This window comes from Styela clava, chromosome 2 (assembly GCF_964204865.1).
Source record: "Styela clava chromosome 2, kaStyClav1.hap1.2, whole genome shotgun sequence".
Taxonomy (NCBI): Eukaryota; Metazoa; Chordata; class Ascidiacea; order Stolidobranchia; family Styelidae; genus Styela; species Styela clava.
Window position 1 is genome coordinate 30,856,659 of NC_135251.1, and position 71,050 is coordinate 30,927,708.

At 35.6% G+C, this 71,050-nt stretch overlaps 2 protein-coding genes across 3 annotated transcripts; one reads left to right on the forward strand and one right to left on the reverse strand.

The window, feature by feature from the left end:
• The first annotated feature begins 8,095 nt into the window (after positions 1 to 8,095).
• Positions 8,096 to 20,249, forward strand: LOC120335689 (ankyrin repeat and SAM domain-containing protein 3-like). 2 transcript variants are annotated; one of them, XM_078110151.1, is made up of 14 exons: positions 8,096 to 8,217; positions 9,249 to 10,822; positions 11,359 to 11,464; positions 12,305 to 12,503; positions 12,677 to 12,798; positions 12,935 to 13,016; positions 13,588 to 13,711; positions 14,674 to 14,850; positions 15,167 to 15,240; positions 15,527 to 15,651; positions 15,919 to 16,063; positions 16,583 to 16,755; positions 18,187 to 18,265; positions 18,678 to 20,249. In XM_078110151.1, the coding sequence occupies exons 2-14, from the start codon at positions 10,735 to 10,737 to the stop codon at positions 18,831 to 18,833; spliced, it is 1,650 nt and encodes a 549-aa protein (XP_077966277.1). In that variant the 5' UTR covers positions 8,096 to 8,217; positions 9,249 to 10,734; the 3' UTR covers positions 18,834 to 20,249. The 2 variants fall into 2 exon arrangements, with proteins under 2 accessions (XP_077966277.1, XP_039259201.2); XM_039403267.2 differs by lacking the exon at positions 8,096 to 8,217 and having other exon boundaries at positions 8,473 to 10,822; positions 14,710 to 14,850.
• Positions 20,250 to 28,850: 8,601 nt separating this feature from the next.
• On the reverse strand, positions 28,851 to 57,897 carry LOC120335719 (uncharacterized). Its single transcript, XM_039403308.2, has 12 exons — positions 57,646 to 57,897; positions 57,113 to 57,349; positions 56,684 to 56,975; positions 56,415 to 56,609; positions 56,201 to 56,326; positions 36,558 to 36,899; positions 36,107 to 36,285; positions 35,906 to 36,003; positions 35,288 to 35,402; positions 33,520 to 33,625; positions 32,858 to 33,205; positions 28,851 to 32,619 (listed from the first exon to the last, which is right to left on the reverse strand). Exons 1-12 carry the CDS (start codon positions 57,784 to 57,786, stop codon positions 32,261 to 32,263), a joined length of 2,538 nt encoding a protein of 845 aa, XP_039259242.2. The 5' UTR covers positions 57,787 to 57,897; the 3' UTR covers positions 28,851 to 32,260.
• Positions 57,898 to 71,050: the final 13,153 nt, after the last annotated feature.

Here is a 71,050-nt window from a genome sequence, read left to right on the forward strand (position 1 = left end):
TAGCGACTTTTGTCGTTGGTACGTATACGTGCCCACCGCACGGAAAGGGAAATTGTTGTTGTTTTTTTCTTTCTAGTATCTCCTTGTTGCTGCATTTTTGTTTTTAAAAAATTTCTTTTCTCTTCAACAATTGGATCAATGAACTATTTGCACTATGTGGCGGTTCCACGATCGCATTTCAACGATCTAGTGGTCAGCGAAGTCGGGAGTTTTTTGATAAGGTAGACTAGGGTGGTTTAAACCTTGTCATGCTGATACATTACACCAGTATAGCGTATATTTGTATCTAATGGAGGAACGTTTCTGAGTTTTTTAGCTATTCCAACTGGAGTTGGGATCGCGAGATTCAAACCCTTTTTCTATCGCTTTGTGCCTTTTTTTTAGTAAAAACACTCCTCTGTTTCAAGCGTCGGTCATGTGACAGTAGTGACGAAACGCAGAGCCGACTTAACGCGGCGCAATCCAGTTTGGGACGAGTTAGTCAGGTATTTGTTTGGGATGCATAGCATGAATGGTGAAGGAAACAGTAACCAACCTGCGATTGCCTGAACGGAAGGCTCACTCACCAGAGACAACTCTAGTGGCGTAGCCAGCCCAAAATTTTTTTGGGGGGGGGGGCAAATTTGAAAATTTTAGAAATTATATTGGGTTTAAAACACCCGTTCTTCAAGCGCAAAACAACAACAGTTGGTCAACAAGCAAACTGATTCAATTACTCAGCTGGATTTTTGTGAATACAAAATCTATTAATAAACAATTTTTTATTTGAAACAACAAATATTAACAACGCAATTTGAATAAGTAAAATACATCGCCCCGATTAAAAGTCCATCCTTCGCTTCCCGCCAACTATGCTCGACACAACTCGATTAATTTTCTCCTCGGTGACCATTTCACGGTGACAGTGAAACACACACAAATCAGAAAGGCGATTGGACGTCATTGATGAGCGCAGCCATGTCTTTACCTGTTTTATGCATGAGAAAGACCGCTCAGCCTCAACGGTGGTTGCTGGTAGCGTCATAACGATCTGTATTGCGGTGTACACGCTTGGATAATCTCGAGCGCTCAAAAGAAGCCCCTCCAAACATTCGTCGTTAACGTCGGAACTTAGAGAAGTTCTCCACAGTCTCACTTCATTCTGGAGGTTATCCAATAAATACAGACGCTCTACCTCATCCACGTGAACTGGTTTGTTTGGTGGAAGAATTGATAGCAATGAAAAAAAATGATGGGTTGTCAATGAAGCGTTCCCGAATAGAGCAGCTCAAGCCGTCGACGTATGGGAGATATACGGAACGTTTAAAATACTGGGATGCTGAATCAGCACAGACATTGTCGCGATAAACTTGTACTTCGACTACTCTGGGTATTGTCAACTTTTCCAAGCCAGCTATTTCACAAGCTTCTGTGTAAATATTCAATGCGATTTCAGAGTCATTGCGTTCTTCAGCGATAACGCTCTGAAGAGAGGATGTGAGGTTCTTTACTGACGGCACACTGACTCCGACCGCCTGAAGTGCACGCTAGTGGCTCCATTAGTGCCGAATATCGACCAATCAAACATACGGCGTAGATAACCGACGACTTTTCTAGCGCAGATTTCAGAGAAAAAGCCTTCGCCCGCGTCTCACTGTTAGCATCTCTCGCCAAAGAATCAAGAGCCTCAAGTACTCGTTTGAAGTTGCATTTGAAGATTCGGATGCTCTTGTACTTCTCAGACCATCTGGTGGGGCAGAACAAAGGGATGTTAATTCCTTAACCCGCGCGCCTTTTAGGGCTCTCCCTGAAAAAACGAATAGTCTCCCGATAATATCACAGGTGCTTCTGATGATTGCAACTTTACTTTGGTCATTTATTACCAAATTCAAACAATGAGAAGCGCAGTGCACAAATATTGCGCGCGGGTATTTATCACGAATGCGTTTTTGCACACCGCTGACGTGACCTGCCATTGTCGTTGCACCATCATAGCCTTGCCCCACAAGTTTTTGCAAATCCACTCCTATACCAGAGAGGTGGGTCAAAATATTTGAGGAAATTGATTCAGCAGAAACAGAATCCTTTTCCACTAATCCTGTGAAGCGCTCGCACACTTCACCACCTTTCACATACCTCAAAACGATGCTTAGTTGTTCTTTCCCAGAAATATCACATGATTCGTCGGCTATTACGGACACAAACGATTTATTAGCCTCCATAACGATATCTTGCACTATCATGTTGCTTGCTACCTTGAGAATTTCATTTTGTATCATCGGGCTTGTATACTTAGCGTTTCCGGCCATTCAAGCGAAATGCCTTTTCAAATCTTCATCCCCTGCGTCGATACGAAATAGAAGAAGGTTCACAAAATTTCCACTATCCCCGGAATGTCCGCGCACGGGTATGTTACCCGAAGCACAGAACATGACAGTCTTGACAATGGAAGTCGTTATTCGTCTGTTTTCTTTTGTTTGCGTAGCATATTGGGCCTCCATGTTTGCACGCACATTTTGACCAGTTTCCATGCTTTTGACAACATTTTTCGCAGCTATATTTGATACTCGGTGGTAATTTGTGTCTCCGTGTGCTACAGCCTTTTCCATAAATTTTAATTTTTTAAATAAGCGAGTTATTCCAAGTGTAATGCATTTTAGATAAAGCTGCTCACGGGAATACGAGCTTCCGAACGTGCAGATTACATGTACTGCACTGTCGCACAGATGAGGTGTGGCACAGTCCTCGGTCTCGCGGTCGAATTTTCGAAGACACGTTTCGTAACGAGTTCAACATTGAATCCCTTGATATCTGCGATGCTGACTGGACATATCGAGCAAATTGGTTTTGAAATGCGTAAGAATGAAAAAATATTTTTTAGTCCAAACACTTTGGAATGTTCGACTCTCGTCGCGAACTTCCCTCCGTTTCCCAGACATTTTTAAACTTTAAAAAATCGACATTAACTCGAACCATTGATGACTTAACACAGCATTGTTGAGGCATCAATGCTCGAACGACATACAACTGTCGCTACTTATTACAAAACAAGCGTCCTACAGCAGCATTTGTTATCACATAAATCCGTGTAGAGACAATATTAATTTTAGAATGAATTTTTGTTTTATGTTTTAATTGTCGGGTCGTTCGCGGGCCGCAGTTTGCCGACACCTGGCCTATAGGAATGTAATTTCGATATTTTTAGGGCTCCAATATTGAGAAAAATACGGTACATTAATATTCACTAGAAAGCATTTTTATGTTTATAAGTGACTTATTTTGCCCATGGTATATGGATACTGTCTACAGGCGAAACTGGGCCCGCGAGAAGTTGGGGTTGCACACCGGTAGGTGAGTGAACACGTACCGTACCACTTCTTTTGGGCAAAACCTTCCGTCTTATATTCTGTACCGATAACCACTGTGAAGCTAGCAGCACTTTTAGCCAGAATATTTTTACACATTGAATATAGGTTCCACGCGCATATAGTGTTCACTTATAGGTAAATATGAAAATTGAAATGCTGATCAAAATATAATATTGGCACGAAAATAGATGTACACTAAATTTAACAAGAAAATAGTGTTTAAAAAAAGACTTCTGACATATTGAAATCGAACTGACATATTGAACTTTTCACCAATGGTGTTGTAATTAGGGTTAGTTCGGATATCTATAATTTTCACTATCCGGATAACGGATATATCCGGGTATTGCGTATTTTAAATATCCGGTTAATCGGATAGTTACTGCTGATTTTAGAGAACCGATTTCGCAGGATTTTCGCGGTGAATTGACCAAAAACCACCACACAATTCTGTTGTAAATACTCACATATGTATTATTTTTCTTGACTAAGAATGATTGTGCATTTTAATATTGCATGTGTCAATAAATAATAATTTGGGCTCAGTAATCGTACCGATGTACAGCGGAATAATAAAATGAAACATTTTTTGAAAATATTGTGTCCTAATTGTTTTTCCCCCGACTGCTAAGTTATTTTCTCCTATTCAAATAATATGTAAAGATTTATATTATTTCTACTTTATTGTTAATTTTTTTTAAAAGTTTCTTTTTGTGTCTAGATCCTCTTTTCTTTAAATTTTGACTCGTACTAAATTTTAGTGTCGCACACTCACAATGATCATTTCTGATCATCCGCACCTTCCTATCAATTGCAATGAAATTTAATATTGTCATGTATAGTATTTTGTGTTCTATAATATTTTGTGATTTCTTGCACGACGAAATAAACTTTGTTAATATATACCACAAGAGCATACATATAAATGAAATCATGAACACAGAAAATCGTGCATTTCGAACATTTTATTTCGGTGAGAGAAGTATCCAAAAAAAAATAGAATATAGGGGAGACAAATTACGTGAAGTGTATAGGAAAATATAAGTAATTTGAACAAAAAATTTAATAACAAAGCAAATTGATGATTATGAAAAAACCGAAGTGGTCAGAAATTTCTTCTAATTTGAAAACTTCACTCATTTAACATGCCACTGTAAATATTCTCACGTTTGTACTAATTAGGCCACAACTTTAAATATATTTCCATTCGAATACCTTTTAAACTAAATTAACAGAACCAAAACAATGCTGCGCCAGTTTTTGAACAACTTTACCTACCACCCTAAATGAGTAAACGAAAAACATGACACGATACAGAGTCTGTCAAATTAAACTTTGCTGAAATATTATAGATCAATTTTCAAACAAATTTGTTTGTGAAAGTTCCATAAAAACCATAAATGTAATAACAGCCTTTCCTCCTATTTTTGAAATTTTCGAAAACGTCACTAATAAAGGCGGTCGAATTTTACAGGCTAATTTTGTTATCATCGCAGATCGTTTTCTTCCGCGTCGCGTGATTATTTGGGGAATTAACATCGGCATTATGCCAGTTTTGATTTGAAAAGAAGTTACATCCCGTGAAAAGTTACCCTTATTACGAAATTTTGGCGATTCAACAGCGCCTAACAGTCTTGTTTTATCTATCACTGGCTGATAAAACAAGAGTCGTGGTATTTTCGTTAGCATTCACTTCCCTATTTTCAGTCAAAAATGTGTGTTTCAGATCTACTCTCTTAACGATAGATAGATACGACGATAGATAACATACTGCGGCCATTTCAGTTCCGGGCGAAATAAAACAATTATCGGCGTTATATACCGTTGAGACTGAACCCGACTTTTCTCTCGAAAATGTTGATATATAACTATAAGCAGTATATATTTACGCTATAAGCTAATTAATATCTGCATTTATTGTACTTAATAAATTATACTCATTGGAATTGCAATAACAGCTCAAATTTGATGAATTTTCAAGATCGCTAAAATAACAAATTGGATTTGTTCGTGCAGATAACCATTTATTTTCATATCTAGAGTAGAAATGCTTTTACTTTAAGGTAAGTCGGGCTCTTCTATAACGCAAATACGCAATAATCACATTTTTCTGCGTGTTTTGTGATGTAATACTATAGTCAAGTTCACTCCAGCATTACACGGATGACTAAAATATAGGCCGAGTAGTGTGGATATAAGTGATTATTATATGCTCTGACAGATGTCAGTGGCCGGTATGTTAGTCGTTGGTGGCCACTCAACAAAAAATATAAAAATACCTAATGCGCATATGCATTATTTATACTGCTCTAGTATCCGGTTAACCGTTACAATAATATCCGGATATCAGATAGCAAAATACCTCTTGGTTAACCGATTATCCGGTTAACCGCTATCCGGATAATCCAACCCTAGTTGTAATGCTGCCTTTATTGGAGGTTTTCATGAAAAGACCATGTTACACGACGAAAATTCAGTCATTTTTAAACATCTCTCAAAGAATTATAAAAAAATTTTGTGCACTGTAACAGTCGCTTTAGCTTGTTTACTATATATTAACAATACGAGGAGTGTAATTAATGATTGTTTTGCTTTAATTGCTATTGTGAAACTAATCAAAATATACACTTTCTTTTGAAAATCATTGGGAACATTTATTTTTACGCGTGGGTATTTTCTGCGATTCTGTCAGTCACAATTTCGTAGCTTCACAGAGGTGTACGATACGGTACCCATACTGTTAAACTTTATCCAGTTATCCAAGGTTTTGATTGTTCTCCTGATTTCATAATCCTGTAATCAGTTTTTATCAATCATTTAATCGCCTTTTATGCTAATCATGGAGTCTGAATACGGTACCGGTACTGTACAGCTGTAACGGTACCGGTACGGTACTGAAATTAACTTATCTTATCGTTAATGCAGAAATGTGATACCGGTAAGCTGTACCGGTACGGTACCGGTACCGTTAACATCTGAACAGGCACTATTATTATGTTTGTGTTTACTAGATTTCATGCCGTGCTGCTTTATACCGGTATTATTTGCAGACAAATGCAGGGTTGTCCAAAACGAATCGAATATTCGAAAACATTCGAATATCAAAGTATTCGAATACCTTTTCGGCTGATTTTCGAATAATTCCGAATAATAGCCACTTTTCGCCGTCAGCAAGGAGTTTTGTTTCGTTTTAAAGAGAACTCTTCAAACGATTTTCCGCGCTTTGTCACGTTTTGTAATGACGGTGAAATAGTATCGGCGCTTAAGTTGTTTGTTATCTTCTGTGCCAGCATTCGCCTCATATTGTTGCAACACATTTGTACGGTTGTGAGATTGGCACTATTGCCATTCCCTTGCAAGGCTTCTAATTTACGCATTCATTTGTATCGAGTCACGAGTCTCACATAAATCCATTACCAGTAAGTCAGATATTAAATAAGTTAAATAAAGTCGTACGCTTTGTTACAAATTACGACACCCAATAAATTGTCGCAGGTCGGAAAAAACAAGTTGATTTATTAGGAAAAATCATTTACACTATTTCCCGATTTTTGGCAAATAAGTTTGATAATGATAGTCAAAAAGTATCGACTTTATACTATGGTGATTTTCCGTTGCGACAAAATATTCAAATTCGTGAACAATAACAGCATTTAAAATGCCTTACCGTATTAATTTAATTTTGTTTAATCTATCTATTCTAATCTATTCAATACTGAGGCGATCTGCGGACATAAATTGTGTGGTAAACTGCCCCATTTATAATAAATTTTTTATTCCTATTTCCTTACTCAGGAAAAACTATTACAACTCTAAAATACCACAACTACCTGTGGACATAAAATGTGTGGTAAACTGCCCGATTACAATTAATTTTTGATTTGTATTTTCGTACTCGTGGAAAAATAATTTATACTATTTCCCGCTTTTAGGAAACTACTTTTGATAATGATAATTAAAAGTATGGACTTTTATCTAGGATGATTTTCCGTTGCGACAAAATATTCAAATTCATGAACGACAACAGCATTTAAAATGTCTTACCGAATTAATTTAATTGTGTTTAAGGTAACTCATAGTTACGTCGACCTTACGAATAAATTGATGCATAACTACTCTAAAAGATACGGCGGCAATCTGTGGACATAAAATGTGTGGTAACTACCTGATTATGATTAATTTTCGATTCCCAGTTTTGTACATACGAAAAACAAAAGCATTACAACTTTAAAATAATGCGACAATCTGTGGAAATATGTGTGGTAAAATGCCGGAATATAATTAATTTTTAATTTATATTTTCATACTCACAAAAATAATTTATACTTTTACCCACTTCCGGCAAATAGTTTTGATAATGATAGGTAAAAGTATTGACTTATTTAATAAATCGACGACTGATAACAGAATTTAAAATGTCTTGCGGTATTAATTTAATTGCGTTCAACGTAGCCTAACTCATGGTTGCGCCGTCCTACGAAAAAATGAAAGGATTACTTTTGTGAAAATAAATTTGAATAAATTTGAAAATAAATTTGAAATACCACGTCAACAGCGGGTATAAATTTTCTGGTAGCCAGCTTGTAGATAACGGTTATTCCATTGTTTATTGTATGCAAATACTGACATACACCAAGATAAGCTTATTTTACTTGAATTTATTTTCGAAGTATTCGAAATTTCATATTCGAAAATAATAATTTTGAATGTATTCGAAATAGTGAACTATTCGGTATTGGCCATCCCTGGACAAATGTATTAAATTGTTTTCAAAAAAGTTTATACAGCTCTGCAGTTACAATTGAACCTTACAACTTGCAGACTTGGAAATATAAGTTATTTGTTGAGAATCGAGAATCATCAAATATGAGTGAGTTAAAGCTTAACTTAAGTGTTATATCTGTCTACAGGTCTATGATACGGTACCTGGTACCGGTACCTGCATTCTTTATTTTATGTGATTAATCAGTTTTCCAATGCCAAATTTTGACTAGAAGTACCGGTAATTCCATGAAGTTTATTAATAGTACTGTACGGTACCGGTACATACTGAGGGAGGCGGACAACTCGACTACCCGTGTAGTCGAGTTGTCCGTCAGCCCATACTGACATACCGGTACCGGTACGGGTGAGTAATAAACAATAATTATTCATGCATGCCAACTCAGACACAATTTATTTTAAAAATAGATTTCCATGTAGTCTAATAATACTGATAACTTTTGTGTGAAGCGTCCTAGATACAATCATACTGTCATATGCAAACAGACATGCATAGGCTATCAACAAATTCATTTCGCGACTCGCTGTTGTTGGCATTTTTTTTTTCCAATTTGTAGCTAATGTTCTGGTATAATATAGAGAAATTGGTACTTCTGTACTTAAAAGTATTGTGGTCTTTGGATGGATTGCAATAAAGAGTGGCGATAATAGGGTAACTTACGTTACGTACCTGCGTACTGACGTAACTTGCAATCTGGCACGCCACCGCACCTCTGATTACCCTGCGTGGGTTCGAATTCCATGTGGGGTTTATTATATGCGAGAGGATTGCTGGACTCCTCGCTGCCGTAGGGTGGTTCCCGTATCCGCTGGGAGGTTATGGCTTCCTCCACCATCAAGTCCATGCATCTGAAAACAAATAATTGGCTAACTACTCCTATACCAGCATACCCTATATCAGAGTTTCCCAAACTTTTTGGGCCGCGGACCTCTGTTTGTGAATTTTATTTGTGACGGACCCCCATCCTATGCCGTATCAATTTCTTTGTCTAACTAACGAGAAAAGATGATGTTTCCTTTGACGAAATAAAACTCATGAAAGCCTGATTCAATACATATTGAAGTTATAATACTGGTAGACCAATGGCAATTCGATAAGATGCCCCTCCTTCCTTGCAGCAACGGTAACAGGCTCAAATGTCTTAGCAAAGTCGTACAAGTTATCGACTGGTGATAACTCAGTAACCCATTCAATCAATTATTACCAACGATGTAGCCCTGTGACGGAGGTCTACCTCATAGACGCCAAAAGTAAGAATCGTTCTACAACATCTTTTCACCCCCAACAATAACGATTTGTGATTGCATGAACTTATGACTTTATCTCGTTTACGAATGTCTGTCTGACAGTGGATATATGGTAAAATCTATGTGTTTCATGACTCATCGTTCATATCATTGCGGCCACCCTGTGCAGTCATCACGGACCCCAGTTTGGGAAACCCTGCCCAATGTGGACTGGTAGCTGGACGAGAGGCCGTGGTTCGCCATATGAATAACCGGTCTCATCGACTTTCCTCTTCCCTGGGATAAATATGTAAATCCTGTCTTATATCTGTATATATGGCTATGCTGATATCAGTCAGTGTCAGTACCCTGGTGTGGAAGGTTTTTTTTGTAATGATCAATTGATCATTTCGATTTCAAAATAATATTAGCGGTTAATAAGATTTACGTTTGATGCTAAATATCTTCTGTTAATCATGATACCACTGAGAACATTACTATAATTAACAACATCAGTGTTCTAAGTTTCATAAAGATTAAAAACTGAATTTTATATTTCCATCCTTCCAAGACATTTGAAATAAGTCAAATACTGTATCAGATTGAATTGGTCATTATATCAGCTTATATGTTTTAAAATTATAACAGCCTGAAAGTTCAATACAATCTTTGTATTTTGTCGTATTTTGTTTGTTTATTTTGGGCCCAAGCGTGGTTTAACTAGATTTGTGTGTGAACTGGTTAGCGGGCACATGATATTTTCATGTTTCAAATTGTTTTAAAAGTTGTTCTGATGCTCCAGAATTCTCCGTTTTTAATTATGGAGTTCTCTATAGGCTATATCTATTTATTAATTTTCTACTATTTTTTTGTCTTGCCTGTACTGTACCCCTTTTGCCATTACATTATTAGTATTGGTGCATTAGGAGTGCACATTGATTTCAGGATTTATTTTCATATATTTTTTAATTTATCAGTTGACCAATCAGGGAAGTAAGGGACATTTTTGTTTTTTTCGCACAATTATCTGGCTTGAATTAATAGTGGCCGACTCTGATTACCTTAGTTTGGTCATTTCGCTGTAGGCTGTATCACCATCTCCCAGTCTGTATGGAAATACCGAAATAAGTGCAGTATCCTCCCAGTCTGTATGGAAATATCGAAATAAGTGTAGTATCAATTATTATGTAGACATGTAATTTTATTCCTGTATTTTGGTTGAGAAATACTGAAATATAAATTGCCAAACATGCTAAATGCTGTTATAAAGCTAATGTAACTTATCACCTTTTTCAGTTTTCACCCTTTTCGGTAATTACATAAAACTTAACAAAAACTCAGCCAATAGCAATTTCCGGATTCAAGGCAATATTCAAAAATGGCAGTGCAAGGTATTGATAATTTTGAAGAATCGGGAATATTTCATCAAAGTTTGTCAATATGGAAGGGAATTTGTCACAGTGCAGGTAAGCTAGTAGTTGTACAAGTGTAGACCCTGGATCCTGAGTGCCCCGATAAAGCAATATTCTGAATATCTGACACTTCAGCTTTCGGTCAAGTGTCTGAATGTACAGGTACTGATTGGGGTTCGATCTTTTGTAAAATTAAAGTGCAAATGACTTGCCTCAATATTCTGCACTACTAAAGGCAAAGAGAGGATTGTGGTCTTCAGACAATGTTGGGACATCGATTATTTCCTGGGAAAGTCAATATGGGGGATGCACTCATGTCTCGTCATTCTAAAATTCTTTTAATGTAATACATATTCATGATATGTGGGTGTGAATCGTGTGATATATCTAAATGCCAGGTTATTTCGATTGCTTTTCTCCATTGCGGAGATGACGCCCCACTTCATATGTTTCTGATGCTATTTTTTCTAAAAAAAATAGGAGATACAAATAGTAGAGGATACTTGTATAATGCATGCTCAGCCCATATTTCGGAACCTGATATATTGAACATTTTGCTGAATGAAAGTCACCTTTATATTTATTTGCAGATGGAACATTTGTTTATGAAGATGATAATTTTGATCCCATTTCTCTTGATCTCCACACGTCTGCTTCTATTGGTGAAACTGAATTAGTTCAAGATATATTAGACAGGTATGATATACTTCAATTCAGATATTTTCTATTCATTACCATGGCAATTATGGAAATATGGGCTCTCAAATCCTCTTATTTGTTGCAAATCGAGTTGAATCATTGGATTTTTGAATATTTTATTGAGTCGGTTTTGAAGATGTTCGTATAGCACAAGTTTTTTCAAATACTCAGGCAACAGGAAATATTCTCGACTCAAATTTACTGAATTATTTGTTATTAATGCTGTATAATCATCATGATGGCAATACTGTTAGTCTGTTAATTTGGTTATTTTTTCATAAAAATTCAACAAGTCATTGCTGCAAACCAACGCACCCCTGCTGCCAACGACAAGCTTCATTTAACTACCAATTAGAAAGTTTTTATGATAGTGGGGTCAGTAGCAAAGGTTAAGTTTGAATTAAAATAATAGTTTTTCATGAAAACTTAATTAAAACTGGAAGGGAAATTAGATAATTTTAATCAACTTTCTAAGATTAGTGCTTTGCCGATAGCTACGGTAATAATATCATAATGTCTTCAAGAAAAGAGATGTATAGTTGGTAGCAAACAAGTAGAACAGCACAGTATGTGGTAAATGATGGACACATTATTGACTGTTGGATCTTGGAGATATAGATTTTGCATCCAGCTGAAATTGGAGTTTTATAATAGTTTACAGAGGTCTTGCTTTTTTAAAATAATGGTAAGGTACAAATTTTCAGGCAATCGTTGTTCGAGAAAGCTGTCTTTCAGGTTTAACATTTCTCATTTCGATAAATTTCCCATTGTAATATATTGAATAAATGAGTAATATAAGAAATAAGAATATGTTTTACCATTATCATATTATGACAGGAAACAGGTCAAAGTTAATGGATTGAATAGAGGAGGGTGGTCACCATTAATGTATGCCGCTTACATGGGACATCAAGAAACAATTAATCTTTTGGTTGAGACTGGGGCTGATATAAATCAAAGAACTCCACAGGGTTCAACATCATTAATATTGGCTGCTATGTGTGGTTACGATGCAGTGATGCCGTTTTTATTACAGGTATGGGTGTGAATTTAATTAACTCTACTAAACTTAATCAGTCAATCGCTTTACTGAATCGACTTTATTGTTTGCCCAACTGTGATATGCTGTGTTTCATTTCACCATAATAAAAGGATGCTCTTTTTTCAATTAGTACATCTTACAAACAATTAACACTCAAATTTTCGCAGAATGGAGCAGATTTGGAAGCAAAAGATAATCGTGGTTGGACTGCCTTATTTCATGCTGCTAGTTCTGGTCATCAACAAACCACTGAATTTTTAATCAAAGCCGGTGCTAATTTAGAAGTTGTGTAAGTGATTTTGATTTGAGAATAGTGGTTATCAAAAGTTTTTATAACTGTTTGGTCATTTATATTGTAACCGATTTTTTATTTGTATATGACGGGTATTGTACAAATGTAATAAATGTTACTGTATATGTTACAGTGAGCCAAATCATCATTTGACACCGATTATGGAGGCAGCTGCATCGGGTCACGAAATGATTGTTCAACAACTTCTTCAGCAGGTAGTTGATGTGAAGTCTAACCTATTTCTACATATACTATATATCCTAACAATTTTGAATCCATTGTTATATCACTGTCATACAGTAACATCATCGTTCGCATTTGTTAAACGGTCACAAGACGCACCCAAAAATGACTCTCAACTTCGGATTGGCAAAAACTTTTACTTCAGTTTTTGTCAAAAATTTTGAATTCGATTATCACCAATATAGGTCTGAAATTTAAATGCTTGAAATTTGAATATTCAACCTAACCTGCGCAGAAGCCTATTTTATTTTTTGAGTATGAGAATGTAAATTTTTTTGTATAAACTGGTCTAATTCAACAATTGGAAGTTGATAACAGACTCCTATTAAGAAGCTTTTGTTAATATGCTGAAGAATCATGAATCATCAAATGAATCCAATATTAAAGCCTTGTACTTAAAACTATAATCAAACATATATATTGTTCCCTTCATTTTATATGTATTTTTTTTCTGAACTAGTTCCCTCATTGCAGGGCTTATCAATATGTCCGATTACCATCCAAGCGACCCACATCGTAAAATAATCTGCAATCTTTTAACAGGGTGTTGATGTGAACAGGGTAGATATTAATGGTGAAAATGCACAGACTTTGGCTTGTGAGTACGGTCATATTGAAGTTGCAAACCTCATTGAAAATTTTGAAGGATATCAGAAAAAATCAAAAGGTATTTTTTTTTTTAATATATATTACGGTAACTACTTATTGAACTATTTATTCGTAACTCACAAGAAAGGTAACAACATTTTTCTACTGTTTTACTGTTTTCATTGATTAATTTTTAATCTCTTCTATTAATCTTTATAATCAATTTATTCAAATTCCTCTTATATCAGTATATGACTGTGCATCTACCATTATGCATGGATTAATCTGTATGACCATCATAATTATGTATAATTATTATCAGTTTAAGGGTCTCTCCTGAGTCCTGGCGCCGCTGTCACTTGGAAATGATCATTGTAGTATTAGTAATCTATCAACTTTTATGAAAGTGTTCGCAGTCTCGCTTTAATCAAAACTTGAATATAAATGAATATAATGAATATTAATACTGTGTAGAAGTAAATTAAATGTTTATGGGTATTTCCAAAATCGTATGCTCACATTCGGAGTGATGGACAAAAATCTGATAATAGGTCAAATTTCAGTCATCATAAAAGTATCCCTCTTAGCAATTCTCGTAATGTAAAGGTATCATTTCTCAGACTCAAATTGTTTCCTATATTACGTTAACAAGCTTCCTGATAAGTCTACTTGTAATTCGGTCCTTATGCTAATGATATAACTTTATTTATATATGGTGATATTTTATGCTTCTGCTTAAAATCCAATTTGTATTCCAGCTGTGGTAAAAATTGTAAATGTATAGAATGGCCCAGTGTCATGCCTTTGGGTTCATGAATGGCAAGGCCTCAAAATAAAGTAAATTCGTCATTGATTATATTTACCATAATTGACTTATTTCTTCTTTCTCCCCAAAACTTCTGACTTATGTAATTCTTTTCACAAACCTGTTTTCCTGATTCAAACATCTAAATGAAGTGCTGTATCCACCTGAATCTTTGTCTAAATAAATCCACACATAGCTTTAATAGAATGTTATGGGTAGGCTATATCTGTTTTCAGGCAAAAAAACTAATCGAAACAATTTGAACAACACAGCATATCAAAGACAATCAAATGCTAATAACAATAATTATAGTTCATCTGGACCTAGCATACACGATGGACCAAAAGCTTTTGCGCAGATGACTGGTTTAGGTGCCGATGGAAAACCAAAACCCAGTGGAGAATTTCCCTTATGTGAGTAATTTTATTTGTTACATGGAATATTATATATTACATTTCCAATTCTAAATTTCATTGCTATATATCGGTGGCAACTTGCAATGAATGCTTTAATAAAAGTACTTAGTGACCACTTCGTTCATCGGCAAACATCAAATGTTTTGTGAGTAGACTTTGAAAGAGTGTATGTCTGTTGGATTGTCGGTCTGTGTTTGTAATACGGAGTTGTCTTAATAATAGTGAATATAACTGTACTGTGTAGCTTTATGAATCTGAAATTCTTCAGACTAGAGTGAACTGCACATTGCCTAATTCGAATTTTTTTTATCAGTTTTGCCAGAACCTTCGCCTCAACAACAACGAATACAGGAACCAAAATTTGAATCAAAGTGGACCGGTTGTAAGGTGTGTTGGAATATTAGATGCATGAATATTAGATCATTCATTTAATATAGTTTTGGAACATGGGAGACTTGAGTCATACAGTCTGATTCTACCACTTAACTATAATCGGACAGTCATCAGTGTGTTTTTGTTACTAATTTTTGAGTACTAGGGTTATTCCTAATTTAAGGATTTCTATGTATAATAGGCTACTACCTAATAAAAATATATTTTTGCATCTTTAATAAAATAATCGATTCAATTTATTCGATGTCCAAGTATTCTATACAACATCTGCTTTTTCTAGGACCTTCCCTCATTTCTAGAAGAGATTGGATGCAGCAAACACTTGCCAATATTCAAAGAACAAGATATCGATTTGAGAATTTTTTTAACTTTAACAGAAGCTGAATTGAAAGAAATAGGAGTAAAGTATGTTGAATAGTTAAAAGGTTGCTAAACTATACAACATATGGCCAAATGTACTTGAAATATTTATGAAAAAGCAAACAAATCTATGTAACAAGGTCTTCTACATCTACTTTGGTGAAGAACTGATTGCCAGTTCCCAAACATGAAATATTTAATTACTGTCAAAAGTAGAGAGAATTTTCATGAATCTTGAATTAATTTCAGAGCTTATTAAACGTGTTCACCCACGGAATAAATATACTATATTTACTTTAATCTCATCTTCAGGTTATTCGGTCCTAGACGAAAAATGGTTGCGGCTATTGCACGAGTAAACAGTTCTATACAAGCAAGTTTAATAGATAGAACAGAAGTTGCATACTGTGATTCATTATTATTCAGAATAAAGGATATGGAAACCAAACTGAAAGAGGTGAATTGAGTAAAAAAGATTTTATCATACCATGCAGATACGCAATAGCAATAATATCGTCTTGACTTTGTTTGGTTTTGTTTTGTTTTTGGAAGAACATGATGTTCAACATCACCACGAGACCTTTTAAATTTATGCTTTTCATTTAGGTATACTGCAGTTAAGTCATATACGAAAATAATAAAAAAAAATCGATTGAGTATATGCTTGTAAATATGTAGCCACCGTGTTCCAGGATTTATAATCTTGTGATTGTATTTATAATGAAGAAGGCCATTGCCTCGTTTTGTTTGTTTCTGATTTGAATTACATATGTCTTGACATTCTTAACTGAGCCAGATTTCTTATATTGCTACCAAATCCGTTACTGGTAGTACATATGCCTCCTCCAGTATCATGTCATTCAATGTAATATTTTTGTATTTATGGCTAAAATGTGGAAAGTCGGCCACAATATAGTAGCTTACAGTCGTTGTTGACCAGTTTTTTTTATTTTAATTTCTTTTTCTTGTTATTCAGTGTCAAGAAACAGTAACTGATCTGTCTGCACAACTTGCACAAGAAAGACAGTTAAGATCTGTTGCTGAAAGTGTTCTCATGGAACAAAAAGAATCGAAATCATCAATGCATAGATGCACTGACAAAATCATAGTTGAACACGGAAATCTCATAAGAATTGCTGATCAGATCAGGTAGTTAAGTTTTTGTATTCAGGTTAGATTAATGTCTTCGGACAAGTCATATTACTATCCACTTTTGATACAGATGAAAATTGGCAGCTTATTAATCCATTAAAGTGATCAGTGAGGTATTAATAAACTTACTATATTCTATATACTATATACTATTGAGTTAGTATTCTTTTGCTTGATATTCATAAGATTGAAACGACAAGATTTACTTTGATTTCTCATCAGAAATGTTTGATTTTGCCTGATTATCACTAGTCTACATGCCAGATGATCATAATGTAACTATGAACACAATTTCATGAATTTTAAAACTGATGTTTCTCCCTTGAAAGGACGCTACCATTTGATTATCATTGAAGTTTGCCAGTGAAATTTTTTGATGTTCTGAGGTCAAAACAACAAAGCTTTTGCAGTTTTTCATTGAATGTTATCTCACTACCTGATACAAAAATGAACCTTGTTTTTTAGTATCTGTACTTTTAATTTCTCACATGTTATTCCTCGCTGCTTATATGGGCCATTCCAAGCAAAAGTTATTCCATCAATTTTTTAAAAAGTGTAGTGAAAGTAATTTTTTTTTATTTTTGATATCAAAAGACATTGGAATTTTATCGGACTGCATTCATTTCATCGAACAATTTAAAATTTCACTCAGGTTTTTTATGGTTTATAAAAAATGGCCTGAAATGTAGAAATTTTGGTATAATTGACATATTTTGTGATGATTCCTTGTTTGATTGTGTGGTACAGGTATTTCATATGGAATTGACGCACTGGATTTAAGTTAATGAAGTTTAAATGTTTGCAGTGCTGTAGGACATTTCTTCACCCCTATAACGATTTATTACCAGAATTTTAAGAGATTTTAAGAGATTTAGAGGGCGCTATTCCGAAGTGGAAAAATGTCCTGTAGTGTCACATACAATATGCACATTATTGGCATGGATTTACAGTGTTACATTAAGTAACTTGAGCAACACATAGAGGGGTAGTTCAGCTACTGTACCAGAAAATATTATGGGCTCCTACTGTACCATCGCAAAAATTTACAGCACAACACAACGTACTGTTAGTGCATGGTGGATTTGCCGTCCTGTAGTGTCACCCTATATTTTACTATATTTTTTTTATCTACTAAGTAAGTCTTGGGTGTAACTTTTCTGCAATTTTTTACATTATTCAATAAAGCAACTGATTGGACAATGAAACAAAACATGTAGCTGAAAATGTGAAAATATATTGCATCCAACAACATGCAAAATTTCTGGAATTGTCCTATAGTGTCACTTGGAATAGCCCATATAGACATCAAAGAAATTAGTTTAGGTATTTTACTGTACACCAGGCATACCAAAAAATCGCATATGATGTTGTGGGAGTAAATTAGAAAAATAAATTTCTTTTATTATGTCAAATCGTAAATATTTTCAGATCTTATTATGCAAAAAGTAATCTGAGCAAAGGGAGACACCAGAGCAACACCAATACACAAATATCCAATTATAGGACGGTGAGAATCTTTATTTAATACCTCTTTCTGAAATAGCTTTTTTGGTTATATTTTTTATTGAATATTTTTGAAACTTTCCAGCTGTGTATATGATTCAATAGCATGTGAACTGAAAAAGGCAGCTCGAAATATGAATGCGCAACGCAAAAATTTACAATGATTTGAAATGATGTGGCGTGACATTGGTTCATGGACGAGTATCTTCCATTAAGATAAGATAGGTTTTACACATTTATCCTGGGGGAGATGAAAGCCGGCGGCTTAATCATATGTAGAACCTAGGTCTCTCGTCCGGTTACCAGTCTATGTAGAGTATGGAATTAGTTAGCTAGTCATTAGTTTCAGATGCATGGACTTAGATGGCGGAGGAAGATGGTGAACCAAATACACTTTTTAAAATACATTGTTACAGGTTGATCAGGAATATCCTAAACTTAGCCAAGAATTTGACATGGCTTTACATCATTCAAGAGCATGTTTATTGGAAATGCAGAGAGTTTTGCAAGTACATGGTTCAAATTCTATACCAACTGGTAAAGGTGACATTCAGTGGAAAGAGAGGGGTTGAACAAAATACCAGCTTTATGATATCTGAAGCTTACCTGATTTTATTGCAGTATTTTTGTACAAGTCAATAAAACATGACGCGATTCCTGGGCCAATGAAAAAACTCATAATCAGAGTTTATTGATTGTCGTTTTGTCATTCAAAGTCACTGATTTGAAAAATGAACCCATATTTTTGATATGATTATGTTATATCACATTTGATGTTGAAATGTACTTCCAATTACCTCGTAAAGATTATTGACAAAAATATTGCTGTGCTACCCAGTATGAATTTTGCAATATTTCTAATTGGGGTCGTGAGTGCTCAAAGCAAATTAGACCTTAGTTGGGTGATTCTTTTCTGTCGAAATCACTTTCAAGACTTTTTCGATTGCTAAATCACTATTGCTTTTCAAAAACGCTTTACTATTATTAGCAGTTTATTGCAAAAATAACTTGTTTTCAAGACTAGTATATCTTGTAAAAAAGTCTTTTTGAATCTTATTATCTCATTTTTTGAATAGGAGCAGAATTGTTTCCTGTAGCGTAAAACCTTATTACAGAGTTAGAAAGTGTGTGCTAAAATTTGTCTTGAACTTGAAGATTTGTAGAATTATACTAATTATAATGTTTTTATAAAGTGTGGACTACACACATGCCGTTAGCCACGGTTACCTAAGTCGTTGCTAGTTTCTGATAAACCTGTATTTTCTTTGCACACCCAACAATCACAATTACTGAAGTTTCATTTTTCTAGATTTTATGCTTGATAATTCTTGTTCTATTTCGTATGCACAAAATTAGGTATTGCATTTATTATTTCAGTATTTTATGTGTTTTTCATTTTTCTGGTATCTCGTGAACTGCCATGCTAGGTCGGATTTTTTTTCTATTAACCTTAATTTGCCCTATTGAAGAAACCAAATATCGTTTAGAATGGAAATTTCTGGTTCTTAATCATCACTGTCCCGACCTTGTACCATAAAGGATTATACGTGAACTTTTCTGCTTTCTGGGAGCAACGTATTGCTCGTACTGGTATTTACATGGAATGCTTTTAAATTTGTAGCAATTTTTGGGGAGCGAAAAATTTAGCCAAAATAGTTCTTTCTGGCGCGAATGCTCCATATTTTTCATTATTCCACCTATATTGTATTTTCATCTCAGTTATATTATTTATAATGTTGCATTTTTAATTTAGCATCTATGAAATGGACTTTCCTCAGATATATTTTCTTAACATTCTGGTAACTTATGGTCATTTCGATTTGCAAAAACCATAAGGTAAATTTTTGTACCTGTGGGTGCTATAATTCCTGCCTTCGTATAAGATGATACCAACGATTGTTTTAAGAATATCCACTGTACTTTATATTTGCCTCGGTGATGTGAATTGGGATTTTGTCAGTTATAATTAAATCATCACATCCTGAAAATATCTCTCTTTTCGCTTGCGTTTTAGAGTATGTTGTCAATAAGCCAATATCCCCCCCCCCCCCCCCCCCCCTTATTTATTTCTCTCGTCTGCTTTACGAGCCGAGAACCGCTCCGGCTGATGGCACATGTGCAGACTAGTTTCAAACACACCTGTTCGGAATATTGACACTTTTGTACTCCGCTGGTTTATTTTAAGTTATTTGCATAAGCGCGACTGTTTGACGAAATAAAATATTATTAGTTAGCCTGGAATACGCAGGTCTGCAGAAAATTTTGAGTGTTCAGCGGTGCAATATCAACAGAACATAACAATTTTCCAATTTTGTAGATAGAAAAGATCTCGTGTCAGCTTTCACAATGGTGGTAACAGCTCCTCCGCTGAGTCCCTATAGTTTGTACGTATATATTATTAGTTCGAAAAACAAGATATATGTAGGTAATTCGAGAGTGGCGGAAAATCACTGAAGTTAGGTAAACGTGGAAGAATTATTTGGGCGTTTTGATTCTGTACCTTCATAGGAATACCGTGCCATTATATTTCCCCAAAACCAGAAACGATTGTTACGTAAAATCATTTTTTTATTATATTGTCTTGGTCTTGGAAGGAATGCAATGTTATAGCGCAGGGGTGACCAAATTGCGGAACGTGGCAATTTTTTACGCGGCGCGCGGGAGCATTAGCAAATACTAAACAAGTCAAGTTGCCAAATTGTGTGTTGAATCACTTTAGGATTTACGGCTTTTTCATATGGCGAACAGCGACCTAGTTACCAGTTCAGGTTGTATGGCATTTGTTCGCCAGTTAATTTTTCAGATGCATGGACTTATTTATTTATGGTGGGGGAAGCGAACGGTTAGTTGTACCACCCTCCGACGGCGAGAAGTCCAGCTATCCTCCCATATTTATCCCACGCGGGATGCGAACGCAAGGTAATCAGAGGTGCTGTGGCAATAGTATTCCTAACGCTTAGCACTGAATCTAAACAAAGCTCGTGTGAGTTTCCATAACACGCTTATTGAAGGATCCCGTGTCCCCTGCAGTGCCTCAAATTTGCTGTTTCAACTTGCGCTTCTTTACTTGTAAGATTAACTCGGAAGAGCACGTCCTGCCGTATTACTACAAGCGACGCTTAGAATATGTACTGCTGCAATGTTTCATACCCACCAACCGCTATGTCATCGACAGATATTTTCACACATAGATGTTTGCACCCACAGTCATTTTTACTCCCAAAGATGTGTGTTCCTGGCAAAGTTTCATTTCTTTATTAATAAATGTATTTATCAAAACAGTTTGAAAATTGTAAGTGTAATCTTTCTTGCTTAGGGTCGCAACGTTTTTACGGTCGTTACAAGTTATGATCCTATCCCGCTTTTTCCATTGTCGGTCATTTTCCTACATAACGCTAATTTAGTACAATGAAGTAAGTTACTGAGGTCAGTTTACACGCTGTTAATTGCCGCGTATGATAGGTGGTCACAAATAAGTTTATCGCGTCAGCGTTAACAAATTACACAATGGAAGCGTGAAAAAAAAAACGATTTAGACTTGACGAAAGCTAGAATTATGTCGAGCAATTTGTTTATGACGCTTGTCTTTACTTTGTATATATATATACTGTTACATTATAGTGGTGACTACCATTATATGGCTTTTTTCATCTGATTTCATTTCGCATGAACAAGATTGATGATGGAAATTAATCGTGTGCGAGTTTGTTTGCAATGTGTTCGCATTCGTTGCAAGTTATAACATTGGGATGTCCATGTCTGGCAAAATGCAATAAAACTTCGTTTACTTCAAAGACTGGTGAATATATATGGGTGTAGTGTTCGCTGTGCAAATATCTTTGCGGTACAAATATACACCGGCGCAAATGTACGGAAGTGCAATTGTCCAAGGGTGCAATAGTATGCAGGTGCAAATACCTTGGGTTCGGTTTACGAGTGCAAAGATAATGTTCTCCTGAAGTAATTCGTGAATTTCTGCATTAGTGACACGTCGAAAACTTTCCTTTTGAAAACTTGATTGCGCTTCGCTGAAACTTTTACAGTCGCATCCGGTATTTAATAAAACTTGATTCTGACGTTCAGTCTCGAATATAGCATCTCGTTCTGAATCTTGTCCATGCACATTTTTTTCACTTGTCTCAGTTTTACAGTCATGCCGTCCGAATGATTTTTCATATTCTACTATCTTTTTGGTACAGTTTTGCCATTAGTTAACTTGTCCATTCACATGTGATCTTTTTGTCTTCCCAAGTAGGCGACAGTACAAAAAATAGATATATATATATATATATTGTCGGTTGACACAGAATATATCAGACTTGGGCGCGAAATACTTCATCCTTGTTTAGCTTTCGATTGCACAATTGCAATGCACTTTGTAGAAAAGCGTAATACCCTTGTTTCTCGGAAAATTGTTAAAGATAATTTCAGGTGAACTCCTTGTTAGAAAAATAATTAATGCAAGATCTTTCCATTTTATCTGACCGCATAGCAGGATCGACAACATATCATTGTAAAAACTTATATATTTCGCCCTTCTGTTGAATATCTGAGGTCTCCTTTTCTTTTCTCAGTAAGATACATATTTTCTACCGACGTTATTTGACCTTTTTGCTAATTTTCTATCCATAACACATTTAAGCATAAATTTAAACCATAAACAGATTTTTCAAAAATGAACAGAATAAAAAGCACAATGAACACGCTCACTTGGTTGCCTAAATATATATATATATATAGCAATCTGAATAATTTGATTTTCTGCGTTCTATTTTGGCTCCATTATGTTTTTCAATCATTATTAACGACTTTCCGAATTCTCTTCTTCACTCTGATATCATACTTTTTGCTGATGACTCAACGCCATATCTTCGAGGCAAAAACTTGCCTGAACTTTTGACCAAAGCAAATACCGACTTAGAAAATATTCAAGCTTGGTTGTCTGCGAACAAACTCACTATTAATGTCGATAAAACTAAATATATGATATTTAGCACGCCGAAGCAAAAGTGTCCAACTCTGCAACAAAATTTGGAATTAAATGGAATCAATATAGAAAGAGTTGATCAGACTCGTTTTCTGGGTGTAATGATCGATGATAAATTGTCTTGGAAACAACACACCAATATGGTTCTATCGAAAACAAGGTCGTCTCTTAGTGCCATTACGAAAATAGCCAACAACTTAAATACATCTTGTTTAATATCTCTATACCACTCTCTGATAGAAAGCCATATTCGTTATTGTGCCTCAGCTTATGTTCATCGCCAATCTTCCATTCTCAAAAAAATTCAAAGTGTTTGCAATCGCTTTATTAGAAGAGTTTTTCATAGAGGTAATCGCGAAAAAATTGATGACTTATTTAAAGAGCGTAGGCTACTACGAGTTGTGGATTTAGCTAAATTCGAACTATGTACTATGATGATCTCTTGTCACATTGGAGATCTTCCGTCCAGCCTGAACAGCCTGTTCCAAGCAAACCCAAATTCAAACAGCAGAAATAAAGATAATTTTTTTATTCCATTCGTCAGTAAAAGTATTTCACAAGAATCAATCGCAGTATGTGGACCAAAAGCTTGGAATTCCCTACCCGATGACATCAAAAATTCAAAATCGAACTCAGAATTTTGTTCCAAACTTAAACAATATATATTATCTTTAAGGTCAATTCATACTTACTCTTTTATATTGCTTTTACGAGACGAATAAACATACATACATACATACATTCCGATATCACGCATCTCGTTAGAAACAAGAGAGCTACGCCCAAATATATGGACACGTCTGTTCGCAGTACAGTACGGTTTACCGTACCGTCAGATCACAGCCTACAAATATATTCACACCAAGCGAAGCAGTACAGTAGGACACAAAATGGCGTCCGATGTTCGCAGAACGTTTAATGACGTCATAGCAAACAAAAACAAATCTCACAGAGCTAACAGAAATATCTAAAATGAATAAAAGTAATAGCCTTCTGGGGAAAAATTTTATCTTCAACCACTGAAAATTTCAAAGCAATTGGTCCAGTATTCGAAGAGAAAAGCGATTTTTTTTAAAAATGATGGAGACAAATAACAATAATAACAAAATTTTGAAACGATCGTTATGTCCACTACGTGTCCAATAAGGTAGAGTACATGTATGAGCATGTGATGAGATATTTGGCAAAAATAGAAAGAGCCTATTATGAGCTAGATTGCGTGTTCAGAAACTACCAATTATAAATCATAACAACAACAGTTTCATGAAGCCCATTTTCACACCAAAAATGAGTTTTAGCGATTATCACGTTGGTTATCAATATTCGCACATCTTCACGATAACGAGGATTCATAATTATTAGGAACAGTTTCAAACATGTCGTTGCAACTCAGATTCTTTTCTAGACTGCTAGAAATTGCTACTAAAGAAAAACGCGGTGATCAGTCATATCCTGATCAAAATCGGTCTATTTTTCTTTTGCCAATCAGAAGCAAAGTATTTGAATCACTAATCAACACAGTCATTACTGTCCATCTAGAATCGCGGTCTTTTAGTGACAAACAAAAAACTATTCTGCCGCCGATTTGTTAACAGTTGTAACTGAACGAATATACGTCGCATTGTATCGAAGTGATAAGGTTAAATCTATGGCCTTGAATATTTTAAAAGCCTTTGATAGAGTTTTGCACGCCGACCAGAACTGTCTGATTGTGCGCGTGTATTTCTTGGATAGCTTTAGCAGCGAAGAAAGTCCGTGGAGAGCTTCTTTAGGATATCAGTGGTGCCTATGTATCTGGCCGTAGACAAATAAATTTGGCTCGGCTACGCTCTGATCTCTCTGGAATCAAAAATGTCTAATCAATCAATCGTTATATAATCCTGGCACAGCTACAGTTCTGATGTCTGAGGAAATCCCAGACGGAGCATCTAAACTCCATCTGGTTGGGCTCACCATCTGTAATGATTTGAGTTGGAATGAATAAACACGGGTAGAAACGCGTCGATAAAAGTTGAATTTTGTTGACATCTATCCCATGAGTGTACATTTATTGTACAAAGCACTAAAACGTCCATGGATGGAGGTATTACTGTCAAATTCGTAAAACATCAAAATTTAGTTTTTAGTTTGGTTGTGGCAGCATCAGGCGGGCCAGATTGAATTACCTAACGGGCTAGACTTGACCCGCCGCAGGCCGTAGTTTGCCAATGTCAGGGACTATAACAGTGGTCCCCGAACTTTTTTCCGCGACTTCAATTCACGTAAAATCTAAAATTACAGATATTCGCGACCCTACAACAGGAAAAGTTGAGCAGATCAAAATTAAGTGAATTCTATTAAATTATCTTAATGAGAAAATGTGCCTGCGTATCATCTGTAAGTTTTCGAAACTATGCTTGAAACCTTTCCATAAGAGGCAATATAAAAAGAATAGCCAATGGATTTATTTATCCACAGTGTAGTAATTATCTTCATTTATCTTTACTGGCGCTGATGACGCTTCAATTTACGTTGAAAACGTTCTGTCGGTTTATCCTACTATAGCGTAGTGTTATTTTTTCATTGATTCTTTGGAATGAAATAATGAATATTCTCGTAGACAATACACTTTGGCTTAACATATACTTCGACGAATCCAATTCAAATGCATCTGGGCTAATATTGGTCACCTGATCAGGATTGTCCATGGTGCGTTAATTTATTCACAATCCCCACCTACATCATTCTAAAATCGAAGAATTAACATGAGTCACTGCATCTTCCTAATGCAAAGTTTTATTCAGCCTCGTGGCTCACCAAACCCAGCCAAGCCCACGAACATGGTATGATTGAACGATACGTTGCTTTTAAGTCCAATTTCCCTGCGTTTAAGACATCTCAGAAAATCGAATCGATTACGATGGTCTACTCTAGAATACAAGTACTCACGTCCAGAAGGTTGTCAAATTCGTATGTAATATACTCAAAACACTATAAGCAGGGAAATATCATTGACGTTCGCAACATTATCACTCAATAGGATTCACTACAACCCGACCAGCACAAATTTCACTTTCAAATCATGTGACCCATATGCAACCCCGGAAAATCTTCTCACAACCCACAGTTTGTTAACCAGTTGTCTATAAAACATCACTACTATAACACTCTATTTTTATTACAAAAATAAAGTTTGCAGTATATATAATATATATATTTTTTTATATGTAAATAAAAATTAAGTGTCTGAATCAAGGAATCTGCTTGCGGGCGCAAAGTTGCTGCCAGCGAAGGCTCACAATGAAATGCTATCCATGCAATTCCTTGCCGGATGCTACGACCAATACCACCCTGCCGCTTAACAAGCACCAGAGAACCGCCACATCGAAAAGTCAAGAAGGGTTTGGTTGAGACATTCGGCTACTTGGCTGAAGCCTTTTCCAACATGCCGAAAAAGATAGCACTCCAGGTAATCCATACTAAATTCGTGTCAGACTACCTTCGCCACCAAAAACAAAACCTGGTCCTGGAAGGCTATCCACCACCGATCATCAAATCCGAAAGTTCCCTGCACAGAATTACACGCTGCACGCTCTCTCAGCTACGCTCTTGGTGGAGTCGCCAATCAAACCACTACATGACGCGCATTGATCCAGCAATATGGGATATCTGCCTTGAATGCGGAACCGGCCCGCATGACGTCCCACATCTATTTATATGTTCAGCCAAACCAATACACTTAAATCACAGGGGACCTATGGGAAAACACGGTCGAAGCCGCTGTGTTCCTGGGTTTTCAAACACAGAGAGACGAAGGGTGTTAACAACAACAACCCATGAATCGTTTTGTCATTTTGTATTTATTTTTCTTGTTGTGGAAAAATCGCTATTCTCCTTAACTACAGGACCAATTGCTTAGAAATTTTCAGTGGTTAAAGATTGCATTTGTCGCTAAAAGGCTATTATTTTTATTACTCTATTACTTTCATTATACCGTATTATTTTCCATATATTTAAGCATTGCTCTCTCATTTTTACAGATATTATAATGTATTGTGTTCTCCTAAACTTTCGGAACTTGTCCCTACAAAAAGGTTTTAGTCGTCGAACTCTGTTGGCTGTGAATTGCCATTCGTTCACAGTCAGTCTACATACAAACAATTTAATGCCCAAAGTTTTCCAAGAAATTTAGTTATGTAGAATTGTAACTTTGTTCAGAGACCAATCTCGTGACCTCGCTCTGAGCAAATAAAAAGAAGGATTTTCTGGAAATCGTTTGGCGGAAAATAATACTGATGAATAGGCTCGAAAACAAACGGACATTGACTACTTTCGGTATCGAAACCACAATATACCTTTATGGTGTTCAAGTTACATCGACAACTGTGCACTTTTTAACATCAACATTTATATTATGTTTATTTCGTTGATAAAAATTAAGGTAACATAAGCACACAAAGGCAAATCTCAAAACAAGGCTAATGATTCATCGCGAGGCTGCGCTACGATAGAATACGCCCATGGTTCAATTTACAATTGTTAATTGCCCATCCCTAGATTGAGATTAAGACGTTCTGGTCATATTAAAAGCATTTAATTATGTTGTCGTTGACCAAGCACGCTCGATAATTTAGTAGAAAATGGGTGTATGAACAGTATGCAATAATTAAATCGTGCGAGTATTTTGACCGAAGGATGAATATGAATAAATATTCTGGTTTATATTATGGCATCATTTTAAACGGAATTCTGAGTACCCCACTGCTTTGGGCTTGCGTCAACGTGATTTTCAACTTACGGGTACTTTGGAAAGCAGAACTACTGTTCTCTACATTTCTCGTCGCTATCGAATGGTTCTCGCGGGCTATAGATTTTTATTTACGTCAGAAAAACATGTTGGCGTGCCATAAATTTTGCTTTTGAAGAAATAGCTTTTCTGAGTACCGGGCCAATTTAGTTGGTCATAAAAAGATGGTTTACTATTTTGACAAACTTTTCTCTAAAATTGAATTATAATAGTAGTAATGATCAAGGAAAAATGAACCAAACAGTCATGGGAAAACAAAACCGAATTGAATTTTCGTAAGTTGTAAACGCATAATACGGAATACGTAGTTCCCGGAGATGTGTGAACAAATCGTTCCAGCAATATGATGCAGTGTGTGGTCGACAATCACATTGAGTGTAATGGAGCAACGAAATGTGTCATACTTTATTACATTACAATGTGTGGAATCGAATATTTTCATAGTAAATATTGCGTATGCAACAAACGCCACTGATGACCAAAAATACTAGAAGGCTACGAAAGATTATAAATTGGCTACTATTGCTCGATGGGATCTGCTGCTGAATCGAAGGCGTAGAATTGGTTCGTAAAGATGGCTCCGATTAACTTATGAAGTCATATTAGCAGAATTCTATGACTCCATGATCACATGGGCTGTTTTGGATATGACTGTACATATAGGGTACAAATTTTGTGTTTTATGGTAAAAAGTTGCCGAATGTATAGCAACTGTCCAGGTGAATTGTCAATCTGAGCGCTGTTAAAATCAATGACCCTTAATTATAACAAGCTCTTTCACACCTTCGCCGTAAAGATCACAAGAAAGTGTATGCTACGATTAAGCTTTTATTTCAGAAACATATAATATGAATAAAAGGACAGACTGAAAATTTACCGAGCTAATTGTTGTTTATTTGTGCTTTCAACAAACAGACAAAAACTATACCACAACTGCTGACGATAAAGTCATATTAACGTTTCTAAGCTACGTTAAACCGCCACAAGAAAAGTCGAGATAAATTGTATACGTTCCGTGATGTTCATTCCTATAGTGTGTGTAAAGACCAATATCGTATGTAGTAAAATAATGTAACAGAAAATGTTTCATGAATCTTGGACAGCTACCTTCTTGCATCCAAACGACACAATCACGGTAAACTAAATATTGCATGAATTACATATCTTGGATTACATACGCTTTACATCAGACTATATTATAGAGAAGAAATAAAGAAAACACGAAAATGTAGTGTTTATATAGTATGGGAAAACATCGTCCGATTTGTCCTGATATAACATCACGATCACATAATGCATAAATCTAGTGATTTGTCATTATATATATTTTATAGTAGTTCGTTCTAATACATTTCACACGTTGTCAAAGTATAATGGTCGGCGGAATGAACAAATTGTTTCAGAAAGAAGCAAAATCATATTGTGTGTACATAACTTTGGAAAAAGACAGCATAAATAAGTGTTTTCGAGGAATCGCATTTCATTATCAAACATTGCAGCATTTTTTAACTACAAGTTTGGCAAATATTGATTTCGTTTAGATTTTCCTAACATTTTTTTAGTAGTTACATAAGATAGTAGTTTTCATCATTGCTCGATTCATTACAAAGTTCTGAATTTGTGTATGGACAAGTTCACAAGAGACGTTATAAAAACGTCATGCGGAAATGTGCATGACAAAAATCATTAATTGTTGGTGAACATATTTCAATTTGACCTGGAGGCAATATCGAAATGCATTCTTTGGTGAACCAAGCGACTCTGAATTCAGATTTATAGATGACGCCATATTTCGTGTAAACAACATAAAAGATAACTGCTCTTTATAAGAGTTTATTTATTAAGTAAATATAGTTTATTATAACAAAATCGAATTTTTGAGAAATTTTCAAAAATTGATAAGTAAATTTGTAGGTATGCTTTTCGTTCATTGGTTAGAACTTGTATATCTTTAAATTAATTTTTGACTGTGCGACATAAATTAATGCAATCTCATTATAAAAATGTCATGCCTAGCAGATACCGTTGTTTGTGAACTGAATGACCTCGAATATTATTCCAGGAATAATTTTAAATCGATGATCTCAGCGACATCAGAGATTAACATCTGGTGATACATCGTATCTTCATGCGACAACTCGACATGCTTGTCCACAAGAATTGCATTGGGCGTAATATCCGACATTTACGGCTTTCCGTAATGCCATGAGCCTGCATAATATCGCTCGCGGGAGTTATATTCAAATTCTAACTTTACATAATCGAAAAATCTCCACCAATAGAAAAAACAAACAGCGGCAGGATGAAATGCTATGTTTGTTGTAATACAAGAGTGAAAAAATGTACGTTACAAGCAATTATGTAGTATTTAGGGACATTTAAGAAAAGTAGTGCATTTAAGCTGTGCGCTCAGTGATTTCTTATTCTGCAAGAATAATAACTTGTGCGTTTTTGAACATTCGACGTTTGATTACTTTCATATATTTACCAAAAACTATGTACATATATAGACACGCCCAAAACTTATTTATATCTAACGTCGGCGATTGGAGAGCATACGCTAGAATTATCATTTCCGATCGTATTTATGGCCAACATATGATAAGTTTGTAAAAATATTTTACTAGCACAATTTTATACGATTTCGGGTAGGGTACGTTACATTGGTCAGTACTGTGTTGCTACTTGTTGTGAAAACGTTGCTACGTATCGTGAAATTAGGAAAATAAAATAAATATCAGAAAATAGGTATAACTACCTCAAGAACGTTGAGAAATAATAAACAGTAGGAAATCAATAAGGCACACATAGTTATGAAACAAAAATAATAGCACAAAACTGGAAACTAATAAAACAGATATAAGAAGTATTTCGATTCTATGATGTACTGAACACCGTACAAATTTGACTAGTTTTCCATCGACTTTAAAAATAGTGACCAAGTAGAATCCAATATTTTAAAATATCATTCCCAAACAAACCAAAATAAAATATTAGTATGCCGGTGTGCACATAAATAAATTAACAATTTCATGGAATGATGTAGACAGGTACCAGACCTACAAAAGGTGCAAAGCATGTATCGTTATATAAATATATATACAAGGCGGATGACACGAATAAGGCAATAACAATATAAGCGGAACAGCGGTTGAACGAAAACAGTGTAAACCCGCATATTTGTTTTAATTAAACAAAGAAGTACTGTTGTGCTCTTACTAAAATAAGTTGTTTTTAGTGGCAAAAATTCAGTAGGTATGCATGAAATTTTAAACAAATAAAATTGTATTAGCTTGTAGGTTATTTTTAAATAATTAGTGTTCATTAGTATGAGCAAGCATTATGTATCGGAAATATTGTTCACGAGGAATGACGTAATAAATAAACTTATTCACAGTTATGAATTGTATATCAGGTTAGTTTAAACAGTTAAAATTCGGCATGAAAACAACGTAGGAATGTGGAAAGATACAACATTTTAAAGGATCCAAAACCAAGCGATCCAACCTATTTTCCGCAAATCTAAAATCACTTCATAATTATTGTTTAAAGAAAATTTGTGCCCTCAGAAATTGAATAAAAAATCTTAATTGAATGTTTATCTGGACTGTATTTATCAGTTTGTATTTGTCAGTTGGCAAAAAAAATCCAGGGTTAATTTTTGCACATTTCTTACTCAATGTGACAACATTGACTCAGTACCTTTACAAAATAAGCACAGACAACAAAATAGAAAAAGAAAAAAAAATGTAAAAAAGACAGTTATATAGGCACTAACTAAGTACATTGGTAGGTATATACAAGGCACTGTAGAAACAAAAGGCCATATCAAAAATTAATAATTCCCCTAGATGTGCATGGTCAACATGTATCCTATTAGGAGTACATATGCGGACAACTAATATTGACAAATATAGGCACTTAGTATAAGAGTACAACAATATTTTGTTGCTTGAATTGATCACCAAAATTTTATCGATAAATACTATACATTTGATATGATTTTGTACGAAACGATTAATTGGTGCAAAGGCATATAATGTGAATTTCTTGTTTTGTTTGGCAAAGAGCAGTTTGTTTTGAAAATAAACAATTAGTACAGTGGCCCTCTTCAAATTTTCATTTGAAATCATCTTCTCTTAATACTCGGTCGTTAAAAGTTAGCCCAGTTTAGTTATAATATGACGCAGTTCCCGTTTAGTTATCAACGATTGACGTTATAGTTCTCAAGCTGAGGCGTTTACAATGAATGACATCGGTTGCTCAGTATTACTATTACTAGGTGCTGTGTTTGCGCTGCTGCTGCTCCTGTGCATTTCATCATCCATCACATCATTTGCGTCATCATCATTGCCACTATCTCTTACGTGATCTCTGTCGTCCATGTCTCTCTCGGATGATGAAGATTCAGCGTGTTCTTGTGATGGTGACTTATTCCCATCTCCTTCTTCGGGCAAGCAATCGTTTCCTTGGTCGTTCTTAGTAGACTCTCTGTCTTCATCAGTGAATAATTCTGATTCATGCGAACAGTCTTCATTTTCTTTTTTCGTCATATCGGATACAAACTCCTCACCGGGCAATTTTTCTGAACAAATCATAAATATTTGAAAACTGTCATATTGCCCAGCTCACCAAATCACATTCAAGTTGTCATGATATGTGAGGAATTCACATTGACCCGGTGAAAGAAAAAGCAAATGCAGAGGAAAAGTGCATAACTCAGTGAACATATATTTCTAGGCCTGCAGTGAATTCGGAGGTCGAAAATTTAACTTAGCAGTCAGTAAAAGTCATTTAAAAAAAGGGAATTAAATGACACATACCACTATTTTCAAATTCTGTATTTTTATCTGTCTGAGCTTTTGTTGATAAATCTTCGGGCGAATCCGACAGTTCGCTAATTCGGGGTGATCCCAGGCTACTTCCCACACTTCCATTTGCTTCACCTCGCGCAATCATTGCACCTCCTAGTGCAGCAGTTAAAAGAGTAGCCCGTTCTCCGAGAAGCCCGCGTTGGATATCCATCATAGTAGCGGCATCATATGATGGATATTTTATCCCAGCCTGTCCTAAAGTTCCCGAAGCGGCTCCTAACATTGAAAGAGGTGAGCTTAAATCTTCGGGTTCCGAGTTGCCCTGAGATGGAGATTGTGATCCAAGTGGGGGAGTGCCTGAAATAATATTTTTAAATGTGTTTGGCAAGTCTTTAGTTGCTTAAAGCCAATACTCTAGCAAATGTTGATTTTACTATTCTCAAAAAACAAGAACATGTTAAACCTTTGAGCTCATTCCAAATTGGTTGATGAGTCATTTCAACTAAGCTTTCTTGCGGCCAGTGACATTTGTGTACTGACCTCGTGATTTGTATAAAATGAGGGTAAACTATAACAAATTATGATTTGAGTTACATGACGAATGATCCAAACTAAGAATGACTATAATAAAGCTAATAATATAACAAATTAAAAACTTTCGTTATATTTACCTGCAACGTGAGAATGCATAGTGAGTCGAAGATGTGCTCGGAATTCTCCAAGACTCGTGAAAGATGCGTCGCAAGTTCCGCAACGGAAGTTACGTATCCCCACATGCTGTAAAAAGGGACATTGGAAGACATTGTTTACATAAGGTAGCATAATATTCTTAGAGAAACGGTAAAAATTCGTATTGTCCGATTTTTAATATTATCAAAGCAGTAGATAGTATTATAATTGAGATTATGTAGTTTTGGTGGGTATGCAGTTGTTTTCATATTCTCTTGAATAATTTTATTTATATGCGACGTTGATGATAAGCAATTCCACATACAATATTTTAGCCCGCATTAAAAAAGAGCAGTTGAATGACTAATATGAAAAATAAATGTTCTGTACAAATGGCAGACATTCAAGTTCAAACAATCCTAATAATTTCTTATTAAACAACTCGACAGTGTGGGATATTTCGATACGTAAATAGAAATGGAAAGAAATAGTGAGCAAACTTACCAAATGTATAAGAAGAAGAAAGAGAGAGAGAAGGAAGGGAGCTGTACACATAAAACAAGAGAATGGAGATAAGATTGTTGAGTAAAAGTTGCGAGTTCCGCCGTCGAGACGGTTCTTAGCAAACAAATTTTACTTGCATTCCCTAATTAAAAATTCGTTTAGCAGGCGCTGCCTTTAATCATTGATGATAAGCTTTTTGAGACGTGTTGGATTTCCGAAAAGTTTGTCACCGCCCTTTGATGCATTTAAGATGAAACAATTACCGAAGGAGTAGAAAATGTAGAAAGTTTGGCAAGGCTGCTAGAAATAACGTCCATTCTCATTGATTGACCTGACTAGCATTATGCATTTGTATATTCTAGTTAATAATTTATCTCTGGATTATGTCGATTGAAGCATGATTTTACGATGTCATCGCTCTCATCATCGATCTGACTTTGAGTAATCTTCGGCAAACCAACTTTTTCTGCTTTATTGATACTCAATTAATAATTTTCTATTTTCCTATGCGGCAGATCATTTTTACTAATACAGGATCAAACAAGCAAAGCGTTGAACAATGCGATATCACCGATTCACATATTAAAATATCTTAGTGATTCAGAAATACAAAAATAACAAGTCGATGACTTTGCAATTATGAGCTTCACGTTGTTGGCTGTTTATAGCATTATATTGAACTCACGTTTCTTGACACAATATCTCAATATTATACCGTTCTTTCAAAAAATACGTGCGTGTATGATGATAATATACGGAATATCTGGGTATGAAATCGAGTGCATGTGTTCTTTATCACGATACAGTATATTGTCGGCGACAATGTCAAATCGTGATTTCATTTTCAGGTGAGATTTTAATTCATTGCATTTATTTTCAGAAAACTGTTATACTTTTCTTAGTTTAAATATTATTATCCTAAAAATGAGGAGCCAAACTAGATTCATTGTGCAGCGATTCCAATACACCTAATAATATCCATTAATTCGCAACAGATTATCCGCCATCAAGAGAAGGTTAATGTACCCAAAGAAAGAATTCCCCATGATCATGTTTGCTGGAACAAATAAAGGAGAAAGTGATAAAAAGAATTCCGCATATAAGCTTCCACTAATTAATAGGTTATCCACAGCTACTTCAGGAAATTATACGCAATTTATTTGGAAAACGAAACAATCGCGCATAAAGTTATCTCAATTGTGGCATGCCAATAGCTCCTTATATCCGTTTACTATCCAAAATCCAAATGGGAGGAAGCATACCAACCTTCATTTTGTGAAGTCTCAATGTGTAATTCCTGGTAAAACGTTTTCCGCATTCATCGCATTCGTAAGGTTTAATTCCAGAATGAAGTTTGATGTGTTGCTTCAAGTTGTGAAATCTAAGTAAGTAAGTTTAAATAAGTCATCGTCAAGTGCAAGAGATGTAACTTAAGCAATAGCATTGTCCAATCAATTCAGAATAATATATTATTGGAGCCGATTCATGATGCACTTCTTATCATTGATTAACCGCTGATGAGTACTGTTATCGTAATGCATGAAACATGTATTTTAGAGGTAATAATTTCATTGAGCTGCGACATATTAGAGATGCGTCGAAATATTGGCTAACGCTGTCCGTCATTTTGATGATATCCGTGGAGATCTGGCAAATTGGTAGTCAATATAACTGACTTTACGAAGTACGAGTAAGGAAAAAAAATCAGGGGATACGCACCAGGAACACGGATGAGGTGAATTTTAGGAATTCAATCCGGACCACAGTCAGAAGAATGATAACAAAAACCATGTTTCGATTACAAAGAGATTGAATCATAATGTCTCTTTTGTTTCATATTTGAACAATTTACTGAATATGAAATGTATTTGTTCCCAAACTAACCTTGTAAATCGAGATCCGCATATTTGACATTGATGAGGTTTGGGCACAGTAGATTGTAGTGTCCTTCGGCGTACGCTCATGTATTGGCCGGTAGGTGGCTGTAAATGACAAATATTATCATTTAACAAAATGTAATCATCGTAACGTACGAGTATTCCACAACTGAAATTGAAAATTCCTTAGAATGGTAATATTACTCACCACAGCCGGCAATGTTACAATTTTGCCAGCGTCTGATCCATTTTGTTGTGCTGCCATTAATTGTTGTTGTTGAAGCAATGCGCTGCGCATGGCACCGTTTATCGCGGCAGCGGTTGCAGAATGAACATTTGGTGAGGTTCGAACTCTGTTTATAACGTCTACAGGGGATTTGGAGATGCCTATGAAAAGAATAAATTATTTAAGATAAAATAATAAAGAATGTTAGCCAATTATATCCATCATACGAGTCAATATTTTGATCCATATTGATGTCATTCCACCAATCAAATTTTGCTCCATTTTTCAGTTCTGTGAAATATCTTTACTCTATTTGGCAAAATATCGTGGGACGAATACTTTTACTTCCAAGTCATAAAACAAATTCCCTTTATCGCAACAGATCATAGAAGAGAGGCAAAAAAGATTTGTATATTGAGCTATTGATAGTAACCTGCACTATTCGTCTTATGAAACATGTCCCCAATCATTGGATGTAAGTCAACTTCATCGTTATTTCTGTTGTTGTTATTGTTGTTGCTGTTTATGTCCATGCGCAAGGGTGATCCATCGCCGGTGACCAAAGCTTCGTTTTTAGTCGGCGTGTCACTAAAAGCTTGTGTCCGAGAGCCTCCATTGCTTTCATTGTCATGTCCGTCGCTTCGAGGTTTATATGGATGGTGCCGTTTTTGAGACTCCTGTTTGGTCATTTTCATACTATACATTTTTTGTATTGCCTGCCATGAGTCTTCGATAGGTTCTGAGCCGGAAGGGCTAACGGATTTCGCTTTGCCATCTGCAATGAAACAATGAGTATTTCGGTTACATTTGAAAATACATGCCATAGTTTGTCGGAAGTGAAGTTATACTTATGAACAGGTGCTTTGGATTTGATTGGACTGCTAAATGCCGCCCTTTCTCACTTGTATAGGTGCGTGTGAAAATATCATTTATGCGACGTATCGTTACGATCACTTCATTGCAAAACACTTGAAATCGCTGCAGAAATAAAGCAATACTCTCAACAATATGAACAAACATGCGAAAGTGCGTTTATTCTAAGAAACTGGAAAAGCTCTCAAGTATTTCGAGTGCAGCGTCGGCAAGAAACTACACCCTACAAATCCGGGTGACGGTTGGAACGAAATCATTTACAAGGACCGCACGTCATTTCGCAACTCGCGCGGTAAATATTGTACAAATTCAAGCCATGCCGTGTGTACTTTCTGGACGTATAATGGACTCTCAAGTTCTAGGTATGGAGTACCATCTATCAGATAGGTGTGTGAAAGTTGTCTCGGGGCTACCAGCAATCTATAATATATACAACTACGTTTACACACAACGCTTAATTGAAATGTTTCAAACCGAAATAAATAAAATAAATAAATAACTAAAGGCTGAGCGATTTAAAGTCTCTCTTATTCGGACTAGAAAATCCTTTTCTATCATTATTTCGTTTAGATAACGTCATTGGGGAATTCCACGAAATAATTCTTGATTCTTTGGCATATACCTGTATTAGGCTACGCAATTTCGATATACAAATCTTAACCAAAATCCCAGTCACGGCAGCGCGAATTCCGTAATCGGCGACCTGACTAGCAGCGTCGTATTTGTAGGACTTTCACTTCAAGAAGATATGTTTTGATAGTATAGTTAGATCGAGCTTGCTCGCCGTATGGTTTCCTATTCTTTCATGGGATATAACGTAGCCCATTGAGTTGAGATGAGGTTGAACTGTTTTATACCCTTTTTTCTTAATACTAATGAGATGCAAAAAAATTACACCTAGTCTATATATCGACCTTTATCTTGTGATTGAAGGCATCGAAAAAACACCACATTCAAGTTTGGCAACGCCTTCGTAGTATTTATACAATTTCAAGATTGTCGTTCTCGAATACCTGCATAACAGCACGTCCACAAAAACGACTGATTTAGCGGATAGGCTATATTGTTTGCAACATGCCATCAAAGTGGATATTTGGCACGTTCACACTGAGAATATTGTCATCGGCATCGGCAACCAACGGTTAAGTATTAATAATACCATTTTTGCCTTCGTTTCTATATATATAAACCTGCGTAATTCCTAACCTACAGGCATGTTCATCCTTCAGGGAGATATAAAATGACGTATGAGTAGGATATCAATTGCGAACCGACATTGTGAAAAAACAGTTATCGAATTTCTTTCTAACTACTGGACATTACATCACATATCATAATATAATGCATTTAAAAGTAAAAGACGTACAAAACTGACTCTTGTCTAATTTTAATGGACCTTTTTCTTAGGTACAGCAACGTGGGAGATCTGCTTTATTGAATGGGACTGTTGTTCAATGGCATGATTTATCCACAATCACAAAGAATTGGATTTAGTATCTTTTATTTTCATTAGAATACCATTGCAGGATACGTTTGCGAAATAAATGACGCATTGGTAAACGACACCACTGTCTGATGACAAATCAACGTTTTTGTTAAATATGTGTATAAAACCACCGTGACATGCCTGGCGATGTAAAGAGTACTTCTAATGCCGTATAAGTCGGTTTGTTGAGTACGTGTCACTATGTGGCGTTTGATAAATGAAGCAAAATTATCCTAAACGATATTAGTTTTATAAGGTAAACCTTGAAAAATTGTCCGGTTTGGTGTAATCTGCCCAATCTTGGAAATCCTGCGTGACATTGTGTGCTTGTGTATTTTTTGCATGTTGATCAAAGGCACTGCCTCAAGATCGAAGATATATAATGCGGGCATGAAATATTTATGTCGTGTTTTTATGGATATTAAAATGCTATCAATTTGAGGCGAATTTTCGCCGAGATGAGAAAATATATACTGGAGCCTATATAAAATATCTAAATTGCAAATGGCGCCATACTTGCCAAACGAAAATTCCAACTTATTATTACGAAATGCGGGCATGTCCAAGCAGGGGGTGCTCAGATTATCTAGCGGTGAGATAAGAACCCTTTTAAACGTTACAGCTCCGAGAACAATAGACCAGTGCATTCATTATTCAACGAAAATTCAATTCAATAGATGAAGATGTGTGGATGAGAAATCGCAATCGCTAATAATAGAGGCAGCTATTCACAAAGAAAAACAACTACATAACTACTACACAGCACGACAGTCGCTCTTGGAAACGCGATCTTACCCGATAAACAAAATGCCATTCCGTGCGACAAGTAACGAATATTTGAATAGGGATGTATTATGCTGAGCTGCGTCGCATCTGCGGCTTTTGTTCGACGAAGAACATGGACAATGTATCTACGTTGCAGTGCCATGGAAACCATCCCTCGGCGGTTTAATAATATGATATTGTACATGTTGATGCGATGCTGTAATTTAATGGCAGCAACTTCCGTCAGTAAATTAGTTTTGAATAATTTTTTAAAACACTCACGACTGCGTTTAATTCCCAATAACAACTTTTCCATTGTTATAATTTTCACCATTTGATAGCAGCATTATATCGACATCGTACACAGAGGAAATGTGAAATTTCCCAAATGCTTATCAAAAATACATGTTGCCAATGACGTCACGCTCGGCAATAAGGAATTAATTTGACAAAGCGTACGATTTCACCTCTGGTCGCAACTCACAAATCATACTTGGTAAAGTCGACGAAAATCAGCTAAGGGAAGGGTTCAAAAATATGATAATTCACTTTCGTTCAAGGAACGCAACCAAAACTAAACGACGTGAATATCAATTACCTTTTTTTTTATAATACACGGAAAAACTGCTCCGAGCAAAATAAAATAAAATAGGAATATCACATGACATCATTCAAAACTGCAACAAATAAAAAATAAAAAATCAAAATATTCAGTGTTTTTGATAATCTTCCCGAGAAAAGAGTTGGCCGCGGGTAAGATTACTGAGGTATTTTATCGACAGTCTATAAAATTTACGGCCGGAAACCGGAAACGATCGTAGATATATGCAAACATGCATTAACGATATGACTATAATATATTTATTGTGTATAAAATCATTTTTCGAGGCTCGGATAAGCAGCGTCACAAGTACCCACTCAAAAGCAAATAATTTCACAAAATAACGTTTTCTCAAATAACTACCTCGAGAGGCGGTGCGACTAAAATTATGGTTGAAATTACCTTTTTAAGAATCCAAATACCGAATTTTGTCGAAAAGCACCAACAGTTGTTTTTTTGAGTGAAACTGCGATGACGTATATGACTATGAGTATCTTAAAATCGCTGCCTCATATTTCACCCTACATATATAACTGGTTTCGTTATGCATGAAACAAGAACAATTTAGTAAAAATGTTGACGTTTATGTAAAATCATACAAACCGAAAAAGAAAGCGGTTATTTATAACTTGGTATATAGTTCTAGTTCTATCATGAAAATTGGAAAATGCATAACGCAAGATTAATCCACATCGTACATTGAATAACGTTATACTGAAAAATTTGATGTCTCGGTTGGTAATGTAGTATTTTTGATAAAAAATGAGAATTTCGCGACAAATATGTCTTAACGAATATGCAACCCAATTACGCCATCGACTATTCATCCGATAAGGCGGCACACAAAGGACGTAATGTGTTTATTTACAATGCCTGCGAAACAAGCGTAATTCAAGAAGGTACCTGTGGCGCCAGAGGTTTCGAAGGAAAGTTGCGTCTGGGCGCCATGTTCGTTCGACAAAGATTACTAAACAGCAGAGCCCAATGCCGTGGATTATTGTGCATCTGGTGATGAAATCTTGAAGACAAGAACAAAAGAGAACCAACAACATAAAATATAGTCCCATGAGAATTTCCATCGCAAGTATTACTGGATGACACTTGAGAGAAAACAAAGAAACTATCACGTCGACTGTACTTTTCTTGGGCATTTTTTACTTTTTACTATGATGAAATTTCCTAAATGCATGGCGTCCCAGAAATACCTAGTAGTAAGACCTGGGGATATATCACATACATCCTGGTTGATATTATAGCAAATTGAATTATCGAATTATAAAAAGCATGCGAACTCAGATGACCTGGTATAGAATAGGTATAGAAAATTTTTCATTTTATAAATAAATTTATAGAAAAGGAGTTGAGCCAAATTTAAATTTTGAGATTTTTTTGTCAGCTGAAACAGCATTTATCGAACTTGTTTGCTCTCGCAATGTCGTCCTTAATCGTGGCAATTTTCTGGGGACTGGTTTGAGTTAAAAAAAATTCAGAACATGTATAAAAACTGATAACGAATGTGTTTCGCAAGTTTACAGGTCAGAGGCTGTTTGGTCACAGAATATAAATAATATTAAAAAAGATGCATGAACATTAGCTTATACAATCGGTCTGTATTAAAGCCGTAACAAAAACTTCATTGATCACTTCTATCTGTTCGCTATATTTACCAAAGCAAAAGAGACAGATTACTGATGCCGGCACTCTCATTTTCCACAAATTAAACTAAATTGTCTGCAATACTGCCGGAGGGTGTAAACTATGACGTATGAAAACTTTTCAATAATAGCAGATATAATTTTCGACGATAATGTCGTAATGTGAGTTCGCGACCTCGCAGTTGAATGAGATTGACCAAACTTGGGATGTGTTAAAGTTTCCGGCATATCATGTAAGATTTTGTACAGTAGAAAAATAAATAAACACAAAGAAAATGCGAGTGAATTTATAAAATAATAGTTTAACTCGCGTAAACAGGACGTGACTGACTTGTCACCCTTCTCGCTTTACTGTGAAGATCGGACGATTAAGGTACACTGCTCTCGGTCGCGTAAAAGCAATATCATGCGAATGGTATCTAATTTCGGGTGGTCACAAAATAATATCGATCGAGAGGGAAGAATAAAAGAGACAAAAGGATGTGTGTAGTCGTCGATGGTTTCCCTACATTATATATGCAGCTTTCCCGACGCGTCTATTGCGGACTAGACACGCACGGCGGAAAGCAACACAAAAAGAATGGAGTGGGATCAAAAACATCGTCGTCGCACTTCCTTTTATGTAACATGCGAACGAAACAATACTAAGGACGGTAATCATGGGGAACTTTCAGCTCAGAATGAATCAAAATAAGCACTCCAGTTCAAATAAATTATTCATATCTGAAATACATCTTATGTGCAAGGGAAATAAAGATTGAAGTATCCTGTGTTACAATTTCACTAAAACTAAAATCACAATTATCGTTCCTTCTTACCTTCAATAATGCATTTATTTATTCATCATGTTTATTGTTATTTTACACCGCAGTTTTTGTACCGCACAAATTTACTGATATGGCACACGGACTGAATTCGATCACATCGCAAAGTTGCAATAGCTGAAATTTTCATTTTACGTGGATGAATGAGTTTGCACCCGGATGTTCCCTGGCCACGTAACTATTTTGTAAATTTTGATATCCTGCGCCTTTACTTTTAAATGAGTAATACGAGCCCAAGTTGTAATTTTTTTCAATTTTCATCTGATGCAATCATCAATCGAAAGGCTTTTGGGCTCTGTTATGGTTATTATGAATGATTTCTTTTCATTTGTCCATCGGTTATTTACAGTGACTAATATGGTAAAACTAAATATAAACTTTTAACGAAATTGCCAAATTTATAAATGAAATCTTTTAAAAAACAAATATCACTAACACATATTTTAATACCATTTTAACTGTTTAATTATTTAACACAAATAATAAATTGTTACTATCAATGACACAAACTTTTGCTATAATGTTGTTACAATAACATGTAACGTGACAAGGGTGTCAAAAATAGGGGCGATGTCACGCAATTGTAAATAGCACCCATTGCATGCAACTGTCCTATATCTCCTAAGAACGTTAATAGCCCCTTTCTACGACAATTACATGGGCCACTAGAACTGTCGCGGGTGCAATTGCATGATGATTTGGTTGGGTGAAACATAAAAGATAAAATATATAGAGAAAAGTATAACAGAAAACGCAAAATAAAAATTCGTCGCACGCAATATTTTTCCGCCTGCACCTGGCCAGGAAGGAAGCACATGGACGTTTGAAAATAAGGTTAAATCTTGTGCAAAAATAGTTGTCTAACTTGTTTGTAGTTTATTATCATAAATGAATTAATAGATGCGGTTTTCGGCGACAATTCCGTAATGCTATGTATGATACGTTATGTCAAAACAACACATATCAAAATAGAAAAAAATTAATTGCCAATATCATTATTGTTCGGCGATATTTGTAGTTTACAATAAAAGCATAAGCTACTACAAATGCATGAAAGTATTATGTTTGTTCGTATAACTTTAAAATATATTTGAAAAAACAGAAATGTTTGCCTAATTTAATATGAAGGAACAGGAGACGTTCATTGAGCGCATCCGGGGGAACGGTGCATGAATGGATCTTACGAGAGCGCAATCACAAACCAGCCTCTATTTATGTAAATTTAGTCGTGACTGAATCGAGTAAAGAATAAAGTCAAAATATAATTCGTGAAAGGAGAGGTCGCATTTGACCCGCAGTAAAGAATAATTCTTTCGCGTGATTGCGTCCATGCATGAATCTATCGTCAGCACGCAAATCTATTCACGCCCACGCGAGCACCAAATTTAGCACTCAAAGAGTCAGATACAAATTTTGTTCTGTTTGATCACGAAGGTGCGCACTCTTTAATTGAACTGTCGCTCATGCTGTCGATCACGGTTCATCGAAGATGAAAACCTGGCCATTATTTCTTGATCCTTTGCATCTAAATGCAATATTTTCTCCCGAAGAAACGATTTCCACAAGACCTACTCTTTAAAAAACGGGTTGGTTACTTATGACTTTTTACGATTCCAAAAACATCCGAGTTGAAAATTTATTATCGATTTGATATACTTCATAAAAATATTCTTAGTTTGCAATGTAAGACCAATTTTTTTTTCGCGATAAACCAATACCAAGACCGTGAGTATATTTTAAATCATTCTAAATTTCGAAACTAGCTCCTACTAACTATGTGTTTATCCGTTATGCCCTTTGTATTGCTTTATCTAAACCTTTCTTCTTATCAAGTGACAAGGAATACTTATTCAATATCCGATCACCTTCACTTAATAATTAGAGTTTTGTGCAATATCCAACATTTCATCAAATCTGATTAAAAATGTGACCCATTTACATGAGTATTAAATTGGATTGTGGTTGGATGGAGTTGCCATGTGGTTGGGTGGGGTTACCGCAGTTTCACTTCAGCAAAACTTTAAATTCATATTTAAAAAAAAATGGACAAATTAGGTCGTATATTGGGTAGACGACCAAGGCATTTTTCTTCACCACGCCAGGGTTGACGTGCGCTGGTTAACACGTGCTGAGGATATTTAATGTTGACAAAATAGTTAAAGGAGTTAAAGCCCCTCCTGAAAGTTGCAGTATTGTAATATTGACCAAACTCACTAAAATGTTACGACTGGCTGGGTCAATGAGCGGTCACTTTGGAAAAAAAATCAATGCGTTCTGCCTCATTTCCACACGCGCCCTGCATCAATTATCATGACGAATTGGTCCAAGCCAAATTCGTTACCATTTGTCAGCTTTTTATAGTTACACACAAGATCAAGCATGGCATTGTAAGTTCAATTATTTTCCAACATGCATAGCATATATAATATAAAGGAGGAGACAAAATGACAGTTTTTGACTGTTAGCGCATACCGTGAGTAACCACATTCGTTTTGTTCTCGAAAGTGGCCGTTCTTTGTATTCAACTACGGAAAAGGAGCTGAAAGCCACATCATTAAAAATGAATCATTTTCACAATTTCGACGATGCATTGCTTGCCTTCAATTTAAGCTACAAATCAGTTGCGCTATTTCTTTGAGTGTGCAGTTGTTCATCAAATGTTTTGACGCTACGTCCAAATCTTTTCCAATAGTCTGTTTCATTAACATACTGGATGTAAAAGCTTTATACATTCGTAATCGTGAAAGATCGGTGTTTTTCCGATCTTCAGACGAAGATTAAACTATTACGGTAATCGTTTTCCCTTACAACACATAGTTAAATAGTTAAGTATAAAAGGGAATTATGGGTAAGCAGGAACATTCATGGTTAGTAAATGGGTTAGATATATAAATCCTGTAGTATACAAGTTCAGCAATATTTAACAACTTCATTACAGACAAAATCATAAACGACACCGCAGCTGAAACTGGGAACACGGCGTTGGCGGGATTTCCTTTTCGTATGTTATTTATTCCAGCTGTAAGGAAGGGACTGTATAATTTAGCAGGAACCCACATTTGTTGGACCATGACTGACAAACAGAAAACCGGAAATGGATACCGATCTTGGGATAACGGAATAGTAAACATCACCGTCATATCATGGTGGAATAAAGACGAAATGGTGAATATAATGCATCGCATGCCAACGCATTTGCCGTTCACTCACAAGTTTTAAATGACACAACTACTGTGATAGTGTCAATCACACATCTATGTTACATTCGCGAATGTCGTAATTCATCAATTTTAAGAAACATCGGGAAAAATTAATAATTGTTATAGCTTCAAGGTATACGAAGAAACAATTTTAAATTCATAACCAACGATTTTATTTTGGGGATTTCAGAAGAGAGTTTTCCGCGTTATAATGATTACGATATCGACATGTAACTTGGGCGGTTTAAAATTTGTTTACACAACATGCACAAAAATTTTGTAATCACAAGACAAGGTAAAACGTGACCTCTGCTAGCGTTAAAATAGACGTAACAAATTTGGAAATTTATTTTTGCAATGGGAGAAAGTATCCATCGGTGATGTGTATCATTGTTTTTACCGTAGTTACTGAGGAATCGACCTAATTAAGCGTTGAGTTGGGCGTATAACAAAAACGCATCGCTTGCTCAGTGGGATTTCAACAACTGTATATTTAAATTTGAGTTCATTTGCGTTATGGGTGTATAATATCTAAATTCTAAATGGGATTTTTCGATCAATTTCCTTCATGGGGCAGTTTTTAAATACTTTCTGATTTGGGATAAAACTGAGTCAGAATGATAATAGATTATATTACGAATCTTTTGACAAATGACTCGTTTTGCCGAGAGCAGCATTACACGCCAAAAAACCCTTATATGGCCGTCGGTGCGTAAAATTAATGTCGAAAGTTCTATTTCGCCGTATCGACGATCACGTTTTTCTGATATTATATCATTTCCGCTTTTAGTCCGACAGTGCATTAAAGTCTATTTGTATAAATAACTTGCCAGCTAAGTCTTAATGACAAGGGCGATCTTAAGAACGTTCATTTTTATTATTCGTTGTCTTTAGAAACTCTGAGAACATTAGGTAACAAATCAAAAATCCGACATTGAATATCTGTTGAATTGAAACTATTGCAAACATATTTTATATTGTGTGACTACCCAAAAACAAAAAGTCAGTATAACGAAACCACGTCTAAATCTTTTCCATGAGATCATTTTGAATATATAAATAAATTTAGCTTTGATTTGTCATTGCATTACATCATCGCATAAGAAAATGCCACACCTTGCTCTCCAATATAATAATACTCACACCGCCACACGTGATATGTGCAAATAAAACACCGTAATAAGAAACGTCAAATAATCATCGTTTGAGTGATATACTAACTAACATGTACATATGACAAATAAAGTCATGAATTTATTTTCTGTGATACCTCCTGCTTTATAAACACCACAATATGATACAATGTTAAAGTTTCCCTTCACTTATTTTTAAAATTAATTTTGGAATTTAGAAAGAAAACAATCAATCAAAACAAGACAAACTGAATGAAACCGATCACGTTTAAGACGAATAACGACTACTTCGGATTTACATCCGAAATAATAAAACTAAAATAAGAACATAAAACAAGACTGGAATGAATGACGTAATGTCGGTTATTTCATTAACCGCAATTAAAGACTGCAGGTAAATCGTTTTCTTATAATTTTGCGGCATTCGGGGTGGTGATGAAGCAATGGTACCAACGCAAGTTTGCGGATGTATCAGCAGTGTAATAACGCCGTGTAATTGAAAACAATTGCCGTATGTTGAACGTTAATACACCGTAATCACATGGTATAGTGACGTAGCAGTCGCAAACGAGGCTGTCGGCGGGTGACGGCATCCTCGCAATTTTTTCATTTTCGAGTTTAATATCAATTTCTCGAGCATGATCTACTTATAACCATTGGCTTGTTAGTACTTCGTTCTCTTGTGCCGAAAATAGGAATTTTTAATTTTCAATGCAAACGACATGAACATCATGCAAATTCTCAGAAAATCTTCTTTGATCTATACGCCTACCCCAATGATATCGATACCGTTTTAGTTTAATGGGAGAGATAAAACATATAATTTGACTCAATATTATACGGTCTAGTGAGAATCACGCGTATATAGGATGCAGTTTCAAGTACACGGAAGTCCTGTCTATTTGAACCAATTATATCAATATTAAAAAGGAAATGTTAATTTAATTACGTTAATTATAACGCATGCATAGGAACTTGTCCGCAGGACTTCTTTTTGGTGTAATTAAATATATAATATTGAGAACAATTTCGATAACTCTATTATTATTGATTGATTCATGTATAAAGTTGAATGTGACGTTTTTGGAATCTCTGAAATCTCAAAATAGCATGTACCTTATTACAGCTTTTATCACGAACATTCCCGGTTTAAGATTTCAATTTTGTTTGGCGTTCTTACAATTGGTAATAACCTTCCCGGCGTATGTAAGCTGTGTCTGTGAGTAATCATTAATTCTGGTGGGACGGGAATCTGATAAGCTGAAGTTCACGCTCAATAAATACACTTTCGGTCAAAATTAACCAAACTATATTTAAGAATATAATCTTCGTAAAAATTGAGACTCAATTCGAAACTTGTTGTTTCACATCGCGCTATTGGTAAAATTAGAGAGGTAGATAGTAACAAACAAATAGGTAGCATGTAACTTCATTTTTGCACGAGGTATTCACAATTCATTGAGAGCTTGTGGTCTTTGGAAATTTACAATAAAGATATTTAATCAGGAAATACTTGATATTTGGGGCCATGTGAAGCCGGAAATCTGGCATGAAAAATTAGGCCTGATTACGAATTCGATACCTCCGAAACGTAAAACGTCGTCACATCACAATATTATACGCCGGCAAGTTAAGATCACTTAAATTTTATATATGACACCATGAAGTAGTCACCTCTTTTAAAGTCATCAAAAGGCAAATTTACGGCTTTTCATCGAAATATCTTAATGCATGGATGAGTATATGAAAACAATTTCAAATTTCCTAAAATAACAAGACATTTTAACCATATTACGCACATGTCAATGTACAAGCGAAGTCAATCAATAAGCATTCAAACGAATGAAATGGGTCACGGAGAAAATGGGTTAACTAATTCTTTCATCTCGGGACCCCCATTTGCCAACGGTTTTAATTTGCTTAAACTGCTTCAAAACGGAATAGAATCGCATAATGATATGGTCACGCAAATATGCGCCATAACAGCATGAAACAAGATTTGTGCACAAACGCATTTTATTCCCACAGAGACCCCTTTCCGTTTGGTGACGCGCCTTTGTTGATCATTGAAGCGATCATTTGCATTTTGTGTTATTTCATAAAGCGTAATGTTGTTAGCCGTTATCGAATTTAATGCCTACTAAGTACTCTCCCTCGTAAAATATTAAAAAAGAGAAATGATAAATCTCAATACCGAAATCAGGTCACAGGGGCATTACAAAATGCATAATATGAGTTATTCATAAAGAAAGAGAAGAAGCCTCATTAAAGTCAATTATTTTATATTGGTCTGAAGATATATTTGTGAAAAACTACTATCCGATTTTGTTTAGCTTGAACGTTCATATCATTCATTCTAACAAGACAAGACAATTTTAAGGAAAAAAAACAAGTTGGGTCGTCATAATTGAATTTAACAACACGTCCAATTGAATGTGTCAGAGATTATTGTTTCGCAATGCTGGTTTTGTAGTCGATTCGTCGCTTGGGGGAATTTTTTTTCGTGTGTTTGATGAATAGAGTATATTTTCGACAAACTAGACAACTGTCACGATTAATTGAGATGATTATTTATAACGAAAGCGTTTTATTCATCGAACGATCGAAGTACTGTTAGTGATACTACTTTTTCACCAATCCCTACGACATTTCGGTTTATTTGGTAACGTTCATTATTCCGTAATTTAAAAATTAATCTTAATATTTCTATTTTTTTGCGCGTCCGTTGATTCGGACAATAAGTCCAAGGCTGATGTAGGCTGTTATGAATCGACAAAGCGTTCTTTTGTGCCTCTGGGCATAAGTCCTGCTCAAGGCGCTACATACTCGGAAGAAACTACGATGTGAGAATCGAATTTTATGCTTCGGTTGCATTAGATATGTTTTATGATAAAATGCTCAATTCAGATAACTTTTGAAAATGGATAAAAAGTTGGACACTCAGCAAAACACACGTTCATTTATGAACATCGTTAATTCAAGATGCTGGATATTCTCAGTCATGATTTTCTCAATGAATAATATTTTATCTCGATAATTGATATCTATTTCAGAATAACTGCTGATGGCGGAAAATGACGTAATGTTTTCCCCGTTTCTAGATATACTCTAGAATTGTTTTATTTTGCAGCATTTACAGAATAAAATATAAAAAAATTTATTTATTTTTTTTAAGTGTGGCACATATGATATCTTCGTTATATAACCATAACAACTTATCATGACAAAAAAAGATATTTGTTTTCACTAGTTATTTTGTACAAATATCGATTCGAATGTGATATCTTCATAATAACGTTGCTCATTAGCTACAATTTCCACGATGGATCACAAATTTGCTCGCATATATTGCATAGTTTTAATTCCAACTCAACGGCAATAACTCAAATGCTGATCTGGTTAAAATCAACACAGTAGAGCGAGTTCAGATTTTGTAGTTATAGTATAAATCAGTGTTTTTTCAGTCAATATCTCCATACGCGATTTAGGGCAGTTTGAGCACATTTGTATAGCTTCATCGGTTCTGAACTTCTGGGACATAAATTTAAAATGTCTTTGTGACCAAATACTGGGAAAGTTTGCGATGTTAAATACTAATTCAAACAAAAATGGATTGAAAATTATGCAAGAAGGTAAATGCATTTGCATGACATTGACCAATATATGCGTATATGCATGTCCTGGAGAATCGATGATACACCCGTTTTGGGCAAATAGTTTTTTTGAACACTTGACATGCATTTCTTTTGATTCCAAGTTGTTTTGAGCTTTTTGATTGAAAGATAAAAAAAAAATAAAAAAGAGCCTTAGTTGTGATGTTTTGTACGCCAGAGAGATGTCGATTATCGCATGTCATGCAATGTTTGTATAAATATCAGTATTTAACGAAATGACGCCGTTACGCATAATTTCGCACGGATACCATATGCCACTGCTTGCAATTAAGTCAATCTCATACAATGGGAACCTAAAATAATAATGGTCAAACATGTTTCAGTATTTCACAGTATTGTCTGTGCTAAATTCTTTGGCATAAATTATCGATCCTCTCTGCGGATGCACATTATGTTGGGTAACAAAGCAACAAAACCGAATTATTGATGACGGTATAGAGGAGGCAGGTAGGTATGGAATTAGTAATCATCAATTCATAATGCCGGCACACTATTTTCATTATATGGTTAGTAATTGTCACTTGTCGAAAATATAATCTATCCATAATTGTATAAGAAGAAAAATATAACAACAGGATCTCGATATTTTTGTTAAAAATTAATATTTTGTTGCCCTAAAAACTTGTATGTTCTTTTGCGATATCGCAAGGATGAATAGAAATATTTCAGATAAGGAAATTTCAAATAACCTAACCGAGTCTAAGTTATCATCTTAAATTATGCTCTTTTGTCACTACAGAACGCACCTGCACGGCTAAGCTGTATTAGTTTTCAAAAGTAAATAAAATGCGTCCACGCCTCACGCGCAGTTAGCGAATGTCGCAAACAACTCAACTGAAAATTTGGCAACTGACAAATTGGGTTAATAACTCTTAGAGTTTAATAACGTCAAAATAGACCATGCAAGATACACACGCTACTCTTATTAATGATTCTGTTGTGTCAACCAAGCCCAAATATTTAATTTATATTATTAAATCTGTGCATTGTCTTGCGTAGAAATATAATGACACATTGCACCAAATAAAATTGATGATAACGATAAAGCACGGATGTGACATCTGGTATGCGTTGCAGTATTTTTTATCAACAGTGTTAAAGGACTTTCCTCGGTCTGTAAATTTGGGGGAAATTTTTGATAGAGAAAGATTACCTAATCGAAATATAGGAAACTAAATGTTCAATTTACATTATCCGATGCCATCCATCACTCAAGAGATTTTTTTAATAGGAACCACTTACGGTATCGATACGTGGTTATTTTATAACGTATTACTTAATAATGTTCAGGATTCGTGAAACTGTCAAAAATGAAATTAAAACGAAAAAGAAAAATTGTTTCAGCGTTAATCACTTAGCCACACCCGCGACCGTTTTCTCGGACATGTCCGTTTCGGAAATGTAATAGCAAATATCAAGGAGATATTAAAAACAACCAACTTGCATCAATGCATGTAAATATTGACTATTGAATGAGGATAAGTAATTCGCATAAAACTTCATATATATTGACATGGCCGGCGGTTTAGTCGATTCTGATACTCCGATAACATATGGAATTTTTGCAATGTTTATTTTATTACAACGAATGCATTATATTAGCACAAACAGCATATGGCGCTAGAATTTGCGTTCCCAGTGCCGGAAAGCAGACGCCAAGCGTTTCAAAATGTTTATATAAGAGAGACTGTGGGCACAATACGTCTCATGCACTATTTGCCTATTTTGTTTCAACCACACAAACTTAGTGTTATAGAATACAAGTCATGTACAAAGATTAAAAATGTCGTGGATGACAAACCCGCCGATGGCATATTGACAATAGGTGGACGCAAATTGAAAACGTATAACGAAATTATGATAATATTTGTTTCTATCTTCCATAGAAAGTCCCTTTAATCAAAAAATAAATAATATGGATTATTTTACATTTTGAATGTACGAAGTAAAATGAAATGCGATTCTCCTATTCAATTTACATGTGAACTATATAAGTCCATGAAATAGTTCATGATACAATTATCGATATGAAGTCTATCATATAAACCTGATATTACTATTCAAAAATAACATCAGAATTTTATTAGTTGTATTACGCATGAAACGCTTCAAATAATGTTACACGAAACACAGCCTCCTTCAACTATGTAATTCCATAAACATGAATTATATGATTGTACGCTAGAGTTTAGAAACGTTTTGTAAAAAAGTGGGGACTATATTACACAAAAGTTTATTAACGATTAGCAGGGAATAGATCAGTCTTGAAATAAATTAGGTCATGGTGTTTTTTCTAAATGCTGAAATATAAAACTTTCATTAAACAAAGGGCAAAAATATCCAAAGCCAATAAAGTCTTGTATCCTGTTCGTTTGAAATCAGTAGAATAACCAGAAATAGAACATTACAATTTACTAATGCGTGACGAAAGAGCATCCTGATTCCAACTCTTTGTTTTTATCGTCGTTCTTACTTAATCAGCATGTACCAGGAATTAAATCAAACATGAAATAAAATAAATTACCGCAACTGTCGTTAGGAAACGAGAAATCTTTTCAGGTGTGGTTTTGAAGACGCGATGAATTTCATGAAACGCAATAAGTCGATAGACGTTGGTAAATAAGACGTAGTTTAGTCACCTGCATGAATCACGTGATGACTACGTCTGCCATCAAAGCCGTTGGAGGTCAAACGAATGCCCGATTCAGCACAGTCAAACATCGATATTTAAAAAGGCGTAAACTTCAAATTATAGTGCACTCGTATCCATGACCTGTGCTAAGCGATAGATAACAAAATCAATTCTATTTACCTTCAAATGAAATCAAATTTGTTCATCACATCCCAATATTGAGCTAATATGCATGGCGGTACAGATAGCTCGGATGAGGTCGACGATTCGTATGAAATCTAATTGAAAGAGAGTATCGCGTTGACGCAGACTGATTTACGATCGCTCTCTGCCATTCTTTATGCATTTACAATGCAAAATTAATGGAAATTTTATTGTTTAAAAAAGATAACCTGTTTACCTCGCTAATGTCTCATAAGATATAAAATGCTATATAAATTGGTAAGTATGATACAAGAATGAATGATGCATTATTTTAAATACGTTGTTAAAAATTTACAAAAACTACGATTCTATCCTTTATCAAATAGTTTTAGTATAGCATACAAAACAATACCAGTAAGGTTTCGGTATAGCTACGTGTTCTTAGCCATCATTCAATTACGAAACAAATTATTAATATGCAAAAAACGAAAAGTGAGTCATTAGAAAGTGGAATTGAATATTTTATGTTACCTATTGACATTTTCAGCAAATGTTCTATACAATTTATGGTCGAATATACGCCCAGCTGTCGATAAATAGTATAAATATTAGTCTGCCGATAACAACTTTATACATAAGACAAATACCGAAAAACTGCGGCGAATTGCTTTAATCTCAGCGTGGTGCATTGCGCATAAGAGATGGCGTATCTTCAAAGACTGGAATTCTGTCTAATAAACAGACGGATTGACAGCAACGTATCGCTACTCTATAATATCGTACATTGGCAATATTGTTTGAAAAAGTGTTAATCTGTCTATTGGATAGATATTGCTACTGCCCCACGTAATTATTTATATATGCAGACCGAAGTTTATACACTTTATGTTTCTACATTACGATATTCTACCGCACTAGTATCGAATTTGCGAGTTTGGAAACTTTCATCTATCATATCTCTCAATATTCGATTAATAGTCGGCCATGGATTGGTAGTGCATTTCCTAAAGTAAACAGTCAGATATTTGACAGTTTTTAAATCTTTCCTCATGTCGTAGTTTCTCTGATAAAAGGATGTAAATACAAGCGAAGTCAATTAGAAAATTTTGTACGAGGATAGGCACTCAGATTGTATTGAACGATCATGTGTTAACGATAAACGGTGACTATAAAAAGTTCCAAAACAATATTATATCAGGTTATATGAGAGTTACTAAACCATCTATGGGGTATGCGCACTTGAGAATAATTTTTAAAAGTTCGGAATCTATTTTGTGGCTTGTGTAAGTGTGTTTCTAGACTTTATGAAATCATAATCCGTTTTTTGTCGAATTGTTAGCCACGAAGATCTGTAAATAACTTACGACTTAAGTTCAATATTATTTGAAAAGTATATTTGAAAAATTATAATCAATCCCCGACGCGTGATTCTGTTCACATACTTACTATACTTTTTTACGACTACTACAACTTTTAGAGTTGTTGAAGTGCTGAATTAGTGCGTAGGCTCGGTTTGAATGTCTATAAATGAAACCATGCGACTATCGGCAGCAAGACGACCGTTCGTTTATGTCATAAAGGTGCTTTAATGAAAGTGTTTGATGAAATTTTATAATTTACAGTCCACTGCTTAAGTACACGGATACACGTAAAATGGGGTTGCCGGGAAACCTTGCCGCATTATATAAGTAACAGATCGCGACCTTTCGATTGTTTCATTTTCTCAATGAGAATGTAAATTTATAGCACACGCATAGTTTTTTGCATAGAACAAAAAGAAAATATTTAAAAATGAAATATCCTTACACATCAAAAGTTAATTTCAAAGTTACAATTTAGGTCTTTCAGAGGTATAGTAGTGCTAATAGCTTTTATATTCATAATATATTCAGCGAAATATGAAATATTTCGAAAAAGTCGGTAAAAACATTATAGTTCGTGTGCTGTGTCAATACCATGATTTACATTTTCCACAGGCATTACTAACGGTTTCATACAATTAAAAAATCGTCTACACTTCGAAATTTGAAGATTGAAGTTAAAATTGTTGTACGGAAATACCCCAAAAACAACACTTTGTTCAAAAACGTTTTCGTTTTAAATGCGACTACGAGCTGCGAAATATGGGCGGTGCCGACGATCTTGTCTTCTTTCGTTGAAAACCAACGAAAAATCAATTCAAACATATTTCGCAATGGAATAATGGGTTATCCAAAGATTCGCGTCACCTTTGGAGTAAAATGCATAAGTGAGTAAATAAAGGCGTACCACTATACAAACAACGAAATATGAATATTGATTATGGCAAAATAGGAGAATGTTTTTATCATCATATAGTGCACAATCGAAATGTTGTATGTCGATTAATGATAATGAACTTGAAATAAGTAAGTGAAATTGTCAGTGATTATGCGAATGGGTATATTCGATACCAAACAGCTTTGAGCTTTATATAACAATCTTATTTTCAATATTGTAATGCAGAATTACCCAGTTTCGACATTCTGTGCATCAAGTGGAACAAAATTCGTGGTACTATGCGACAGGTGCAATGGTATTCGCAATGAAATCACAGGCACTCCAGATACTTTGAGCATGCTGTTATTCTGGCATTGCCTTTGTTTGCATCCCATTGAAAACGCTGCCCAAGAGTGCGGGAAAGCGCTGCTTCAACATCAAGTACTGGCAAGCAGGCATTTGACAACGTCTCACAATCTTAACCCTAAAAACTTACTGCCAAATCACGAGAGCCATTTAATATAATTGCGAACGCAGAGCAAGGGTTAAAAATCGTCTCCTGGATGCGCTCTCACATTCAAATAAATTAATGACAAAGGAGACGCCATTTTCGGCATGCGGCTACGGAAGCACGTAAATACATGTCTTCAAACGATTTTCCGCAAAATAATCAAACTTATGTAAATTCGACGAATGGCAATAGCAGTTGCGATATGACTAACCGTTATCCAAATAAACTCTTCAAAAACTCATGGATTTATACCCGTTTTTAATATGCGTACAAAGTAACAACATAGATTCTATTAGTATTAGAATTCTATTAGAATTAGTATAAAACTCAAGTGTGATACCTCTGTTTTCTATGCCGGTTGAACTTGAACGAGAATCTTCGTCATCACTCCTGGCTTCAACTTTCATTGCCATTGATTTTCTCCCACTGCTGCCATTCATATGGCTTGGTGATGGATATCGTTGATCTGTACAGAACGTTTATAATGATATTTAGAAACATTATGGTAAAGCTATTTTTTCCTTCATCGTAATAAATATGAATAAGATTCGTACCATTTTCATTTGGAGATACCGTGTGTGCCATGCTTCGTTGCGGCAGACTCGAAATTGTTGTGTTAGAAGATGAAACAACTGGCCAGGCAGACTGAGGAGATTGTGTCGAAATTCTGCTAGGCGACGACGAGGAATTTGCTGGCGTCAAACCCCGTGGTGGCATTCCAGGGGATCGCGAAAGCAAACTTTGAGTGCCTGAAAATTGAAGATGAGAGTGTTATAAATATACCAAACATAATGCCTATTATATATACCAAATTGTATCTCACCAGCCATGGTTGCGGCGAGCCTTTCCAGTCCATATGACATTGGGTGCATGGGAATTAGCAGAGGCGGAGTCCCCAAATTAGCTCTCCCCGTAGCTGTTAAAAGGGATGACATATCGGATGGAAGCGATCCTGGAACACGCTGGTTTGAAATAATTGGAGATAACGATCGATCTGGTCCTCGCTTTGTGCCGTTCAACAGTCCAGGTGGTATGCCAGAAAAATTCGCTAAGCGTGGTAAAGACTGAGCCCACAGTATATTTGATCTCATAAACTCGGAACATGCATTGGCAACCTAGGAAATTAAACGAAACAAATAATAGCGCGTAGAGTAGATATAAAATACAGGAGTATTACAGATTAGGATTTAAAATACCAACCACAAAGAATTGAAATCTTGCAAAAAAAATATAATTTATACAAATAAATTACCTTAAACATCTGCATATAGCTTGCAGCTGATAGTACATCGATAACATCAGAGGCATTAACTTGAAGATTTGCGGTGTAAGCGTATTCGAGCAGTGGAACAAACCCTCGTAGAGTCACATGCTCAAGATCCACAGTGATATATCCGTGCTCACCAGGAGTAACGGTTGCAGTCGTCTTTCCACCGCAGATGGCATTCAAAAAATAATCGCTTGAAGCGGCCATGACAGCTTTGTGAGCCTTAAATGATAAACGTCATTTTAAGTGATTACCATTTTGAAAATATATAAATATCGGATAAGAATATGTCAGCCCCAAGGTAAATACCAGCAGTACTGATATACAACATAGAGGTCTGAAATTCAAATTAATTAAATTGAGTAAGTAAATTTCGACGGGATGTAGTTATCAGTTCTATAAAAGGAGGAATTAAAATGACTTATTCCAATAAAATGTTTGTTTGGTGATGCCAAATCCACACAAACATTTGATGCATTTCTTCAATTTCAGACGCAAGATATAATAGTAATAAGTACCTTGTATTCCCTGCCTTCAACAATAATTGTAAGATCACATAATATTCCTTCCCTCCTTAGGTTATTTAGTTGAAGTAATGCATCTCCTGCGTGTGTAGTATCTCGATGAGATAAAACTTGAGCCATCCCCGCCATTTTCATTCTTTCTTAGAAGGTCGCGACACTCCTGCTTTCTTCTATTTTTGATTTAATGCTTGTTTTCATAAAATACTCAAGCATAAAGTACGATATAGACGTTTAACCTAAGGATACTTGATAAAGTATAGGGTAATAAAGAATAGGTATTAGACGAATCCGAGCCTATTAATCTTAAAATGCTTCAAAACAAGACGATGACCAAACGGAACGTCTCAATTCTCAACACAATATTATTATTCTGATGCTCGTAGGTAAATCGAATCACATGCATAAGAACTCAAAATTTAATACATAGATTTATATTAGCCGAGATCAACCTATCAAAAATAGTTACATTTCAACTGGTTTGTTTGCTTAGCGACGAGAAATAAAATAATTTTTCGTTACGTCGGAGTTAAATAAGGCTCGTTAATTCAGCGTGGGTCGAAAATGCAACTCTGTTTACCCAGAGTTATCATTCATTTTATCGAAAACAGAATTCTTAACACATGGAATTATGACGCCTGAAACAACATTAAAACGAAGGCGACATGTGAAATGATGAGGCACACCCAAATTTTGTTTGAATACCAAGTATCACTTAGCAAATTTAAGATAAGAAATATAATATTGCATTGTAAGTTCCGTGCTCTTCAGTTTTCATATTTTCTTGGCAAGAGAGGCCAGTATAACTTAGCATACAGCGATAAATTTTCCGCAAAACGTTCCTCTACAGCCGAGTATATACAATAAATGCATTCTCACAATAGCTTGCAAATGATAAGACAATAATACGTTTGACAATATCCAGACCTAACACAAAGCATAAACAGAATTCAGGCTATATACTATCGAATCATGCGTGTTCGCAATATTAATTTAAATACTGTATAATTCTTAAAATATATTAGGATCCCGACGTGCGAAGTATCAACTGATATCGTTATAGCTGGAGTTTTACCCCGGGCCATAAAAGTCACAGCTATGAAAATATGCAATTTCCTCCCGGATTAAATAAAATATGAAGAGTTAATAAAGGATTTAAATAATATTTACTATACGATATTTTATATGAATACTACAATACCATTGCAGTGGAGCAAACATTGCTTTAGAAGAGAAAAACATTAAAAGTTTATAGCCTAACTATTGGCGGTATTGAGGCCATATACTGAAATAACGTATCTTACATATGACTGCTTGCATAACATCTCGACCGTCCGACCACAATGCGGATGTAGTCGACGGTTTTACGACAGGCAAGCGGGACAAGATCAGACTCGCCTTGTGCAGGTTAACTGTAAGTGGGCTCGATCTTTTAATGACGAGCGGAATAGTTGCCGAAACCTAATTGTAAAGCTGAGCAAATAGTTCGGAATACGATATCAGTGGCAAGAATACGAAACTTCTAAAATCACCTATGATAAAATAGATAGATATATCATAAAAATACCGGCTTACTGCAACTAACTTTTAACGCATAATCTGGTTAAATCTTGAATAGGAGCCGACGAAACACGATTTTACCGTGTATATCCACGACCTATAACAGAGTGACGGCAACCGAATCAAAATATTCTCAAAATGTAAATATAGACAACATAGTAAACTATGGCGCTTGTATTGTCTAAAAAATAACGAAAGAGTTCGCATAACGCCAATATTAGAGTATATCTATGTTCTTTCGCATTATACTAATTATTTGGTGAAATCGCTAATTTTTTCGCCTACTTGGCGGGACAGGCTAAATATGAATACTGTGAAAATAAGCATGTCATGTTTACATTATCCTGCCCTCGGGCAAGCGCTACCTTCACATTTAAACCAAACATAATCTCCGATCAACGATTTTCTAACCGGATATTGCTGTATTGCATGCAGTGTTTCTGACATTTTCGAATAAATCCTCAATATTAGACTCTATGGCAGAGTAAGTTTATACAATAAATATGCTAATACAACGAATATTATAACAGCTATAATGATGACCTACAAGATGTGCCACTGGTATCAAGCATCAGCCGACCATGAAATAAACTTCTACTTCCTGATCAGAAAATATCCATCTGCTCACACATAGCCTTAATTAGGCAAACGAATATGCCCATCACTTACTTGGAAACTTTACTTATAGTTTTGACTTTGTTCCTTATGAATAGCGTATCTCCCCTATCACACAAATTTCTATATACTAAGCAGAGCTATCTAAGACAAAACAAAAAACCATTCACTTTTAAATTAAACTCTGCCAAACACTTAACTTCAATATGAAGCATGAACTGACGATCGAAAGTCCAGACATTACTCTAAAAATAAAACGAGTCCGCACTTCCCGCCCGCCGTACAATTTCGACTGTTCGATGTCAGTCGGATATTACACCTGACTACAGTAGCGCAAAATGACGCAATGTCGGACTCGAGCGTCAGATTTTCTCTTTTTTTCAAGAAATGGCGTTTCGTGATGGGAGAAACATTCTGCATCGTTTCGTCGTGTTTCAAATGCTATCTTGTACGCGAATCCAGTCCAATTTTTCATACAAATTTAGGGTTTCAGTCACACAATAATATTAACGTAAAGAACATATTCAGCGCAAATTTGAGAAATTATATGCACAACATTCGCCTTATTAAATGGCCAACGATTAAACTGACTTTACAGAAATTTTTTTTTAATTGATTGAAAATTGATAATAAAATAATTTGGCGTGATTATCTTTGATTTCAGGTAGTATAACTTCTTAACTTGTTGGATTTCGTCCATTGCAGACCGGTAAGTTTTGATAATCTGTTCAGGGGTGTATTATATATATATAATGTGTATATACCGATTTCGGTTTTCGGAGATTTCTCAGGGGATTTTCTTGAAATATGTAACCACGTAACCCCGAACACTGGGATAGCGAGTTCGTTTTTGTGCAAGGCTTAATAATTTCGAAAAAAAACAGAGTAAAAGGTTAATTTCAGAATATCATATGATCATTACTATCGTTCGACTTATTAAAAACTGAGGGCAAAAACTCAGTGCAATCATTTTTTCATCAAATTATTCTCCGTATTTCTTTAGTCGCCAGGTAAATGGTGCATGAAATCCAAACATCTCACGATAGAAGATCACATAATTATAATTATGCATCTCCGTTTTGCTCCTTCGTAGAAAATCAAGCACAAAACGACTCGTTATTAGAAATTATCGGCCATTCTTTTTTATATTTGGCCATGAAAGTTTACTCAAAGTGGTTGTGCCATGCTATTTGAGTTTGAAAAATAATAATGAGGTTACGAGTTGCGGGACAAACGAAAACACAGAGAGTTAAATTTTCCCGATGAGACATTAAATAACGATGACCATTACCACAGACGTAATACTTATAATACTCTCCACTATTAATGTATCACCCGTTTAAATTAAAGTGCGCATAATATTTACTTAAATTTAAATATAAGCTACATACTCAGTAGTCAGTACTAGTAACAGAGACCCTCACTACACCATAGGTGGCGAGCACTGGCCGCACAATGGTACTAAAACTGGTAAAATTAACACATGCCTGCAGGTTGTGAATTAACCGAAGAATATAGTCGAATCGAAATTCCTCAATATCGCAATATTCTCTCACTATAAATTAACACAAAGATATCCTTTTGTGCTTTTTACATACTAATTTGCGAAAATATTCAAGAATCCATTAATCATTCAGTACCCTGTACGTTTCCATATATTTCGAGTGTATCCAAATGAATTATTAATAAGTTGCAGGTGTTCGTCATTCCAATCTCAACCTCAGTCTAAGTAAATAATCTACAAATATAAACTTCTTATAAACCGTTGAATACCAATACGTCGTATTGCAAAGTTTGATTTGTCAACTAAAATACTACACATTATCGAGTCTTGGAATAAAATCGATAGTCTGCTAGGAAGAAGAAATTCTTGTTCCTATTTATTCGCCTTGCCCACGTAGTGTGCGGGGTTGTTTATTCCAGGTACCAAATACAATATGACAATAATAACTTGCTGCAGATTTACAAGCGTGCTGAGATGGTAACATGTACATTCCGTCGCAAACTAGTGTTTTATGAAGTAGACTTTAATGCATAAATCACCAAGGGAATTGGGAAATGTTTTGGGAATAACATGCGAAATACGAAGCATTGATTGTGACGTGCACCTCTTACTCCTATGTGCGGAAGTAAATTAGGGTCGAAAAATACTTAATGTCATATAAAAATACTATGTCATATTAAAGTTATCAATGTAGAAATTTGGCAACAAAAAATACCCAAATTAATTAGGCTAATCTGACTGATATATAGCTAAAAACATGGCTCAGAGATAGCGAGGCAAATGCCGCGAACATGATCCATCACCTCATGCAGAAAATAATTTCAACATAATATGTATTCTAACTCAGTGGTTCCCAACCTCCGGTGCCGGTCCGCGAAGCTTTTCTGCCGGTCTGCGAAAAAGTTCGGTGTCTTGTTTTTAATCTGTCTCAATCGCTTTGCCGAATACAAGGTTACGTTGGTTTATTGCGCAATTTCTCTTCCGCAGTCATATTGCGACGTCTTTTGCGACATCTTGACGCCGAGGCCAAGCAATCACACTTTTCGCTTTTCGGCTCCGATTCATCGCGAATGCGCTCCATCAAATCTCGCAAGATTCAGAAACCTAGAAATCGACACGCGTGCTTTTTTGTTCTGCGAATACGAGGTTGCGTTGGTTTATTACGCAATATCTCTTCCGCAGTCATATTGCGACATCTTGGCGCCGGGCAATAACACTTTTCGTTTTTTGGCTCCGATTCATCGCGAATGCGCTCCATCAAATCTCGCAAGATTCAGAAACCTAAAAATCGGCACGCATGCTTTTTTGTTTTGCGTTCTTTTCCTGATTAATAGGATCATCCATATAAACGTTATGCATATTTCTTCGTTTAAACCAGAAAACAGTCAAGAACTGTATAATATGATGAACCCGATAAAAAAGAAAGAGCCTGATTAAAATTGTGATTCAACTTTACAGTCCAGATTCAAGAAAGAATTACTTGACACAATTTTGAATATCTCTTGATAAGAATTCCCGTCGCTAAGTAATCGAGCCATCAAACTGTTGTGCGTATTTTCAACCAGCAACTGCGTTATGAAAAAAATTTTCATCACTAGATTCAATTAAAACGAAGCAAAGAAATCAGCGGGCACGCCGATTTGGCATGTATTATACGCAGTATGTTCCCCAGCTTTTCTTTTTAGGGGGGGTGTTTCGAAATTTAGGGGGTGCTATTAGAGATAAAACTAGGCTATTTATATTCTTAAAAAATGGTATGTATTTAAGAAACGATGTACATGAGGCCCCCCCCCCCAAGTTGATTGACGGCGAGCCAAAATCCACAGCAGAATAAAATTGTAGGGCCATAAAAGGGGAGCGAGGAAAAGTGCGGGACGTCACGGCTAGGGCTCAAGCGCCCTGAGAAAATTTTGAGAAATAGACACCAAAATAGGCTCTAAGCTTGATTTTAGATACACCTAGCATTGCAGTTTGTTATGTAATGAAATCAATAATTATAGTATTTAGCTGATAGAATTCCCGGGAAATAGAAAACGGCTTAAGCACGGCTTTCAACCGTAAATATAAACTACTACGTTTCAACAAGTAATTTGTAACTGATAGTGACTAATGAAGTTACTTGCTCATCTGGCATTGTATGAATGGCTACTTATGGCTTGTTTTGTTATACATTTCACATTTTTTTGTTGAACATGTTTGTTTGACTTTTGTACGGATTAAGCAATGAATTAAATTTTGAAATAAGCGCGTCAACTGATCATAATGTTGTATTCCTTCAGAACTGAAATATTTTTTGGTAAGAAGACAAATCGCTGAAGTTTGATTCTTTTCAATAAAGAAATAAAAACGCTGTCATTCATATAAAAAACGTCTGTTTTCAGTGACTAGTTTTCGTTTTGTGACATCTTTAGGCTGTCCTAATATACGGCTGATATCTAAAATACTGCAGTGTGTAATTCTAATACCCATACGTATACATAAGATACCGGTATAATTCAATTGTTACGAAATAAACGTGCTTAAACTGTGATAATGATGAAACAATAGACAGTATCTAAAACTCACAAGGTACCACATGAAGGGTTAAACTATTTCACTCAAGTTCGGCGGGCCATTATAAATCGTCACGCCGGCCGTAATTGGCCCGCAGACTGCGGTCTAGAACCCCTCATCTACACTGATAAATATGCCATAGTCGTTATATTTGAATACAATTATACTTGAGTTAGAAAATACAGTGTGGAATCGCACTTCAAAATTAGGGGGGGGGGGGGGGTGTTTGAAATGTTAGGGGGGGTGTTCACCCCCTATAGGGTGGGGGTAGGGAAATCACTGATTATACGTGTTTTTTTGTGTGAGATGTTTCACGCGTTCCTTTCTTACGCATAATGGGTGCCCAGTACTGAATTATGCAATGGTATAGTATTAAATGGTATTATTTTCTGTTCCAACCATTTCCATTTTTGCCAGGCACATTATTTGATAGTTTTTCTCTGTGTGTAATGTTTTTAAGTGTGCCCTTTTTCTCTAGAAGAATATTGAGTGCCTGACCATGCATTGTATTACGCAAATATATGTTATTCGTTTCTGTTACGGTCATTTCAATTTTTGCCGGTCCGCGAGTACATTTAATTTAACTTTACCGGTCCGCCAGGGTAGAAAGGTCGGGAACCACTGTTCTAACTAAGGTAAATATAACGGAAATATCGGTCTTTACCTATAGTCCAGTGGTTCTCAAACGATGCCCCTCCCCCACAAGGAGGCGTAGACAATTGTTTGAGGGATAGTGTAGCTAATTTAAAGAATAGAAATTTGTTAGATTTGATCATATGCGCCTTAGTTTGGATATTTACATTTTTAAACTCTTCATTTATTCCATTATTTACATGCCATCCACCTTTTTTCAGCGTGTTTTTTTTAATAAAACAGACTTCCGCCTTACTATCTGTTATTTGTAGCTTCTTGTTAGCTAGTTACTTTTGAGGTGGGGCGCAAGACTTGACTTCAAAAAAGGGGGCGCGGCTTCAAAAGTTTGAGGAACCACTGTATTAGCCGATACTGAAAATATGGCCAAATATTTCCATTACCGATATATCTCTAGTTCGGTTACAGACATTTATATACTGTTAACTTGTGCATAACTGTTTCTCACATTCTTACTGAATTATTGAACCCAAATGAACTCTGGTGACTATTCCTGCATCTGTAGTACAAACACAAGTTTTTATTCCCAAATTCGAAACATAATTATGCCCGGCACTTGCCTATTGCGTATATACGTAGTCTTACGGCGGCATCTAACGTACTCTGCACATCTTTATTTAAGCCACTGCCACCGCCAATATGTTGTATATAGTTCCTTTCGCTAGTTCGCGATATGGACATAGGAATCAGGTGACGGGTTCTTGCACCACAATGTCGTTGTGGTCGTGACGACAGCGGAATTGCATGCGACATAGGCCGCGAGCCGAGACACTGAAAAACGCCTAGAAAGTGAGTTTCGTAGCGCACAACCAGGTAACTACCTGAAAATGATTTTAAAATGTTCCTTAAAAATTTAGTAACAAATATTGCCTTGTTCCCACTTCCAAAAGTTGCAAGTTTTACGGAAAAGACGCTTTTTCTACAAGAAATATGTGCTACAATCTGTCCTATAATCTCTACATTTTCGGCAATGAACAATGACTTCTGCATGACGTAACAATTGAATCGAATCGGCTGTTAGCGAGCGGATGAATATTAGTTATTACTGCTCGACCTTGCGTTGAGTTGGGCAGCCTTTCCATAGCCCTGTTTAGTTGTTATTAGTTAAGTTATGCTAAGACGTTGTTGAAAAATGTATAAGTAAGTTAGTAGATCTATAGTGATTAGTTATCACTACACATAGATTGTTTGTAGATTGGTCTGGTTTATGTGTTATAACCCCAGCATTGACTGACAATAGTTTTGTCTTGCGTTCGTTAACTCGAACTGTCTATCTGTCGATAGCCTTCGGCTGTAGTAAGGAGACGTTTGAAAACACCTTATGAGTTTATTGCAATTCCGACAATATATACAGAAATACAATGTACACACAATTTGATCAAATCTAGTCTGATTAAAACAAAACACATTGCTGGATATATAGCTTTCTACCAAGCAATTAAAATAGAATAAAGAAACAGATTTTTACATTAACGATTAAAGAATCACGCGTCATTCCGGTTTCTGGTTAGCTTTCGGTTCACTATAATCAAACATTATTAAAAGTGTTTTCTTGAAGTTCATTACTAGCAATTAACTTGTTATTGCCAAGTCACCGTGTTCCTGGTCACGTACTTAATCCAATTATGAGATGTAAAAAATTGTTCTCAAGTGGATAATTTGGTTTTAACAAGATATTTCGAATTTACGTTATTGGAATATTACTGGAAATAAATTTTATTTTTACATGGGATGGCACCGAAAGGCTATTAAATCTTGAAATTGGATTTTGAGAAATTGATAATTGCTATAACGGGAATAATTAATTTTGGTTTTCATGAGTTTCTCACGAATTGGGCCAATTTGGTGTAGTTTTGTAGTTACATAACAACTAATTGGCTACATAACTCCCCCGCAGGAGTTCGGAGAATTCTAAGGATGCAATTTGGGCTGAGAAGGCGGAAATGACGTGCTGTTTTCATGAAATTCAACTAAAAATAAAAAATAAATTTTAAGCTGTATAAAGATAGATTAAATATAGTTATTCCTGAGATAGTTATACATGAGGTATATTATTGTTATAGGTATTGATGTAAATGCACGAAGTATTTAATTCTTCGTAAAACACATGTTAGAAAGAAATCATGTTAAAGTATAATATATATGTACAATATGAGCATTGCTATTCGACTAGTCTGCCAGACTAGGGTATAAGTTCGAATTTAATCTATTATTGGGATTTGGTCTGGATTGATAGATTTGACCCCCCTGATCTTGTCTATTGTTTTGCACAAGAGGTTGAGGTGGTTCAACAGGGTTCACTTGTTCCCTGCGAGCAGCCAAGTATTGCCGAAGCCGTTGTATTCTAGGAAGTCCTTCATCTCTCAGTTTTGGGCAAAGTTTCTTGATAAAACAAACGGTCCAAATAGTGGCCCAAATGAGAGATAAATGGAATAGGAGCATATAAATACCTGATAAAATTGACGTCTTAATGAAGGAGAGGGCATGAACAAAAGTGTCTTGCACTTCATGTGAGATAGCATCAGTATCAGTGTCTGATGTGCTATCTGCATTAGTTAGGGTTTGCTCACTTAATATTCGTTCTCGAATAAGGTTAATGTGGCTGATTGATAATAACATATTATTAATATCATCATAACCCTGGTGTCCCCTTGGTAATTCGTTATATGCTTCATTGTAATCGATAGGATTAAAATTGTCGACAAAAGGCTTGAATGTGGGTCTCAGAAATTTTACATGCATATCCGCATGATTTAAAGTATAATTGACGTAGTTATAGAACCGACCGTCAATTTGAAACGTAAATATACGACCAGGCGTATAATTTTCAAAAAAATGAATACCCACATAAGCGTTAGAATCAGGGAATATTTGTGCAATGATCGTTTCATTGCTATTATTAATAAAGTGCACTAAAGGTCGGGTAGCATATTTACCCTGTAAAAAGAGGTTCCTAAGAACGGTAACGTTAATACGTTGGCATTCAATTTCGGTCAATATATCACCCACGGTGATAGCTGCTCTGTTCCCACCTAGTAACTGACTTAGGATCTTACCGGGGTATTGTTTAGACAGGAGTTTAATATTAGTGGTTAGAATGCTTTCAATTTGGCATTCCAAATAATTAATATCTGCTGTCAATTTGTTTATTACCTCGGAAACCCTATCAGTGCTTTCTTGAATAAACCCAATTAGAGGAGAAGATTCTGAAAAATTCTTTACAGTATAATCGTAATTAAAGGCGGGATATTTAAGAGTAAAAAGGGATGAACCATCAAGTGCAATGCATTGTTGCGTTTCGAATAACAAACCATTATTGGTACAAAAAGTATCAGACTCAAAACATCTTTTAACTGACTTGCCACATGAACCCCAGTTATGGATTGATTGCCCAAGTTTTGGAAAATCTAAGCGGTAAATCTGATTAGAAGAATTATAATGTAAAATAAGTTCAGTAACAGTTGTTTGGTATTGAGGGCAATCAATTAAAGGGTGGTGTTTCCAAATTAAAGTTTGACTTCCTAACGTGCATGACCCAGTTAATATGTTGCAGGTGGAAATTGAAGGGAAAGCACCTAACATTACCCCATGAAAAGGATCATACGAAATTTGAATACGAGACAAATGAGCATTGATCACTTGTCCGTGTCTAGAGGATGGCCAACTATAAGTAACTTTTGCCTTGTTTTGAGTGGACCAAGTATCTGGGGAAGTGGGTTCTAAATCTCCAATATTATCAGCTTTTAACGTGTGTACCCAATCTTCACAATATAAAGGGGTGGGTGGTTCTATCATGGTAGAAGTCAGTTTACTCGAATGTGCACCAAAGAAAAAATAATGACTAGACCATTTAGTAGCAGATTTCTGACATACATATAAAGTAATATTTGTATAGCTAGAAGATAATTCATGTACCGTAACAGAGCATTGCTTAATGGTTTGGGGTGTCTCCTTAGTACAATTATTGGGCTTCTGAATAAAGTATTCAGCTTTGGGTCTATTGGGGTGGCATAGGTTCACTGTAACTGTTGGAGTTGGTAAAGCAGATTTAAATGGCAGACTAGACGAATAAACAAAAAGATACATACAGATTGCGAGGCACTTAATAGTAAACATAATCGTCTCTCTGTGGCGGTCTAGTTGTCCTTCCGTGTCGAGTCCTTGATTGTATTGATCCTGAACCTTGTTGATTGCTATTAGTTTCCTCGTTCTGCGTAATAAGTAAAGAGTCGTCAATATCGGTTGATATTGGTACGTTATATCTGTGTATTAGTACGTCAGATTCAGTAGTTGGGGTATTTGAATTAGAAATGTCCTGAGTATCGGGAGTGAAAATTTCTTCATGAGCCGGCTTAACTCTATCAATAGAAACAGTGGTAGGTTTGCCTTTAAAATCAATCTTAAAAAACTTGTCGTATTTTTGTATAACACGAAAAGGTCCTTGATAAGGTGGTACCAGTGGTCTTCTAACTGCGTCAACACGTAGAAAGATGTGACTGCAAGTATTCAATTCTGGTGATAAGAATGTCTTTCTATTTAGAGGTGTTCTCGGTTGGATTGGTTTCAACTTATTGATGAAATTGCTCAAGCGTTTCATAAACGCCTGAGGGTTAGTGTTGATACCCGGTTGGTTGGTCGAGAAAAATTCTCCAGGCAATTTCAATGGTGTTCCATAAAGTAGTTCGGCGCTACTGTATCCTAAGTCCTGTTTAATGGCAGTTCGCATGCCAAGTAGAACTAAACCCAAGTTTTGATACCAATCTGCAGTATTCCGGCAGTGAGTCATCAGAGATGCTTTTAATTGTCGTATTTGTCTTTCAACAGCTGCGTTTGAGGCTGGGTGATAGCTAGTAGTTGAAATGTGTTGAGAACCGAGAAATTGCATTGCTTCTTGCCATAGAACACTTTGAAAGCAACCTCCACGGTCACTGGTGATGATTGCAGGTACGCCATATTTAGAAATCCAGAACAGAAAAAATGTTTTAACTACCGTTTCAGATGTTATGTCTTTAATAGGAATAGCTTCCACCCATCTCGAAAATTTGTCCACAACGAGAAGTATATAATTATATCCGTTAGATGGTGGTAAAGGTCCAGCAATGTCAATGTTGATATGGTAGAATCTTTCGTCTGGAGTTACGATAGTTTGCAAAGGTGAGATCGTGTGCCTTTGAATTTTACATGATTGGCATGGAATACACGCTCGGCACATTTTCCTAATGTCAATGTTCATGTTTGGCCAAATATATCTTGCTTGAATAAGATCTTGAGTTGCTCGAATTCCAGGGTGACTTAATTGATGATTCGTATCGAATATACGTTTTCGAAATTTCTTCGGAATAACTGGGCGTAGTGTTGATAGTTTTGAATCGCATAGTAGATGTAAATCGTCACTAAGTTTCACAAATCGTAATTCCATGCTTTTAGGATCATTGTACAGGTTTTGAATGTCCGGATCCTTACGTTGTTCCAAAGCGATGTCAGACAAGGTTAGAGTTGTAGGCAAGTGTGAGAATGCGGCAATTGTCGCTCTAGACAAAGCATCGGCTACCACATTACTGCTTCCAGCAATATATCTCATGTCATTTGTGTATTGACTTATAAAATCGAGATGACGAACTTGTCGTGGAGATGATCTTTCAGCACTTTTGTGTAGGGCATACGTCAATGGTTTATGGTCAGAGAGGATGAAAAACGAACGTCCTTCCAAATCATATCGAAAATGTTTGACACTCAGATAAGCAGCTAGTAGTTCCCGATCAAAAGTAGAATATTTCCGTTGGGCTGGGTTTAACGATTTTGAGAAAAATCCTAATGGTTCCCATTGATTATTTCTCTTTTGTTGTAATACACTTCCAATCGAATCTCCTGAAGCGTCCACCGCAAGAGATATTTCTGCTTCTGGGTCTGGGTGGTTTAATAATGCAAAATCACTCAATGCATTTTTCGATTTTTCAAAAGCTTCGTCATGTTCTTTGGTCCAAGTAATTTTCTGATACTTGTTCGAGTAATGAGAGCACATTTTATGAAGTGGAGCCAATATGTTAGCACAATGAGGTAAACATTTTTGGTAGAAAGTGTACATTCCCAAGTAAGCACGTAGCTGTCGTTTGGTTTTCGGACGAGGGTAGTTCCGTAAAGCATTTACCTTTGATTTGATAGGCCGTATTCCTTTATTATTCACATGATATCCAAGAAATGTTAATTCAGGTACTCCAAACAGACATTTGTCGAAATTAATTATTAGACCGTAGTCGTGTAATCTTTGAAAAAGTTGTCTGAGATGTTCTTCGTGTTCTTCCGGTGATTTGGAAAATACCAAAATATCATCGACATAAGCAAAAACATTTGGAATATTGCGGATTACCATGTCGATGAGTCTTTGAAATGTTGAACCTGAATTTTTAGTGCCATATGGAGTCACGTGATATCGAAATGCGCCAAAAGGTGTAACTACCGTTGTTTTGTCCATGTCTTCGGATTTCATCGGAACTTGATGATAAGCAGATCGCAAGTCAA

Bases quoted from the DNA above. Each gene is read 5' to 3' on its own strand.
- LOC120335689 (XM_078110151.1), top strand. From the start codon at position 10,735: ATGGCAGTGCAAGGTATTGATAATTTTGAAGAATCGGGAATATTTCAT. The intron at 12,799-12,934 runs GTAAGTGATTTT...TATATGTTACAG, and splicing joins GGTGCTAATTTAGAAGTTGT to TGAGCCAAATCATCATTTGA. The intron at 13,712-14,673 runs GTATTTTTTTTT...ATCTGTTTTCAG, and splicing joins ATATCAGAAAAAATCAAAAG to GCAAAAAAACTAATCGAAAC.
- LOC120335719 (XM_039403308.2), bottom strand. From the start codon at position 57,786: ATGAAAATGGCGGGGATGGCTCAAGTTTTATCTCATCGAGATACTACA. The intron at 57,350-57,645 runs GTACTTATTACT...TTATCATTTAAG, and splicing joins TTGAAGGCAGGGAATACAAG to GCTCACAAAGCTGTCATGGC. The intron at 33,206-33,519 runs GTAAATATAACG...ATATTATTTCAG, and splicing joins TATGCATTCTCACGTTGCAG to GCACTCCCCCACTTGGATCA.